Raw genomic sequence first — 72,089 nt, 5'->3', positions numbered from 1 at the left:
GAGTCAAGTAAAGGAAATATACAAGTAACAATAAGCAAGACAGCCAAACTAAGGCTAAGATTTACACTTACACTTGTTTCTACTAGTAAGTAGTTTTGTGACAGTAGTGAGATCATGTAGCCTTTCTGGTACTCAGTTTCCACTTCTTTAAAATGAAGGTACAGACTACTTTGTCTACAAAACTGGGCTTTGTTTCCAACTTGTAAATAAATATTATTAAAAAGTGGGCACATTCATGTGATCTAGATTTGAATGCACTGAAAACACAGTTATTTTTTAGTAAGAAGTTAGCATCAAAAGCTGATAAAAATTTAGTGCATCAGTAAGACTGGAAAAGGCTGGCACAAGGATCAGAAGATGTGAGTGTCGGCAGAAAATCTCTACCATGGTTTTCTCCTTTCCTTTTCCTGCTGTGATCTTCCCTCAGATCCTTTTCTGGCTCTCTCCGTAGGCCCCAGGTCTCTGCAAACAGCTCGCTTCTTGAGAGAATGCTTCCCTGACCAATCTATTCCCCAAAGTCTCCCTACTCACCTCTCTTTATCCTCACACCTTGCTTAACTTTTCCTCTTAGCTCTTACTATGATTTGCCATTGAAATATGTATTAGTTTATATAGCTAATTATCTGCCTCTCCCATGAGGCCATAGCTCTGTTATGAGAGAACTTTTATTTATGTGGTTCATTGTTGTTTCACCATGTAGAACAGTGTCTGGTACATTGGAGTGAGAGCACTTTATAAATACATGCTAGCAAAGAAAGTAAACTTCTTTATAATGACTTCAATTTTGAATAATACCCCTTCCTCTTTTTCTACGATATCTATTTACTCATAGAAGTACTCCACTAACTAAATAGCTTACTCATTTGTGCTAGGCTTTGTAAATAAGATTTCAGTTTCCTCTCTCCCTCTGTCCGTCTGTCCCTCCCTCCCTCCTTGCTTTCCTCCCTTCCTGCCTTCCTTCTTTCCTTTCCTTCTTTTCTATTTTCCTCTCTTTTGAATTGTGGAAAGGAATTCTGAGTTAAGTAATAAAGAATGTGGAGCCCTTACTTTTCCTTAAATATCAAACTAGAAACCTTACGAGATTGAATTTTCTCATGAGTTTTTTTATTTCTAGCCTTTATCAAAACAGATATAAGGAAGAATTTTTGCAGATTGTTTTCCATTTTATTTTTAGGACAACCTGAACTTAAATAAAGATAAAATATATACCAAATACCAAAATTATATTTTTGGAAGTTATAAATTATTTGCGTCTGCTCAGGTCAAGACAACAGATTTTACTTTTATTTTTGATGAATTCAAAATAAAGCATCTGTAGAGTGAAAGCTGAACTGTAGCTAAATTTGGTTCACATCATGAATCATTAGAATCCTGAGACAGTTACATTGTCATCTGCTACAGAGTCGATGAGAGCAGTTACATAGGATGAGTTAACTAGAAGTAGAATCTCCTTGGAATTCTGTAGGTGAAAAATGGTTTGTCTCGTTTTTGGGAAAAAGCCAGTTAAATTGCTTATATCAAACTTCCATTTCCTCTAAACAAACACAAAAGAAGTCCAAACCAAATAAGTTAGTTGCTTATTTTAACCTAAATTATAAATTTATTGCAAAACCTTAGATTATTTGAATGGAGTTAGAAAAAAAGCAATCATAGTCATTTCATAAAGCATGTGTTTCTAGTACAACATAGCTGTCATTGATTTACAGCTTATTTTTTTTGTTATATTGAATTATATTTATGTTTTTGGTGTTTATCAATTATCAGTAGTATACCAAATTTACTACCAACTACAAAGAAATATTTATAGACATAAATTCTGATGTTCACATTTTGATTTAATGAATTAATATAATTAAAAAAGAAAATACCTTAAACTGATAGAAATATCAGTTTTCACCTTTGGACATAGGCATATTCTAACCTGTACTACCCTACACATGTGTTGCTGGTCTCTGCTCAAGAAAAAAAAGCCATGGACAAAAACACTTAGTGTAATTTGGTACCATTTGCTACTTGACCCACTATTGTTTTAATGTGGCTCCTGGCAACGGAAGGCTTTGATGGGCTTTGTTCATGCTACAACCGGCTGCTATTAACAGGAGAGAAAATAAAGCATTCCTGTTTCAAATAATATGGGCTTCTTAATATTCACAGGTACAAGAAAGTCAATCAATATATCATATTTGTTTTGATCAGCATTAACTTAGATATCATCCTTTTCAAAGCTGAGCAAATTAAATCTAAATCTAGGTAGGTAGGTTTACACAACCAGAGTAATCATGTTTGTGCCAAGCAGTGACTGCATTTGTGGCTCTGTTCATTTTAAAACCAACGCATGGTTGAATTATCAATGGGACATTGGCTTAGCCTAGAATTTACAAAAGGAAAATTTGGCTCAGTGCTTCCTGGTTGCAGCAAAGGCAGATTTTATCAGTTTTTGGACGATTGGTAAGCACAGTAGAACAAGAATACTAAATAAGCCCTTCATTTTACTAGCTAATCACATTTTGAAAATGTGTACTTAAATTGAGACCAGAGCAGCTAGACTTTGCTGGATATAGGCTGAGCCTAGGTTGTCACCTGTCATGGCTACAGATTCCTCTGTGCCCATCTGGGATAGATTCATAAACATCCCTTCTCAAGACATCTGCCACACTCACCCTTTGAGTTCCAACGTATCATCTTTTTCAAAATTAAAGTACATAGTAGTAATTTGATACAAATCCAATTTATGTAAATTCATGCTTGGGATCTATAAAAAGTGTATCTGGTTTATTGAGGAATTTCAACCAAGTGTATTATTAACATTTAAAAATCCTTCCTTCAAGCATACTGTTAAGAATCTTTCCATCTGAGTTGCAGAGTCCTTAGACAATCCTAGGCAAATCCCATAACTTTCTGGGCAAATTCAGTCTAGTTCAGTTAAAATTTTCAACTCATTGGCTGATGTAAATTATATCTCCATCCCTTCCTCCAGAGCAGGGTTGACCAGAAATAAGGATGAGAGTGAGGTCTGTTTTTTTCATTCTTTCCACTCCAGAATGTTGGAAAGAATTGTCTCACACTGTGTGTCTTGAATGTCTTCTTTTCCTCTTTTGGCTGGGTCTAGGTCCTCTGGCCTTGTGGGAAGGATGAGGGGAAAGGGCAGCTGTCCCTTAACTGGTTTTCAGTAAGTCATCACTGCTTTCTGGCTTTCATTTTAGTGTCCTAGCATGGCAGGCATCTGAAGACTGGCAGTGGTTGGATGGCAGGAGCTAACTTGGTAGGGTTCTCTCAGTTGACTCTATTAGTAAACCTTAAAGGAGGTGTCTGTTCCCAGCGGTTAGTGAGTCACTTTAAAATTTGGAGGTATTGAACATCCCCTTTGCCTTAGTTTTGAGCCTTAGTTGCTCATTTTGGCATTATAGGGTAACCCAACATCTGCTAAAAATATCGATAAAATCTCACTTTATGTTCAAAATTGGAAGTAAAGGCTCCTCTTAAATTAAAAATAAAGTCTTCTGCCAAAAATTCCACAATTCAAATCTGGTAGGTCAAGTAGACCAAGTATTGAAAACTGTATTTTCCTTATTTCCAAATAGAGGTGACATTTTAGCTATAAAGAGTCGTACTCCTATCCTTTGTAATTTGTGAATTGTGTGTGTTGAATTAGACAAGGTTTTCATTAATCCTGCACAAAAAAATGTGACCACTGTATGTTTCTTAAGCATCATAGAAATTAGGGTGTAACAGAAGCAATATATTCTAGATGTTCAATTCCCTGCATTATTTTATATAACTAGATTCCAAAGAGCATTTCAGATACACTAATTCACAATTGGTGTGGCTGTAATGGTTCTCTGACTCTAGCTTTCAAATGAATACTGTTATTGGTATGAATACTGTTATTGGTATAAATGTTAATTATTATCCACATATCTATTTATATAGTAATTTAGAAGAGAATTATTAGTTGTACTTGCTTATGTTTTGCTTTTGTCCATGTCATTTCAGGACTTTGAATAAGAGAGAGAATTTGACCAAAAAAATTAGATAGACTTGAATGAGACTTTTAAAAGCAGAATTATATGGGGACTAATACTTACCCATGAGTAGAATATTTAAAGGAAGTGGTAAAATATTGGTGTGTAGGGAAGTTAGGAAACTGGTGTAAGAAGAATAAAGGTGAAGTAGTGTGACACGTTGATTGGTAGGAAGAAGAGAGGATGTATAAGTCACCTATATATCTTATATATGCAAACATGTATGTGCATTTGTATGAGCGTGTTTTTCTATATTTCATATTTCTGATTGTACTATGATTATACGGAAAGACCAGGATAACAAATGTGTGTGGTATAAAAGAGTGTAGATTGTACTCTCTTGCTCCCTCTGTGTGGGAATTTGACTCCTCAGACTATGTATGTGGGAGAGACGAGGACTTGTAGCCTCCCTCACTTGTTACCTGTTAACCAGGCACTCAGCTATTCCTGTCACCCGAGCAGTTTTCATTCTCCATACTAGCTCTTTGTGATGCTAAGATGAAGTTAATTTAGAGGTCAGTAAAGTATCAGCAGTCACTTCACTGTATTTCCCCTTCTCTTTTGAAAAGGCTGTTCTGGCTACAGCTTCAGTTTTTCCTAACCTCACTTCTTCTCTGAGCCTCAGAGATTCCCAGTGACTTTTGTTGCTTTATGCATTCCTAAGAATGGAAAACTGATCATCTCTGACTTTCACACCACATAAACCCCTGAGACAAGCTGGGCACTGTGGGATCTCTGGAGTGTTGCAGGGAGGGGTGTGCACAGGACTGAGCTTTCATTGGCCTGGCACCTGGCTGTGGGGCTAATCCAAAGGAAGGCGTGCAGGAATCCAGTCAGTGTGCAAGGGACTGTGTCCACTGGGCTTGATTTGATGTGGCATCAGTTTCAAAGTGCTCACAATAATCTTTATTGCTGGGAGGGGGCACTTTGCTTCTAAGGAGCCCAGCCAGGACTTGGAGAAGAAAACGCTGCAGTCCAGATCCTGATCCAATAAGACTGAAATGGGCCCAGGAAAGCAAGGATGATCCTAGTGGGTAGGAAAGGAAGGGGGGATATGGTCAGTATTGGGGGACTGTAGTTCAAAGACAGCACAAGTATTTGGGATGTCCCCCAGGAGTTTCTCACACCAAATTCAGTTTGCAAGGATTATTATCTCTAAACTCTACTTCCCTGCTGAGGAAATGATGCCTGAAACACTAGCGAGCTTTGCTGGAACAGTCACAGGGCCTGTAGGGGGCTGAGGTCATCAGCACATTGATGGGCAGGGCTAGGGGTAGCAGAGACCCCTTTGCTTTTGTTCACAGTCAGGCCAGAGGCATTTTTAGAGGGGGTAGTTTAGTTGTGTGTGTGTGTGTGTGTGTGTGTGTGTGGTGTGTATGTAACTTAAAAACAAAGTTTTTAAGGTTTTACATGGGTATTCTAACAACATATACCATGTTTAATGAAGGAGAACTGGGATATGTGGGGAAGGTCCATGGCACTGAATCCAGCAAAGATAAGAGATTTAACTCCTTAAAGATTGAAACTCAGTGTCTTTACATAGAAAGCGGAAGTGAATTCAGAAGCATTTTCTGGTGACTTATTTTTTCCTTTTTAAAGGATGGGTTATTCCTGCCTTAGAAATTTTAAAAAGTTACAGAGGTTTGAATCTGTATTTTATTTATAGTTGATATCCTCACTTTTATTCTGAAATGCTTTGGCTCAGAGCTTGGAAAGGGGAGGATTTGCGATTAAAAAAATATACAGAAGTGAAAGCTATAAAGAAAACTCATGACAAAGGCACAAGTATTTGCATTTCATGTGTGTAAATGCCTCATAAAGTAATGAAACCTTTTATGGTATATCCCTACATGAAACAGAAGTTGAAAGCTTCTAATCAGGTCTGTCTCTAATTCTGCATCCTACACAAATTTCAAAAATTTTTGGGTTTCTCTAAAAAGAGATGGAAGTATCTCTTTGGATCAGTTGTAATAGCAGGGAAAAATTAGTTAATTCTCTCTATAGTGGGTGAAAATTGGAGGTTGCGGTAAGGACAAACGCATGCGAGTGCCATGCCAGGGCTGCTTGCAGAGAAACTCATATGCTTGGGTTCAGTGTTTGGCCTCAGGCCAAAGGCTGCAACTAACAGGAAAGTGTCAGCATCTCAATATAATTGCATGTCCCGGAGCCTATTATTGCACTAATAAAAATGCTTTTCAATAAATCTGAAAAAGGAAGAGGAAAAAAAAAAAACACCAGGAAGAAAGAAATTGCCTGAAATGTTTTATTATATTTAATAAAATTCTCATTAATGGAAAGAGTAGCTTTCTGCTAAATAAATGTGCTTTAATTTTATTTTCTGATTAATTTGATTTGGAGGAAAATGCTAGTAATACTTCTTTTTTTCAGTGTACTTTCTTAAAATTAGAGTAAAAGGCAAGTAGACGTCACTGTGGGTGAATGTTTTTTGAAGGAGAAAAGGAGGCAGGAGGACCAGGGAACCAGAAGCCTAAGGTTTGGTTGGTAATTATGTCACTGATGGATTAGTGATGGGGAAAATGATTTAACCTTTCCATGCCCATACATAAAATGTTAGTTTCATGCCTACAAAAATCTTTGAAATAATAAGAATGTCAAAGGTATTTGACATGTGTACTATTATTTAAAAAGGATGCAGTAGAGAGTATATTTACTCACTGACAACTATCTTGATCACATCCAGTAGCACATCTGAGATATTTTTCTCTTATGCATTTCTCAGATCAATAATGAATATTTGAGACACCCTTATTAAAAAAAAAGCCACCTGAGTTTTCTCATAGGAACAAGCCCTAATAATTTCGTTGTATAATTGCAATCTATAAAGATTTTTTCTCTTATGCTTTCTATAAAACAAAGAAACACAAAAAAGAGGACTAATGATAACTAAATGTGTTGTTCATTTACAATAGACAATGTTCACAGTCATAAAAAGAAGAACAGGAGTGGAAATCGTTTTATAGTAAGCTTCCACCATGAACCAGATGGTTATTTACATTACCTTTTTTCTTAATGTTTAGGAAAATTTCTGACACACAGTAGGTGTTCAACCAATATTAGTGTTTATTGGATGAGTGAATGCTTCTTGTTTCTTTTTTTATTCTCAAAATAACCTTGTAAAACAAACCTTATCTACATTTTACAGAAGAGAGTGATGTGGAAAAGTCTAAATATTTGATTAAGACCAGACAATTAACAAACGGAAGAGCCAGAATTTGGGCACTAATTTGTCTGTCTGTCTGAAAAAAAAAAACCAAAAAAACAAAACCTGACATCATGAGATCACCTGCTCACTTTGGACTCAAAGGATCTGCTTAGTGCCTTCTGTGCAACAGCTATTCCTGAATGAACGCATGAGATGAAGGGAGGTGTTGAATGCCTCTCCTTGGAGGAGAAGCTACTTGGCTGGCCTGGCTTGTGTGGGTCTTTTGGAACAGTGCCGAGCCACAAGAGCATTTCTTATACACAGTCATGGATATGAGGAGCTGATGTATGGGAAAATGCCTGTCATGGAAGCAAGGAAGGCTCAGGTGGTGCTGTGAGTTGGGAAGCCAGGGAGGATAAAAAGAGAGAACAGCAGGTGAGAGTAATGTGTTCTGAGAAATGCTGGAGGGAGGCAACTGCTGCCAATGGCTGAGTTTTTCTGTCCTGACTACTACTTGCTTTGGTAATTGGTTGGGGGAAATAATGTTTTGGCCACAGTTAGTGGAATGCTGTCTAAGCATAGTCCATCCTTCCTTGCCCTGCTTTGTACGACTGCAGCTGGAACCAGTAAGCATTTCTTCTTAGCTGCCTGGAACAAAATTAAACTTTGTTGGGAGGAGGAGTGGAAGGACACTGCAGGGGGAAGGAGTTTGCCTCAGTCCTTTCAACCTGTTTTTTTCTTCTTGCTCCTGCGGTGTATGGGAGCCAGCACTCAGGGATGCTCACTATTCTGCTTGTTTTGCCAGCACTTCAGTGGGGCAGTGTACCCCAAAGGGTGGCTTTTGGGTCAGTGTTGCCCACAGCACTGCTGGTTTCCCAAAGTCTCATCAGTGTACTCTGGCAGCTTCTCAGTGAGTTCCAGCAACACCTTAGCAAGTGGTTTCCTATTGAGTCTTGTTAGAACCTCAATGGGCAGCTTCCCAGAGAATCTTATTGGTGCCCCAGAGGGCAGCTTCCTAGTGACTTTTTTGGTCACCCCAACAGGCTGCTTCCAGCTAGCTCCTCAGCCATCTGGTGAGGTCTGGCTCTAAGCCTTGGGGAGAGCTCTCTTTCAGGATGATTCCCTCTTTGGATACCTTGTCTTAGCCCTTGATGTTGTTACTGATTCATTATCTGCTTTTGCCATGTACTTTAAACTTCTCTTACCCTTTTGTAGTTAATCCTCTGCTATAAGTTAATAATTCTTTATATTAAATTTTCTCGTTCAAATTACTGGTGTGGTTTCTGTTTCCCAATTGGACCCTGATCAATACGTCAGATTGCCCTCAAAAACAGAGCCTAAGGCAAAGACCTACTGAGAATTGTTTATTTGGGAATGTAATTTTAGAGAGCAGAAGACGAGGACAAGGGAGTAAAACAGGAAGAAGGAAAAGCCAAGGTAAGAGTGAGTTATCAAGTCACACCAAAGAGGAATAGGTTTGTCAATCCCATGAGGCCTTCTGAGAAACTGTATAAGATATCTCAGAACCAACTGTTAGGGGGAAGGAGAGAGGAAGCCTTGGCTTCCTTCCCTCATTGTCTAAGAGGTTCAGAGTGAGGGCCTGTCAGATTGCATTCATGTGAAAGTGGGGGAAGCCTGCATAGAACTGTTGCTGCCACAGTAGTTGGTATAAGAAGTGAAGCTGATAGAATGTGAACTGGAGCATAAGTGTTTGGTGCAATTACCAAAATAAGAAATGGATATTTAAGAATCTTTTTTCAACTATCTTATCATAGAAATTTGGCTAAAATATCAGGGTCAGAAAATTAATTTGGTAACTAAAAACTTGTATGAACTGCAATTTGATTTCTTCATTTAAGATGCCTAGATAAGGTAGGAATGAGAGTAAATGGGAGATATCTTGTATAAAACAAGCAAGGAGCTAGGAATTATACAGTAACGTATATCAGCTGCTGATGATGTATTACAGGATGCTATTATTGAAATTTACTAAAGGGAAACATTATATCTTACTGGGACAAGATAGTTCAAGAAATGGCATTTTCTCTGCCAAAGCCAAGAGGTCATAGATAACTATGGCAAGGAAGAGGGAGCATTGTCAGAAATTCAGGAAGGTAAGTCAAGTTGCTAACAATTTAGGATGCAAGTTAAAGTAATCATCTCAGGATTTTGTTATTCTGTAGGTCTGGGGTTGTGGATATGATTAGAGGGCAAAAACTACAGGTGAATTCTGATACTCATAGGGAAGTTGTGGGGGAATAATGATACTTTATATTCCATTGCCTTTTCCTATAAACACCTTCCTATTTCCTCACATCCACTGTTTACCTTCCGTCTCAACTCAGTAGGAGAGGGGTGAAATTAGTATCTTCCTTGTACTTCCTCTATGCCCCTTCCTGACCTCATGCCTGTAAGTTTCTCCAATCCTCATTATATGAAGTCTGTGGTATTTGTTTGTAAGACAGGCTTTAACTTATGATCTCCATTTTCTAACCTATGAGTAAAACTTACAAGGCTTGCAGTTATTTTAAAAATATTTATACTTTTTGATTTATAAATATCCAAATGTATTTTTATTTTAGGAAAATATTTTTTTAAAGATTTAGAATTTTTGAATCCCAGGAAGCTAGAGGTTTGTGTGAATCATGGAGAAAGAATATACAAATTTCTGCAGAATGGTGAATTTTTCCAAATAATGTAATAGTTAGGGGTGCAGGGAAATTGGAAACTAATTTTGGAGACAGTAATAAGAACCAACATTGATTGAGAGGTCAGGCTTTGTGAAAATGCCTTTTCATTTTATCTGCATAGAAATGCTACCAGAAAGGTGCCAAAGAAACTAAGTGCAAAGGGGGCACAGGTTACATGCTCTAAGTCAAATAGATCACCCCGTCCTCGACTCCTGTGTCCGCAATCTTTTCTTGCCTCTCTGAAATCCTGTTGCACATTTTATATGTAGTATGTTTTTGGCCCTGTTGATATCCAGACTATACCATCAAAATGTTTTTAAGTTCAGCCTCTTCTGTTAAGCACAAGGAATCTTTCCTTAATATCACTAGCACCTAGTGATGCTAAAAGGATGACGAGTTATGTGTGGAATGGGGAGAAGAGGATAGATTTGGTGTATTGATGCCAATTCTATCACCAGCTGGAAACTTCAGGAAAGTCACTTAAGCTTTCTAAGTCTCAGCATCCTTAATTTGTAAATGAGCATAATACAACCTATCTGACAGGGTTGTGAGATGCTGTAACTCAGCAGTCTCCAAAGTGTGTTCTTTGGAATGCCAATCCCAAAAGATGCTCCTCAGCAAGAAACCTCCTTGGTTAAATTATTGTGTGAAATGTAATATGCTACATGAGTCCTTTAATGAGTCATGGGTAAAGTCAGCACATTCAGGAATCTGGAAAGTCAGGCAAGGAAGAAGGCTGTTTACCTTTTAATTGAGTGTTTCTCATACATATCTGACTGACCATTCTATTACCAAACAAATATTAACAGAGGTAGAAGATGCACTGAGAAATGTGACTGAATGACAGTAACACTTTGTGCCTATGTTATGGTATACAGAGTTTAGGATTTCGTCATTGCATTGAAAACACTGTATGGCCACTAGGAACAGATGGAAATTTATTCAGAAATGTTAAGTAAAAAAAGCAGCCAGGTGTGGTGGCTCATGCCTGTGATACTGGCATTTTGGGAAGCTGAGGCAGGAGGATCTCTTGAGCCTAGGAGTTCAAGACCAGCCTGGGCAACATGGGGGAGACCATGTTTCTACAAAAAATAAAAAAGTTAGCTGGGTATGGTGGCATGCCTCTATAGTCCCAGCTACTTGGAAGGTTGGGGTGGGAGAGGATCACCTGAGTCTGGGAGGTCAAGGCTGCAACACCAAAGTGCAGAACATTCTTTCATTTGCATTAAAAAGAAAAGATATATGTTCCTGTATCGTATAAAAGATTTTGAGCAGGATGTAATAAACTATTAGTAACGGCTTTCTCTATGACACTGGGTGGAGTGGAAGGGACTCATATACAGGTATTTTTAAACTTTTGTACCGTTTCATTTTGTTACTCTAAACATATTACTTGGCTAAAAACACATCCTAATTTTTGATGATTTGTGATAGATTAAAACTTTAAGAAAGCTTTACTAGTGGTAATAATTAGTTAATTACTTTTGGAAAAAGGAATTTTATGATCAGCAGGCCCGTTTTTACATTTGTTATATGAGTTGCCAGTTTGGTAATGTGTATAATAGTTTTGTACCTTGTTATGTGCAAGCTTCAGTAAAGATGTCGATCTTTTAATTTAGAAGTCCGCTTCCAGATCTCCTACACTACAGAAACCAGTGCTAAAGACTTAGTAATACTGACTTATAGAATTAAGTTTCCAGTTGATTATTCGATCCCAAATCAACTTAATATATAATGCTATCTTTGAGACTCTTAAAATAATTTGCAAAAATGTTAGTAATTGTACAAGATTTGCTATTTCCTGGCTTAAGAAGCTGAAATACATTCAGGCTTACAGGCTCATCAGGAAGGTCACTCTGTGTAACTTCATACAGCTTCAAATCCAAAAGATTCAAAGTTTTACAAAATACATCCTATATATCAATTTCTTACAAGACGGAAGAGGTGGATTTGAATATGCAGTGATCGATAATATAAACAGGAAAGAAAGAAAAAGCTTCTGTTCCTATTCACAACATAAGGAATGTAATTTGCAGTGTATTTCCAGTACATGAGGTACTTAAAGCACATTTGGCAACACTTAGCAGTAAGTGGCAAATCATTGTTATGTCTTTCAGTACCCTACACACCCTCATCCTTCCGGTGTTGGGGCATTAGAACAGTTCTGTGGCTATATCTGTTCTGTAGGTCTTGCCAGTGTTTTGATTTGAATTTTGCCTTAAATCAACTGATCTGTTTTTAAACATTTGTGCCTTGGGCATAAATGGAAGCTGCTAGTTTCATCTCTAGTAGGGGAAAAAAAGACACAATATGGCCTCTTGTTTTACAAGTATCTATCCATCCTTCCTTGGCCCAGCCCTTTGGTCTGATCTCCATTACTGATTTCCCAGTGGGCTCCACCCTCTGATCTCTAGCTAGAAAATTCACCATTTCTTAGTGTAGTGGAATTTCCTGTTTGATATCCATCTAAAAATAAAGTCAGAAGGAAAGAAAGGAGAGGAAGTTAAGAAAGGTCAAAAAGAATACTCTTGGGGACATTTCATGTTCTCAGAAGTGGCAGATTAGCATTTAAACCAACAAGAGAGAAATCAGAACAGCAATTTCTTCAGGTACTTTTCTGTCTTCTTTCTTATTCTTTTCCCAGTGCCTACAATTTGAGAACTTGTAGGCAACAAATAATGTTTTTTACCACTTCAAACCATCACCACCCAAGAACAATGTGCTAAAAGCACCAAGTGGGAATATCAGTGATGAGTAAAAGAAAATTTGTAGTAGGAAGCAATCTGTTTTTTATTCCCTACATATGTGAACATTTGTTGAACAATTATACATCTCCATATTACAATAATAATTGTATTATTATACAATTGATTGATATCGAACAAATTAAATAATTGAAAAGCGGAGATATGATACAGATAACCTTTATTAATTTGTTTAATTTGTTTTGCCATGTGTCAGGCACTATTGGAAGCATTTTACATTTAACCATGATGTCAGCCCAATGAGATAGGTACTCTTAATATTACTACCAGTTTAGAAGAGGAAAATGAGACAAAGGGAGGTCAAATGACTTGTCCACAGTCTCTCAGCTAGTAAGTGGTAGGCTAGGACTGGGTCCCATGCAATCTAGTTCTAGAACTAGTGCTGTTAACCATTATACAACACAACATACCCTCTTGATGCATTTAAAGAATTACAGACAGAAGGAAATATGATTTTAAATAATATTTGCATATTTTTCATTAATTTTATATATTGTACCACATAATCTTAGAATAAAGAGAATTTAGCAGAAGGTTGCTGATAAGAGCTAATATTAATTGAGTGCCTGCTAAGTGCCAGGCTATTAATGTGCATGAAGAGGTGAGAATGGTCACTTTCTACATCCATTTGGATACTTTGGTTGGCTGGGGGATGAGTACACTTTCTCCATAAAGGGTTAGATGGTAAATATTTTAGGCTTTGTGGGCTGCATATGTTTCTGTTCCCCCTCCTCCTCCTCCTTCTTCTCCTTCATCTTTTGCTCTTCTTATACCTTCTTTCATTTTCTTAAATTGTAGTAAAATACACATAAAATTCACCATCCTAACTATTTTTAAATGTACAGTTCAGTGGTACAAAGTACATTCAAAATGTTATATAACTATCACCACTATCCATCTTCGTAAGTCTTTTCATCTTGTAAAATTGAAACTCCATACCCATTAAACAATACTTCACATTTCCCTCATACTCCAAGCCCCTGGAAACTACTATTCTATTTTCTGTCTCTATAACTGACCATTCTAAGGACCTCATATAAGTAGAATCATAAAGTATATTTCTTTTTGTTAACTGGCTTATTTCACTTATCATAATGCCCTCGAGGTTCATCTAGGCTGTAGCATATGTCACAATTTCATTGCAGGGCTGAATAATATTCCATTTTACTTATAGACCAGTTTGCTTACTCATTCATCTGTCCATGAACAGCTGGGCTGCTTCCATATGTTAGGTATTGTGAATAACACTGCTACGAACATAGGTGTACAAATATCTCTTCAAGACCTTGTTTTCAACTCTTTCCAGTATATACCCAGAAGACGAATTTCTGGATCACATAGTAATTCTATTTTTAATTTTTTGAGGAACTGCCACACTGTTTCCCATAGCATCTGTAACATTTTATGTTCCCATCGATGGTGCATGAGGGTTACAAATTTTCTAAGACCTTGCCAATAATTGTTTTTTTTTCTTTTTTCTTTTTGATAGTAGACATCCTAATGAGTGTGAATTGGTAACTCGTTGTAGTTTTCATTTGCATTTCCCTAATGATGAGTGATGTTGAGTATCTTTTCAAGTGCTTATTGACCATTTCTATGTCTTTTTTTTTGAGAAATGCCTCTTCAAGTCCTTTGTCCATTTTTGGATCGGGTTTTTTTTTGTTGTTGAGTTTAAGGATGTCACTATATACTCTGGATATTAGCCCCTTATCATATATATGATTTGCAAATATTTTCTCCCATTCTGTGGTTTTCTTTTTTACTCTGTTGATACTGTCTTTTGATGCACAAAATTTTTAAATTTCAATGACGTTAAGTTTGTCTATTGTTGTTTTTGTTGTCTGTGACTTTGGTGTCATATCCAAGAAATTGCTGTCAAATCCAAATGTTATAAAGCTTTTACTCAGTTTTCTTCTAACAATTTTCTAGCTTTAAGCCTTACATTTAGGTATTTGATCTATTTTAAGTTAATTTGGCTAATTAACCACAAGTAAATACAGTGTTAGGTAGAGATCCAACTTCATTTGTTGCATGTGGATATCCAGTTTTATAAGCTCTATTTGTGAAAAAACTGTCTTTCCTCTATTGAATGATCTTGTCACCTTCATATATATAGGGTGTCATATAAATATAGCATTTGACTCACATATATGAGTTTATTTCTGGGCTTTCAATTTAATCCATTCTATTCATTTATACATTTGTTTTTATGCCAGTACCACACTCTTTGGATTACTGTAGTTTTGTAGTAAGTTTTGAAACCAGGAAGTGAGTGTGAATCCTCAAGCTTTGTTCTTCTTTTTGAAGATTGTTTTAGCTATTCAAGGCCTTTTGAGATTCCACATGAATTTTAGAATAGAATTTTCTAATTCTGCAAATGTATCAGTGAAATTTTGATGGAAATTACATTGAATCTGTAAATGGCTTGGGTAGTATTGATAGCTTAACAATATTGTCCTCTGATCCATGAACATGGCATATATTCCCATTTATTTATGTCTTCTCTAATTTTTAAGCGATATTTTGTAGTTTTCATTGTAAAAGTCTTTCACTTCCTTGGTTAAATTAATTCCTAAGTATTTTACTCTTTTTGAAGCTATTATACATGGAATTTAAAAAATAATTTTCTTTTCAGTTTATTTCTTGTTAGTATATAGAAATGCAACTGATTTTCATGTATTGACCTTGTAGTCTCCTTTTCTGTATTCATTTATTCTGATAGCATTTTTTTGGGTTGTGGAATCTTTATGATTTTGTAAATATAAGATCACATGATGAGTCTTCAAAAAGTTCATAGAAAATGCACATGATGAAAAAACTATGTATGGTTTTCAAAATACTTTTCCACCAAAATAAACTCATACTACCTTGTTATAATGTGCCTGAACAGGCTCTAGTTTGAGGTGCTAAGAGGATAAAATAAATTTGTAAAAAGCTCCTATCAGAGCAACATGAATGCTGCTAAAATTGAAGCAAGAATAAGTGTCAAATTTATGGTGAAACTTGGGTGGAAGAATGGTGAAATCACTGATGCTTTAGAAAAGTTTACAAGAACAGTGTCCCAAGGAAGTTAGCAAATTACAAATGCGCAACTAGTTTTAAGAAGAGACAAAATGATGTTCAAGAAGAAGCCTGCAGTGGCAGACCATCTACACCAATTTATGAGAAAAATAATTCATCTTGCCTTTGCCCTAATTGAAGAGGATACAACAATAGCCAACTTCATGGAAATCTCAATTGATTCAGCTTACATAATTCTGACCCCAAAAATTGTAGTTGAACAACTTTCCACTTACTGGGTACCAAAACTGTTGCACCCAGATCAGCTGCAAACAAAAGCAGAGCTTTCAATGGAAATTTAAAATGTATGGGATCAAGGTCTTGAAGGATTTCTTCAAATAATTATAATAGGAGATAAAACATGACTTTACCAGTATGATCCTGAAGACATAGCACAATCAAAGCAATGACTGTCAAGAAGTGGAAGTGATCCAGTCAAGGCAAAAGCAGATCAGTCAAGAGCAAAGGCCATGGCAATGGTTTTTGGGACTCTTTAAGGCATTTTGTTTGTTGACTTTCTGGAGGGCCAAAGTACAATAACATCTGCTTATTTTGAGAGTTTTTTGGATAAAGATAGCCAAAGATTAAGCAGAGAAACACCCAGGAAACACCAGGAAAGCTTTATCAGAGAGTCCTTCATCACCACAATGCTCCTACTCATTCTTTTTATCAAACAAGGACAATTTTGTGAGAGTTTCGATAGGAAATCATGAGGAATCCACCTAACAGTCCTGATTGGCCCCTTCTGAGTTCTTTTTTATGTCCTATTATTAATAAATCTTTAAAAGGCATTTACTTTTTTCCAGTTAATAGTTTAAAAATGAAGGCATTGACATGGTTGAATTCTTTGGGCCCTCAGTTTTTTAAGGATGAACTAAATGACTAGTATCATCATTTACAAAAGTGACTTTTATTTGGTGAAGTTTATGTTGAGAAATAAAGTTTATATTCCTTATTTTTATCTTTTAATTTCATTTTTTCCATGTACTTTAAAAAGTACTGTAGTAGGGTCTGTGGGCAGAGATGATCTCACTTCTTTATTTTTCCATTTGTATGTCTTTTATTTTATTTTCTTACCTAATTGCTCTGGCTGGAACTTTCAGTACTATATTGGATAGAAGTGGTGAAGTTGAACATCTTTGCCTTGTTGCAGATCTTAGAGGAAAATCCTTCAGTGTTTCACCACTGAGTATGATTTTTTTGTGTAGTTTTCATACGTAGCTTTTATTAAGTTGAGATAATTTTCTTCTATTCCTAGTTTATTGAGTATTTTTATCATGAAATGCTGTTGTCAAATTCTTTTTCTGTATCAATTGAAATGATCATTTTTTCTTCATTTTGTTAATGTGATGTAGTATATTGATTGATTTTTGTATGTTGAACCATCTTTGCATCCCAAGAATAAATCTCACTTGGCATGATATATAATCCTTTTAATATGCTGCTGAATTCAGTTTCATCATATTTTGTTGAGAAGTTTTGCATCAATGTTCATAAGGGATATTACCTACAATATTGCAGTCTCTTTGTCTGACTTTGGTATCAAAATAATGCTGGCCTCATGGAATTAGTTAGGAAGTGTTCCTTCCTCTTTCGTTTTGTGGAATCCCCCAATTCTTCTTCCTTTCCACTTTCTTTTTGTGTCCTGATTGCAAATGACAGAGAACCTGGACCACTTTGTGATCCACACAGCTTCAGGTTTTCTCTAGCAGGCTTGAACACAAACAGAAGCCTAGAGTATTCCCAGGCACTAATGGAAGTACCTAAGATGTTGCCAAAAACACTAAAAGAAACTAGTCCTAACTCTGAGCCAAATTCCTTAAACCCGCTTATAAACTGCATATCCTGATCTCCGTGCTTTGGACATATGCTCAGGTAGAACATCCTTTTCCTCTCACTGTCTGCAGTGAAGATTGCTGCAGCCCTCTGTACATAAGTTCCCCTAATAAATACTTCCAATTTATCAGCCTGGAATTTAACACTTCTTTCTTTGGAATTCCAACTGGCCAATTTTTGGGGTGATCTAAGGCATGCCCTTGTGAGAACTTCCCCATCCTTGATTTTGGGGGAAATTCCAGTTGTGGATTGAGGGGGAAAATTTTTTGTGGACAAGTTTGAGAAGAGTTGGTATTAATTTTTTAAAAAATGTTGTAGAATTCACTACTATAAACATCAGGTCCAGGGCTTTTCTTTGTCAGGAGATTTTTGATTATGAATTCAATTTCCTTAGTAGTTATAGGTCTATTTATATGTTTTATTTCTTCATAATTTAGTCTTAATATGTTTTGTGTTTCTAGGAATTGGTCCATTTCAGCCAGGTTATCCTATTTCCTGGTGTGCAATTGTTTATAGTACTTTCTTATAAATCCTTTTTACTTTTGTAGAGTTGGTAGTAACATTTACACTTTCATTTCTGGTTTTAGTAATTTGATCCTTCTCTCTTTTTCTTAGTCTATCTTTTTTGTATCTTTTCAAATAATCAACTTTTGGTTTCATTGGTTTTCTCTATTTTTTTTTCTATTATCTATTTTAATTATCTCTGATCTAATCTTTATTTTTTTCTTCCTTTTGCTGGGTTTGAGTTTAATTTGTTTTTCTTTTTCTAGTTTCTTAAGTTGTAAAGGTAGGTTGTTTATTTAAGATTTTTTTCTTTCAAATATGAGCATTTATAAGTATAAATTTTTCCCTTAGCACCACTTTTGCTGCATCCTGTAAGTTTTGGTGTAAGGTTTTTGTTGTTGTCATCTCTAGGTATTTTCTAATTTCCCTTCTGATTTCTTCTTTGATCCATTCTTGCTAAATAATGGTTAATAACAATACTATGAATTAAGAGTGCATTGTTTAGTTTCCAAAAATTTATGAATTTTTCTGTTTTACTTTTTATTGATTTCTAAGATTATCCTGTTGTTGTTGGAGAAGATTCTTTGTGTATTATCAACTTTTAAAATATATTGAATCTTGGGCCAGGCATGGTGGCTCGTGCCTGTAATCCCAGCACTTTGGGAGGCCAAGGTGGGCAGATCACCTGAGATTGGGAGTTTGAGACCAGCCTGGCCAACATGAGGAAACACCGTCTCTACTAAAAATACAAAAATTAGCCAGGCAAGGTGGCAGGTGCCTGTAATCCCAGCTACTTGGGAGGCTGATGTAGGTGAATTGCTTGAACCCAGGAGGCGGAGGTTGCAATGAGCCACGATTGCGCCATTGCACTCCAGCCTGGGCAACAGAGTGAGACTCCATCTCAAGAAAAAAAAAAAAAAATATATACACACACACACACACACACACACACACACACACACACACACACACATATATATATATAAACTTAATTTGTGGCTTAACATATGGTCTATCCCAGAAAATGTTCAGGTGCACTTGAGAAAAATGTGTATATTGTGGTTGTTGGGTGGAGTGTTCTGCATCTGTCTATTATATCTAGTTGGCTTATTTTATTGTTTAAGTTATTTCTTTTATTTACTTTTTTTCCTAGTTGTTCTATCCAGTCTTGAGGGTAAGGTATTAAAGTCTGTAGAACTTTATATCTCTCCTTTAAATTCATTTTTAAGTCAGCTTTTGCATCATATATTTTGAAAGCCTGTTATTAGGTGCATAAATGTTTATAATTGTTATATTTTCTTACTGTATTAAAACTTTTATTAATATATAATATTTTGCTTTATCTCATTTTAAGTCTATTTTGTTGAATATTAACATGGCCACCTTTAGTCTCTTTTAGTTACTAGTTACATGAAGTATCTTTTCTCATCCTTTCACTTTCAGTCTCTTTTGTCCTCAGATCTAAAATGAGTGAGTCTTTTATAAACAGCATATAGTTTGATCATAAAGGTTTAGAAATTCTGTCAATCTGTCTTTTGTATGAAGAGTTTAATACATTTACATTTAACATTATTACTGGTTAGAAGGGACTTATTTCTGTCATTTTGCTATTTGTTTTCACCATGCCACATATGTTTGTATCATATATTCTGTCATTTGTTATATGTTTTCTACATGCCTTTTGGTTTTGTCCCTCATTTCCTGCATGATTGTTTTCTTTTGTGTGTAATTTTTTTGTAGTAAAACATTTAAATTCTTATGTTTAAATTATTTTTTTCATTTTCTTTTGTATATTCTGTATTTATTTCCTTCGTGATTAACTTGGGGATTATATTTAATAGACTAAAGGTGTGAGAGTCTAATTTGAATTTATATCAGTTTAACTTCACTCATATACAAAACTCTGCTCCTTTACCACTCATGTTTCCCTCCCTTTTAGTTCTTGTCACCAAATTATATCTTTATACATTGTGTGCTCCAAAACATAAATTGTTACTTATTTTAAATGCATTAATCTCTTAAATTACATAGAAAACAGAATGTGTAGTTGTTACAAATAAAACTTACAGTAATATTAGATGTTAGACTAATAATTTTTTAAAGTATGTCTTTTAGATATTGTTACTGTAAAGAACAAAGAGTGGAGTTACAAATCATCATTGCAATAGTACTAACTTTTATAATTTCTCATGTATTTATCTTTATTGAGATTTTTATTTCTTCATATGGCTTTGAGTTAATGTCTACTGGCCTTTCACTTCACTCTGTAGGACTCCCTTGAGCATTTCTTATAGTGTAGATGTAGTGGCAATGAACTCCCATGGCTTTTGTTTATCTGAGAATGTTTTCATTATTCCCTTCCTTTTGAAAGATAGTTTTGCCATATATGTAATTCTTGGTTGACAGTTTTTTTCTTTTAGTACTTTGAAAATAGTAGCCCATTGCCTCTGGCCTTCAAAGTTCCTGATAAGAAATCTGCTGGTTATCTTATTGGGTATCCCTTATATGTGATAAATTGCTTCTCTCTTGCTACTTTCAAGATTATTTGTATTTCAAAAGTTTGCTTATATGTGTCTTGATGTGGATCTTTTTGAGTTCACCTTACTTGGAGTTTGATGAGCTTCTTGGATGTTTATATTCATATTTATGTCTTTCATTAAATTTGAGAAGTTTTCAACTATTATTTCTTCAAATGTTTTCTCAGCTGTTTTTTCTCTCTCTTCCCCTGGGACTCCCATAATAGATATGTTAGTCTGCTTAATAGGTCCCTTAGGCTCTGTTCACTTTTCCTCGATCTTTTTTCTTTCCATTTGTCTGACTTAATAATTTCATTGTCCTAGCCTTATGTTTACTGATTCCTTTTTCTGTCTGTTCAAATCTGCCTTTGATTACCTGTATACCTCTAGGGAAATTTTCATTTCAATTATTTTAATATTCAGCTCCACAATTTCTTTTTAGTATTTTTTAGGTTTTTTAACTCTTCATTGACATTTCCATTTTGTTCACTCATCATTTTCTTGACTTTCTCCACATCTTTTAGTTTTTTGACTATCTTTATTGTTTTAAAATGTTTGTCCAGTAAATCTGCCATTAGGCCATTTTCAGGGACAGTTTCTGTTGATTAATTTTTTTATTCTTTGAATGGGCCATATTTTCCTGTTTCTTTATATGCCCATGATTTTTTTTGTTGTTGAAAACTGGACGTTTGAATCTAATAATGTGCTAACTCTTTAAATCAGATTCTCTTCCTTCTCCAGTTTGCTGATTTTTGTTAACTTTGTTAGTTGTTTTTTTATTTTTTACTTTTTGATTCTTGAAGGCAGTCTGTGTGCTAAGGATAAGCCTGAGGTGTGAACTTAAGGTCTTCTCAGGTCTTTTCTGAGTCTATGCCTTTCCCTGGGCATGTATGGTCATTTTCTACTTTCCCCCATATATGCAGTTGTTTTTGAATGTCCTAGTCCTTAACATCTGGCTCCCAAAAAAGGAAAAAGGGAAAAGTGAGGGGAAAGAAAGAGTGTCGGCCCTTTAAATCCTCTGGAAGTCCTTTCATCTGGAGGATTGAAGGGCTTGTAGCAATTGGGGGAGACGCAATAATAATGGCCACCTACCCCTTTGTCTGCACCTTTGTAATAGAAGCAGAAATCAGTAATCAGAGCACAGATTCCTGATATCTGGAGGATGGGGCACTTTTTGCTCAGTCTACCTCCTATAAGCTCTGTACTTTTTGCTTTAGGAATAGGCACACAACTGCCTGCTATGGGGCTGAGGGTGGTGGATTGGTAGCTGCTACTGTGATAAGAGCTGAAACTAATCCAAATCAACAGCAATTTGTCTTCAAGTGTTATTCTGGAGTTATAATTCTTCAATAGATTCTACAGTTCCAAAATAATTAGACAAATTCTGTCAATGCAATTGTTTTCTAGGTGGGGGAACAGATTTCTGGTGCTTCCTACTCTGTCATCTTTTTGAAATCTTCTCATGTCTTTCTACATATTTTAAAAATTAAAAATGATTCTTTAGATTAGAACAATACAAACTAGATTTGGCCTATAGGCCATAGTTTTTCCAGCTAGCCTCAAAAATTAATTGAATTAGTTTGGTTATGTTGTGGAAAGGTAGAATGAGCTTCAGGGGGCAGTTCATCATAGTTGTTTCCATTTCTCTGAGACTCATGGACCCTCTTTACATAAGATTTGTCCTCAGGCTTGTTGCTTCACCCTTACAAGGTGGCTTCATAAGAGCAACCAGAGAGCCATACTTCCTTATGCATATTTGATGGATGGTGTGGTGGGGGAAGAAAAAGCCTGTGTTTACAAACACAAAACACAAATCATAAGTGTCACTGATTGGACAATCTTAAGGTTTTGCACATCCTAAACTGATTCCTGAGACTAGGAATTTACAGGTCTGATTGGCTTAGGCTTGAGTTGTGTGAACTTTTGAAGATTGTGTGGCAAGAGAGGTGAAGTTACCTGTGGCCCCAAATCGTTATTCTGGAAAGGACCCTGAGGTTTTGCTTTTTTAATGAGTTTCCAGGTTATGTTGACAGTGGATGGCCTTTGGAACACACTTTGAGTAGTAAGTCTTAACTAAACCTAAACAGCACGACTACTAAATGTAAAAAAATTGATGGAATAAATATTGAGGAGATAATCACAATGTAAAGCTTTCTAGAAATATGTTTTCTGTAGCTGTTGAAAATAATACAAGGGCAATATGTGAATTAGAAGGTGAGGTCCCTACCATCAGGATATGAATGATAGCTACTGCCAAAGCTTTACGTGAAAAGAAATTGTTCTTCATAATAGAGAAAGAAAAATGTAGAATTGTCAGGTCAATCCTGGAGAAAGGAATGGAAAGGCACATATGGAGAGGAAACTAGGAAGAGAGACAAATTATATGAACTACCTTATGTAATCACATTTTTACTTATGAATGCTTATGAAAACTAAAAGAAGACTGATTTTCATGTGGAGTGAAGCAGAGGTAATATTTGAGGAAGATAGAGCCACAAAGGCAAAGGATAGCAATGTGTGTAATTGCCTCAGGAATTACTAGAATTCTTAGGGGTGCCACTCAAAGAACTGGGGAGTTATCAGAAAGTTTATAGACCAAAGAAAGCCATCCAATCTTTAACATTTGAGTTGTATGCAGTATTTTATTTATTACCCCAGTGACATTGTAAGGTGGGTATTATTATCCATTTTAAAATGAGAAAACCAAAGCTCTGAAATATTGAAAAATCTGTCCAGGGTTTCATAGAAAGCAGATTGGGGATTTGAACCCCAATTTGTCTAACTGTAAAACCCATTTTCATTTGGTTACACTAGTCATTAAAAAAATTGAACAAGGCCGGGCATGGTGGCTCAAACCTGTAATCCCAGCACTTTGGGAGGCCAAGACGGGCAGATCACGAGGTCAGGAGATCGAGACCTTCCTGGCTAACATGGTGAATCCCCGTCTCTACTAAAAAATACAAAAAAACTAGCTGGGCGAGGTGGCGGATGCCTGTAGTCCCAGCTACTCGGGAGGCTGAGGCAGGAGAGTGGCGTAAACCCGGGAGACAGAGCTTGCAGTGAGCTGAGATCTGGCCACTGCACTCCAGCCTGGGCGACAGAGTGAGACTCGTCTCAAAAAAAAAAAAAAAAAAAAAAAAAAATTGAACAAAACAAAACTTTTTTAAAAAATGAAGTAGGTGGATTTAGTGGTGGCTTGAAAATTTCTACATTGAAGAGATTTGAAGGCAACAACCTGTATGTTTTGGCCAAGGGACTTGTCTTGAGGCTGTGTTTGCATAGTAAACACACTATTTCTACTTAGATTGTATAGTTACTTAAAATGTTTTTTTGGTGGGGATCTGTTAAAACCCTAATTCACTTTTTCATGGTATCCCTGTGTGGGACCAATGTTTAATAGAAATAAAAATTCAACTTTTTCCTTGTTGTTTCTGAAGCATCTTGAAGAAACCATAAAAACCACTGAACTCTATGCTTCCTGTTATTTTTTACTGTATAAATGAAGAAACTGAGACCAGAAATTTAAGATGCATTGTCCAAGGTAACACACCTAGATAGAAGCAGTTATTCCAAGGACTGTTCAATGCAAATGCTTAGAGAGAGACACGTTTCTTCAAGTTGTGTTTAATGTGCAAATAAAAATTAAAACATTTGTTTCAAGTGTTGAAGCACTTCAAGATTTGTAGAAAGTAGAATACTTGAGAATTAGAACTTACTTTCTCTATAGAAGCAGCATCATATGAAGCACACGATATGTATTTTTAGTTTCTTCTAGTGTAGTATATTTTTATTTGTTTTTGTTTTATGTTTGTGTTTGTTACATTATCATGATTTTGAAGGTTTGCTTAGTTTTTCATCAAAAATGTTATTTTTTCCTTTAAACATTTGATTTTATATAAATCCCATTTTTACTTATAACACATACTACATACAAAGGCCAAATTTTTGCCACCAAAATATGTATCTGAATTTAGGTTAAAATCAATGACAGATTAAAAGAAATTTACATAAGAATGTTTTTTCTCTTAATGTGCTACTCAAATCAAGTGACCTGTGAGTTATGTTATTTTACGATTATAATTGTCAATTATATTGCTGTTAATAGGCAGTAGTTCCTTGTAATAAAAGTATCTTTTAAAAAACATAGATGCATAAATTCATCTGAATTTAATATTTACTCTGCTTCTTATTAGGCTTTTAGCCAAAATATGACTCAATAGGGCGAATACAGTAGCTGAAGAAATATAATAGGTTCACCCTTGGAAATCCTTTGGAGTAAAATGGTAACCACAAGGGCAAAGGGACATGTCTTAACAACAGTGCCTTTCATTGGTGCAGACGGTCAACTAAAGGACAACACACAGTGTTACAGGCTAGATCTATAATTCTAATGGCTCAACTATTTGGCAGGAAGCATCATATACATAAAAAATCCTGAGACTAAAATAAAAATATTCGAGGTACCCCAAATCTTGTCTCTAGATAGAAAAAGAAGACTAAAGATTGACTGCAGAGAGAGAGAGAGAGAGAGATTATAAAGTGATTTAAATTTCTGTAAGGTTATGTTAATTATCTATTTTCCCCACAGTTTATTTCCTTGAGTTCTGTTGCTCATTACTTCCTTTCCCTACCTCTTCTAAAGAATGCCTGAGTTTTAAAAATTCTTGAATTAATGATTTGTGTTTTTTATAATTGGGGAAAAACTGCCCATTCATTTCCACCCCTCCCCTCTGTCCATGTATGTTAGAAACTATAATAAATAAGAGGATCTCCTTGTCAGTAACACAAAATTTACTTACAGAATATAAGCACTTTTTATTTGAAGGTCTTAGGTCTTGATGTTCATTTGTGTAATTCCTTAGTGATATAGGAACATAAATATAAGAGCATTTATTAAATAGATGGTGAGTTAGTGAATCTAATGTGAAGAATGAGGTATAGATGAGCGATTTAGAGTCTGGGTGATCCGTTTGATTTCTTCTGATGAATCAAGAGAAGTGGGAAGTGTGAATCTTGATATTAAGGACAGGATCTGAATCCAATAACAGGGTGGTGGGGTGGTGGTTGAGGTTTGAGGGAGAACAACTGTTCATTATCAGAACATCTATCCAGGAAAGTAAAATCCAGATAAAGGTGGGGAAAAGGGAAATGATTGAGAAGTCAGGAATTCCAAGAGTACAGGATAATGGAGAGGATGAACAGCAGAGTTGGAGAATCATGGAGAGAAGTGGGCCTGTGGCTGGGACTGGTGTGTGAGGTTAATATAATGGGCTGTAAGCCGGGAGGACACCTTTTAGTCCAGTACTTGTCATGTCCTGTGTACATTGACCACATTTCCCTTTCCACTAACGTTTAGCATTTTAATTTAGTTTTCACCTCTGTCAAAACTAAGTTACTAAACACCTTTACAATTTCATTTGCTAATTTAAGTGATTTTTGGTAGAAGAACTCATTTTTCTTTATAAATCACAAGATACGTAGAAAGACAGAGGAAATCCTGAGTAAACAGAAATCTAGCAGGCAAACCCTATGTCTATTTTTGCTTAAAAGAAGATTCCTGTTACTTTTTATTACTTAGGGCAATATTTCTCAAAGTATGTCCAGAGGAACACTTGTGTACAATAAAAATTAGTCATTTATAATATGTAGACTTTCTAAAATTTAGGACTTCTTAGAACTATTATTATGCTAAGATAACATTGTCATGTTCAGTATTAAAACAATTCATTTTTTGATATTTTTCCTATCTTGAAGTTTAACAGAGGTATTAGAATCATGTTAATTTAATGTGGGAACATGAGAATAGAAAAAATATATATTTTCCAATTGATTTTGGTACTGTCTTTTTCCGTATTATTATTTCCAGGGGGACGCATCACGAGGATAATTCCAAGAGTTTAGTGGTGAATTTCCTTGGCTTCCACTGAGGTAATAGTCATGTTAGGTCACTCTGTGAACAGGGATAATCTGCTCTGATCGGACATCTGCAGAGCTTCAAAGGCTGTTGCAGCCAAAAAGCTCTTGAGAATTCTGAATCCGGGATCTCCCAAGGTTCTACCTCTTTGGACCAACTGATCTTTTTAATTTATTTGTTAGAGACACAGGAAATGACCTTACCTCAGACTTCCTTTTCCATTCTCCTTCAGTAGGATCTTTGGATTTTCATACTGAGAGATTAAATCTTTTATTTATTTATTTATCTTTTATTCCATTAATAGACCAACATGAAAGCAGTAATGAAAAAGGAATTACTTTTTCCCCAAATTCACACTGCTAATTGGCTGACAAATGGTCCTCTGCTTGAGCATTTCCTCCAGAAGAGCCATCCCACCATGTATTCCAGATGCATTTTGCTCTGTGAACTAACACTGTTAACAAGAAGTCTTTTTTTTTCAGTCCCTGAGAACAACAACATAACACCTAAGGATTGAATATAATTGAACACCTTTGTATTTAGAATGTGATAAAATAAGTTCCATTTATACCTGACATGATGGAAATCTAAATATTATTTCTTAGTAAAATTTAATATATAACTTATAAATACATGTTTATTGACATATCCAAAAAACCATAATCACATACTACTTTAAAAATCATATTTATTAGTGGGAAAGAAAGATAAGCCTCTACTTTTCCTTATTCCTTAAAAGTAAAGAATACCTTTAAGACTCTAACAGCTTTGATTTTATTAGTAGCTAAAAGAAATCTCAAGAAGTGGATACTTTAAAAATAAAAGGAGCATAACAAAGGTGCTCATCTCTCTGAAACCCCTATTGTTCAGAAATGCCTAATGTTAGACATTAAAGGTTTGCATGTTCATCATCATATTTTATTAAGTTGGTAATAATTTACTTATTATCTGCAATGGGTTTCTGAAAAATATTTCTCTTTCCATTAAGGATTTCATTTTCAGCGTTTGCTTGTCAGTTAAATCCTCACATCATTAATGTAACTTCTCATCACAGGGAGAATTGAATATTCATGCATTGCTCAAATCACTGTTTTTTTTTTTTTTAATATTTCATTGCATGGCTGCTGCTTTTTCTTTTTTTAAATTTTATTTTATTATTATACTTTAAGTTCTAGGGTACATGGGCATAACGTGCAGGTTTGTTACATACGTATACTTGTGCCATGTTGGTGTGCTGCACCCATCAACTCATCAGCACCCATCAATTCGTCATTTATATCAGGTATAACTCCCAATGCAATCCCTCCCCCCTCCCCCCCCATGATAGGCCCCGATGTGTGATGTTCCGCTTCCCGAGTACAAGTGATGTCATTGTTCAGTTTCCACCTATGAGTGAGAACATGCGGTGTTTGGTTTTCTGTTCTTGTGATAGTTTGCTAAGAATGATGGTTTCCAGCTGCATCCATGTCCCTACAAAGGACGCAAACTTATCCTTTTTTATGGCTGCATAATATTCCATGGTGTATATGTGCCACATTTTCTTAATCCAGTCTGTCACAGATGGACATTTGGGTTGATTCCAAGTCTTTGCTATTGTGAATAGTGCTGCAATAAACATACATGTGCATGTGTCTTTATAGCAGCATGAGTTATAATCCTTTGGGTATATACCCAGTAATGGGATGGCTGGGTCATATGGTACATCTAGATCTAGATCCTTGAGGAATTACCATACTGTTTTCCATAATGGTTGAACTAGTTTACAATCCCACCAACAGTGTAAAAGTGTTCCTATTTCTCCACATCCTCTCCAACACCTGATGTTTCCTGATTGTTTAATGATTGCCATTCTAACTGGTGTGAGATGGTATCTCATTGTGGTTTTGATTTGCATTTCTCTGATGGCCAGTGATGACGAGCATTTTTTCATGTGTCTGTTGGCTGTATGACTGTCTTCCTTTGAGAAATGTCTGTTCATATCCTTTGCCCACTTTTTGATGAGGTTGTTTGTTTTTTTCTTGTAAATTTTTTTGAGTTCTTTGTAGATTCTGGATATTAGCCCTTTGTCAGATGAGTAGATTGCAAAAATTTTCTCCCATTCTGTAGGTTGCCTGTTCACTCTGATGGTAGTTTCTTTTGCTATGCAGAAGCTCTTTAGTTTAATTAGATCCCATTTGTCAATTTTGGCTTTTGCTGCCATTGCTTTTGGTGTTTTAGGCATGAAGTCCTTGCCAATGCCTATGTCCTGAATGGTACTACCTAGGTTTTCTTCTAGGGTTTTTATGGTATTAGGTCTAACATTTAAGTCTCTAGTCCATCTTGAATTAATTTTCGTATAAGGAGTAAGGAAAGAATCCAGTTTCAGCTTTCTACTTATGGCTAGCCAATTTTCCCAGCACCATTTATTAAATAGGGAGTCCTTTCCCCATTTCTTGTTTCTCTCAGGTTTGTCAAAGATCAGATGGCTGTAGATGTGTGGTATTATTTCTGAGGACTCTGTTCTGTTTCATTGGTCGATATCTCTGTTTTGGTACCAGTACCATGCTGTTTTGGTTACTGTAGCCTTGTAGTATAGTTTGAAGTCAGGTAGCGTGATGCCTCCAGCTTTGTTCTTTTGACTTAGGATTGTCTTGGCAATGCGGGCTCTTTTTTGGTTCCATATGAACTTTAAAGCAGTTTTTTCCAATTCTGTGAAGAAAGTCATTGGTAGCTTGATGGGGATGGCATTGAATCTATAAATAACCTTGGGCAGTATGGCCATTTTCACGATATTGATTCTTCCTATCCATGAGCATGGTATGTTCTTCCATTTGTTTGTGTCCTCTTTTATTTCACTGAGCAGTGGTTTGTAGTTCTCCTTGAAGAGGTCCTTTACATCCCTTGTAAGTTAGATTCCTAGGTATTTTATTCTCTCTGAAGCAATTGTGAATGGAAGTTCATTCCTGATTTGACTCTCTGTTTGTCTGTTACTGGTGTATAAGAATGCTTGTGATTTTTGCACATTAATTTTGTATCCTGAGACTTTGCTGAAGTTACTTATCAGCTTAAGGAGATTTTGGGCTGAGACGATGGGGTTTTCTAAATATACAATCATGTCATCTGCAAACAGGGACAATTTGACTTCTTCTTTTCCTAACTGGATACCCTTTATTTCTTTCTCTTGCCTGATTGCCCTAGCCAGAACTTCCAACACTATGTTGAATAGGAGTGGTGAGAGAGGGCATCCCTGTCTTGTGCCAGTTTTCAAAGGGAATTTTTCCAGTTTTTGCCCATTCAGTATGATATTGGCTATGGGTTTGTCATAAATAGCTCTTATTATTTTGAGGTACGTTCCATCAATACCGAATTTATTGAGCGTTTTTAGCATGAAGGGCTGTTGAATTTTGTCAAAAGCCTTTCCTGCATCTATTGAGATAATCATGTGGTTCTTGTCTTTGGTTCTGTTTATATGCTGGATTACGTTTATTGATTTGCGAATGTTGAACCAGCCTTGCATCACGGGGATGAAGCCCACTTGATCATGGTGGATAAGCTTTTTGATGTGCTGCTGAATCCGTTTTGCCAGTATTTTATTGAGGATTTTTGCATTGATGTTCATCAGGGATATTGGTCTAAAATTTTCTTTTTTTGTTGTGTCTCTGCCAGGCTTTGGTAGCAGGATGATGTTGGCCTCATAAAATGAGTTAGGGAGGAGGCCCTCTTTTTCAATTGATTGGAATAGTTTCAGAAGGAATGGTACCAGCTCCTCTTTGTACCTCTGGTAGAATTCAGCTGTGAATCCATCTGGTCCTGGACTTTTTTTGGTTGGTAGGCTATTAATTATTGCCTCAATTTCAGAGCCTGCTATTGGTCTATTCAGGGATTCAACTTCTTCCTGGTTTAGTCTTGGAAGAGTGTAAGTGTCCAGGAAATTATCCATTTCTTCTAGATTTTCTAGTTTATTTGCGTAGAGGTGTTTATAGTATTCTCTGATGGTAGTTTGTATTTCTGTGGGGTCAGTGGTGATATCCCCTTTATCATTTTTAATTGCATCTATTTGATTCTTCTCTCTTTTCTTCTTTATTAGTCTTGCTAGCAGTCTGTCAATTTTGTTGATTTTTTCAAAAAACCAACTCCTGGATTCATTGATTTTTTTCGAGGGTTTTTTGTGTCTCTATCTCCTTCAGTTCTGCTCTGATCTTAGTTATTTCTTGCCTTCTGCTAGCTTTTGAATATGTTTGCTCTTGCTTCTCCAGTTCTGTTAATTGTGATGTCAGAGTGTCAATTTTAGATCTTTCCAGCTTTCTCTTGTGAGCATATAGTGCTATAAATTTCCCTCTACACACTGCTTTAAATGTGTCCCAGAGATTCTGGTATGTTGTATCTTTTTTCTCATTGGTTTCAAAGAACATCTTTATTTCTGCCTTCATTTTGTTATGTACCCAGTAGTCATTCAGGAGCAGGTTGTTCAGTTTCCATGTAGTTGAGCGGTTTTGATTGAGTTTCTTAGTCCTGAGTTCTATTTTGATTGCACTGTGGTCTGAGAGACAGTTTGTTATAATTCTGTTCTTTTACATTTGCTAAGGAGTGCTTTACTTCCAATTATGTGGTTAATTTTGGAATAAGTGCGATGTGGTGCTGAGAAGAATGTATATTCTGTTGATTTGGGGTGGAGAGTTCTGTACAAGTCTATTAGGTCCGCTTGGTGCAGAGATGAGTTCAATTCCTGGATATCCTTGTTAACTTTCTGTCTTGTTGATCTGTCTAATGTTGACAGTGGAGTGTTGAAGTCTCCCATTATGATTGTATGGGAGTCTAAGTCTCTTTGTAAGTCTCTAAGGACTTGCTTTATGAATCTGGGTGCTCCTGTATTGGGTGCATATATATTTAGGATAGTTAGCTCTTCCTGTTGAATTGATCCCTTTACCATTATGTAATGGCCTTCTTTGTCTCTTTTGATCTTTGATGGTTTAAAGTCTGTTTTATCAGAGACTAGGATTGCAACCCCTGCTTTTTCTTGTTCTCCATTTGCTTGGTAGATCTTCCTCCATCCTTTTATTTTGAGCCTATGTATGTCTCTGCATGTGAGATGGGTCTCCTGAATACAGTGGACTGATGGGTCTTGACTCTTTATCCAGTTTGCCAGTCTTTGTCTTTTAATTGGAGCATTTAGTCCATTTACATTTAAGGTTAATATTGTTATGTGTGAACTTGATCCTGCCATTATGATATTAACTGGTTATTTTGCTCGTTAGTTGATGCAGTTTCTTCCTAGCCTCAATGGTCTTTACATTTTGGCATGTTTTTGCAATGGCTGGTACCGGTTGTTCCTTTCCATGTTTAGGGCTTCCTTCAGGGTCTCCTGTAAGGCAGCCCTGGTGGTGACAAAATCTCTAAGCATTTGTTTATCTGTAAAGGATTTTATTTCTCCTTCACTGATGAAACTTAGTTTGGCTGGATATGAAATTCTGGGTTGAAAATTCTTTTCTTTAAGAATGTTGAATATTGGCTCCCACTCTCTTCTAGCTTGTAGGGTTTCTGCCAAGAGGTCTGCTGTTAGTCTGATGGGCTTCCTTTTGTGGGTAACCCGACCTTTCTCTCTGGCTGCCCTTAAGATTTTTTCCTTCATTTCAACTTTGGTGAATCTGGCAATTATGTGTCTTGGAGTTGCTCTTCTCGAGGAGTATCTTTGTGGTGTTCTCTGTATTTCCTGAATTTGAATGTTGGCCTGCCCTACTAGGTTGGGGAAGTTCTCCTGGATGATATCCTGAAGAGTGTTTTCCAACTTGGTTCCATTTTCCCCTTCACTTTCAGGCACCCCAATCAGACGTAGATTTGGTCTTTTTACATAATCCCATACTTCTTGCAGACTTTGTTCATTTCTTTTTCTTCTTTTTTCTTTTGGTTTCTCTTCTCGCTTCATTTCATTTATTTGATCCTCAATCGCTGATACTCTTTCTTCCAGTTGATCTAGTCGGTTACTGAAGCTTGTGGATTTGTCACATATTTCTCGTGTCATGGTTTTCATCTCTGTCATTTCATTTATGACCTTCTCTGCATTAATTAATCTAGCTATCAATTCTTCCACTCTTTTTTCAAGATTTTTAGTTTCTTTGCGCTGGGTACGTAATTCCTCCTTTAGCTCTGTGAAGTTTGATGGACTGAAGCCTTCTTCTCTCATCTCGTCAAAGTCATTCTCTGACCAGCTTTGATCCGTTGCTGGCGATGAGCTGTGCTCCTTTGCAGGGGCAGATGCCCTCTTATTTTCTGAATTTCCAGCTTTTCTGCCCTGCTTCTTCCCCATCCTTGTGGTTTTATCTGCTTCTGGTCTTTGATGATGGTGATGTACTGATGGGGTTTTGGTATAGGTATTCTTCCTGTTTGATAGTTTTCCTTTTAATAGTCAGGACCCTCAGCTATAGGTCTGTTGGAGATTGCTTGAGGTCCACTCCAGACCCTGTTTGCCTGGGTATCAGCAGCAGAGGTTGCAGAAGATAGAATATTGCTGAACAGCGAGTGTACCTGTCTGATTCTTATTTTAGAAGCTTCCTCTCATGGGTGTACTCCACCCTGCGAGGTGTGGGGTGTCAGACTGCCCCTAGTGGTGGTTGTCTCCCAGTTAGGCTACTCAGGGGTCAGGGACCCACTTGAGCAGGCAGTCTGTCCGTTCTCAGATCTCAACCTCCGTGTTGGGAGATCCACTGCTCTCTTCAAAGCTGCCAGACAGAGTCATTTGGGTCTGCACAGGCCTCTGCTGCTTCCCCTGTTGTTTTTTAGCTGTGCCCTGTCCCCAGAGGTGGAGTCTACAGAGACAGGCAGGTTTCCTTGAGCTGCTGTGAGCTCCACCCAGTTCGAGCTTCCCAGAGGCTTTGTTTACCTACTTAAGCCTCAGCAATGGCGGGTGCCCCTCCCCCAGCCTCGCTGCTGCCTTGTGGTTAGATCGCAGGCTGTGCTAGCAATGAGGGAGGCTCCGTGGGCGTGGGACCCTCCCGGCCAGGTGTGGGTATAGTCTCCTGGTGTGCCCGTTTGCTTAAAGCGCAGTATTGGGGTGAGAATTGCTCGATTTTCCAGGTGTTGTATGTCTCAGTTCGCCTGGCTAGGAAAAGGGATTCCCTTCCCCCTTGCGCTTCCCAGGTGAGGCAATGCCTCGCCCTGCTTCAGCTCTCGCTGGTTGGGCTGCAGCAGCTGACCAGCACCAATTGTCCGACACTCCCCAGTGAGATGACCCCAGTACCTCAATTGAAAGTGCAGAAATCACCGGTCTTCTGTGTCACTCGTGCCGGGAGTTGGAGACTGGAGCTGTTCCTATTCGGCCATCTTGCTCCGCCCTCTCAAATCACTGTTATTCTGGCCTTTTACTTTTTATTCTTCGTGAAAGTGGAGATTGTTAACCCATCACTTTATAGCTAAGGTTGTTACATTTTCTGAGACTGCTTTGGTTGTAAATGTAACATTTTGTCATATTTCTACAGCAGGTAGTAATTTCAGCTTTTACTCTTGACCAGGTCCAGGTAGGTCATTTAGCTGTTTGCTCTTTGTTAGCCACTGTATTAACTCTTTGGTGGTGTTCCAGACCCCGGATTCATGCTATTTCAACCCTTCATTCAGAGCATTGCCTGCTTTTATGCATGGTAAATAAAACTCTTGAATGATGATCATGCTCTCAAGTGCCTGACCTGTACCCAAGGAATTAATTTTCTTGTCTGTGAGACACTTGAAGAGCATTTTTAGATGGCCAAACAGACTAGATGATCTCCTAAGCCCCTTTTTGCTATACGATTCTAGGATTCTGTTTGACTGTTGTTTTATCTCACTTGCAGTGAATCATCATTAATAAGACTAGCCTTCAAACCTTTTTTTTTTTTTTTTTTTTGAGGTCAGGAGCTACATTTTCCTTAATCTGTATTATGGCAGGATCAAGTCTCTCCTGGGTCCTGCCCTATTTCTGGGTCCCTGCATATATACATCTGCCTTCAGAGGCCAGGTTCAAATTAAACTAGGGCAACAGAAAGAGAACTTTGATAATGCTGCCACAAAGTGAAAGAAGAAACAATGACTCTTTTTGCATAATAACTCACAGGAGAACTGATGACCCTTGGCATTTTAAAAGTCTGATTGCCATTTAGCTGCTTGCTTCTAAAACATGATCATTGAAATCAGTTTTCCTTCCTCCTTCAGAAGGAAAAAAAAAAAAACCCTAATGGGCCATTAACAAAACTTTCTAAAAGTCAATGAAACATTGGCTACTAGTCTAAAGCAGAGTAGAAGGAGGTAAAAGTAGAATGAGGGTGGGAAGCAAATTGGATTCAGGGACTGTGGGACCTATCAGGAAGGAGAGGGGAGGAGGTTCTGGGGAAATCAGAGGATGGAGTTTCTGTAAGTCTGCTGTGCTTGTTTAGGAGGGAGTGTGGCTGGACAGAGCTGAATGTGGTATAGAACACCAAAAGTGGATACTATGTTGGATTACATTGCATGACTTGAGCCTGAATATGCTTGGGGAATTTATGCAGGTTATTGTTTAGTTAATGATAAGGAATTATTTTGTCAATGGATTGTATAATTTTGCTTTTCTATGAAGGTTTAATAAGAGAGTTACATTGTTAATATGCAATTAGTATTCATCTAAGAGATGTTTATTCTAAAAAACAAACCTAGTGTCAGTGATGAATGTCAGGTTTCAGAATGTAATCTTCTAGAAGGTAAGGAGAGAGCATATTCTATAGGATGTTTATGAGACTCAGTTAATACAACTCTGTTTTAGGATTACTCTTTGATAACACACATATCATTTCAGGCCACACTTAGCCATTTCATGGATGATTTACTATCAGAGAGTTACTTGAGGAAGCTACAGGGCAAAAGAGAACCTAATTAATATTCACCATCAACAATAATTTGGGCTTGTTTTCATAAGTTACCTGGTAAAGGAACATACTGGCTCTGGGTTATCAGTATAAATTAATGGTGGCTTCTTGTGCTCCTGGCCAGAGTCATTAAAAAGTGTTTAGCATACAAATTATTATGGAAAGTATTTTTCATACAGTAGAACTCAACTCATTCATTTCACTAATCTGAGGATCCAATAATTTTCAAACCAACCTCAACAATCTCTCTCTACTCTCACTAAAGTTGTTTATTAATAGTAGAGAGCTGTCATGAAATCACATATTGTGAAGACTTAATTACTTCTACAAAAGACACTAGAGTGCAATTGTTTGTCTTTTTATTATCAAATAATTTAATAAAAAATTAAAATGCAAGTCTATTTATCAGGAAGAGCAGCACATTTCTTTGTACTATGTCATCTTAGCAGTTTGCCAGAGCCATATGCATAGAGAGTAGTCACACTGGCTAATTTGCTTTGGTTTTTATTAAGGCTCCTCATCGGTATGATGCTAAAACTTTGGAACACTTAAGTACAAGAGGAATTCTACATGTTACTAGGAACATATAGCAAAAGTAGGAAGAATGGCAAGTGTCTTAATGGGTAAAACAAGTATAAAATTTTTATTTGTGTCTAATTTTTATGTCCCCACCCTCCATAAAAATCCAATAAAATTCCTTACCAAATTTACAGTTAATATAACAAAACAGACTGAAATAAAGTTTACAAATGGCAAAGTGTAATACATTTTTTATACAAATGATGATTTAACTATTTGAGGAGAAAAAAAGCAGCAGGTCAGAACAACAGTGATTTGAATTAGGCATGAATATTCAATTCTGCCTATGATGAGAAGTTACATTAGTAATGTGAGGATTTTGCTGACCAGCAAATGTTGAAAATAAAATCATTAATGGAAAGAGAAGTATTTTTCAGAAACCCATTGCAGATAATAAGTAATTTATCACCAGTTTCAATAACATATGATTTCTGTATGGTGCCTAATTCATTATATGCAACTTGAGCTTTGGTTGAACAATAGTATTTCTGTGTAATTCAAATCAACAGTTCACAATTTGAGTGCCTAGTATGTGATCCTTTGAATTTCTGTGGTATCAGCTGTAATGCCTCCTTTTAAATCTACAATTTTATTTATTTGTGTCTTTTTTATTGTTAGTCTGGCTAAAGGCTTGTCAACTTTGTTTAACTTTAAAAAAAAATGACTTTTTGTTTCATTGATCTTTTGTACTGTTTTCTTCATTTCAATTTCATTGATTTCTTCTCTGGTCTTTTTTATTTCTTTTCTTCTACTAATTTTGTGTTTGGTTTGTTCTTGCTTTTCCAGTTCTTTAAGACGCATGGTTAGATTATTAGGTTGAAGTTTTTCTTCTTTTTTGATGTAGGCATTTATAGGTATAAACTTTCCTGTTAGTACTACTTTTGCTGTATCCCATAGGCTTTGGTATGTTGTGTTTCACTTATAATTTGTTTCAAGAAATTTTTCAATTTCCTTTTTAATTTCTTTATTGACTCACTGATCATTCAGAAGTATATTGTTTAATTTCCATGTATTTATACAGTTTCCAAAATTCCTCGTTACTGATTTCCAGTTTAATTCTGGATATTATTTTACATTTTTGCATGCTGTAAGATTCATTTTGTGAGCTAACATGTGGTCTGTCCTCAAGAATTACTGATGTGCTGAGGAAAAGAATGTGTATTCGTCAGTAATTGGATGAAATGTTCTGTAAATATCCATTAGGTCCATTTGATCTATAACATCAATTAAGTCTGATGTTTCCTTGTTGATTTTCTGTCTGGAAGATCTGTCCAATACTGAAAGTGTTGAAGTCCTCAGCTATGATTATGCTGGGGATTATGTTTCTCTTTAACTTTAATAATATTTGCTTTATATATCTGGGTGCTCCAGTGTTGGGCACATATATATTCAAATTTGTTATATTCTCTTGCTGAATTGACCCCTTTATCATTATATAGTGGCCTTCTTTGTCTCTTAGTTTTTGTCTTGAAATCTATTTTGTCTGATATAAGTATAGCTACTCCTGCTCTTTTCTGGTTTCAATTGACTTGGAATGTCTTTTTCCAGTCCTTTATTTTCAGACTACATGCTTCTTTGTAGGTGATGTATGTTTCTTATAGGCAAAAGATAATTGTGTCTTTTTTTTTAAATGTATTCAACCACTCCGTGTTTTTTGATTGGCGAGTTTACTCCATTTACATTCAATGTTATTATTGAATAGGAAGGACTTATTCCTGCCATTCGTCCTTTGTTTTCTGGTTGTTTTGTGGTCTTCTGTTCCTTCTTTCTTTCCTTCCTGTCTTCCTTTAGTGAAGGTGATTTTCTCTGGTGATACGATCTAGTTTCTTGCTCTTTGTTTGCTTGTGTATCTACTGTATGTTTGTTTTGTGGTTTGAAGCTACCATGAGACTTGCAAATACTATCTTATTACCCATTATTTTAAGCTGATAGCAATTTAACACTGTTATAAACAAACAAACAAGAAAATTCTGCAACTTAACTTTGTCTCCCCACTTTTTAGCTTTCTGTTGTTTCTGTTTATATCTTATTGTACTATATCTTGAAAAACTGTAGTGGTTATTATTTTTTATTTTTTCATTGTTTAGTCTTTCAACTTAAGGTAAGAGTGCTTTATACAACACAGTTAGAGTGTTACAATACTAGGTGCCTTACTGTGTACTTACTATTAGCAGTGAATTTTCTACTTTCAGATGATTTCATACTGTTCATTAACAATGGGCACTCCTTTACTGAAGCACTTCCTTTAGCACTGATTGTAGGATAGGTCTGGTGTTCATGAAATCCCTCAGCTTTTGTTTGTCCGGAAAAGTTTTTATTTCTCGTTTGTGTTTGAAGGATATCTTTGCTGGGTATATTATTCTAGGGTAAAGGTTGTTTTCCTCCAGAACATTAAATATGCCATGCCTCTCTCTCCTAGCCTGTAGGGTTTCCACTGAAAAGTCTTCTGCCAGACTTATTGAAGCTCCATTGTATATTATTTGTTTCTTCTCTTTTGCTGCTTTTAGGATCCTTTCTTTATCCTTGCACTTTGGGAGTTTGATTATTAAATGCCTCGAGGTAGTCTTTTTGGGTTAAATCTGCTTGGTGTTCTACAACTTTCTTATATTTGGATATTGATATCTTTCTTTAGGTTTTGAAAGTTCTCGTTATTGTCCCATTGAATAAACTCTCTACCCCTATCTCTTTCTCTACTTCCTCTGTAAGGCCAATAACTCTTAGATTTTGCCCTTTTAAGGCTATTTTCTAGATCCTGCAGGTGTGCTTCACTGTTTTTTGTTCTTTTTTCTCCTCTGATTGTGAATTTTCAAATAGTGATTGTGTATTTTCAAATAGCCCGTCTTCAAGCTCACTAATTCCTTCTTCTGCTTAATCTATTTTGCTATTAAAACACTCTGAAATATTCTTTAGTATGTCAACTGCGTTTTTAAGCTACAGGATTTCTGCTTTATTCTTTTTAATTATTTCAATCTCTGTGTTAAATTCACCTGTTAGAATTTTGAATTCATTTTGTGTTATCTTGAATTACTTTGAGTTTCCTTAAGACAGTTACTTTGAATTCTCTGTCTGAAAGGTAACATATCTCTGTTTCTCCAGGATTGGTCCCTGGTGCCTTATTGAGTTCGTTTAGAGAGGTCATGTTTTCTAAGATGATCTTGATACTTGTAGACGTTCATGTGTGTTTTGGCATTGAATTAGGTATTTATTGTAGTCTTCTTGGTCTGGACTTGTTTGTAGTTGTCCCTCTTGGGAAGGCTTTCCAGATATTCAAAAGGACTTGGGTGTTGTCATCTAAGCTGTATCTGCTTTAGGGGGCACCCCAAGCCCAGTAGCACTGTGATTCTTGCATACTCATAGAGGTATTGCCTTGATGATCTTGGACAAGATCTGGAAGAATTCTCTGGATTGAAGAATTCTCTGGATTACCAGGAGGCGACTCGGGTTCTCTTCCCTTACATCTTTCTAAACAGAATTTCTCTCTCTCTCTGTTCTGAGCCACCTAGAGCTGGGGGTGGAGTGACATGAGACCTTCTGTGGCCACCATCTCTATGGCGACACTGGGTCAGACCAGAAGCTGGCACAGCACTGGGTCTCACCCAAGGTCTGCTGTTACCACTCCCTGGCTACTGCCTATGTTTGCTGAAGGCCCTGGGTCTCTACAATCAGCAGGCAGCAAACCCAGCCAGGTGTGTGTCATTCCCTTCAGGGAGGTGAGTTCCCACAGGCAATGGTTGAGTTTAGAGGTGCTGTCTGGGATTCAAGGCCTAGAGTAAAAAACCATAGAAATCAATCTGATGTTCTAATGTACTGCGGATAGGCTGGAACCCAAACCACAAGATGCAGTCCTTCCTACTTTTCTCTCCCCTTTCCAAAGGCAGAGAGCCCCACCCCATGGCCACCACCATTATAAGCCCATGAGGAATACTGCCAGACTACTGCCAATGTTCCCTTAAGGTTCACGGGCTCTTCAGTCAGCTTGTGGTAAATGCTACCTTCCTGGGACTCACGTTTCAGTGCAGTAGGCTCTCTTCTGGCCCAGGACAGGTCCAGAATTGACATCCAAGAGCTAAGTCCTGGAATCCAGACCCCAAAAGTCTGCTTGGGGCTCTACTGCCTGGGGCTGACCAGGTACCTAAAATGCAAGACAAAGTCCCCTTTACTTTTGCCTCTGCTTTTCTCAAGCAGAAGAATTCTTGACCTATAGCCACCACAGGTGGGAATGTGCTTAGTCTTACCTGAAGCCAGCAAGTCTCAGGCTCACTCAAGACCCTCAACATAGTACCTGGGAATTGCTGCTGGTTATTTAGGGCCCAGGGACTTTCAGTTAGCAGGTGATGAATTCTATCAGGTCTGGGTCCTTCCCTTTAGGGCGGCAGATTTTTTTTCTGGCCTAGGGTGTGTCTAGAAATGTCATCTAGGAACTAGGGTCTGGAAAGAGGGCTTCACATCTCTGACCAGTGCCCTACTCTGCTGTGGCAGAGCTGGTAGTCAAGATGCAAGACAAAATTCTCCTTACTCTTCCCTCTCTTATCCTCAAGGGGTCTGTTTTGGAGCTGTGTGCTATGCAGCCTGAGCTTAGGGGACGGGTGATGTCAGCTCTCCATCAGCTGTCCTAGCTGTTGTCTCAGTAGGTTGCATTCTCCCTCGGTCCACACGCTCTGGGTCCATTTCAGCACTAGATGTTGCCTAGGAGTTGCAGTCCTTGTGGCCTATACTTCCTTTCAAGTTTATTTGAGGCCCAGAAGCACTTTCGCTTGCAGTGGCAAGGCTTGCAGGAACTCAAGTTCCAACCACTGGGATTGGCAATTCCCCTCTGGCTAGGGCTAGTTTAAGTGCTCTCTCCATGGGCAGGCATCAGCTGAGATTGGTACAGTTTTGCTTTCTGCTATAACAAGGCAGCACGGAGTTCAGTGCCTCACAATTGCTGCACTCTCCCTGTCCCCAGCACACAGAATTGCTCTCTGCACCATGTTGCTGCTGCCAGGGCGTGAGAAAAGGGTGGAAGGATTGTTTCTCCTACCTCTTTAGTGCCTCTTTCAGTGATATGATTTAAAACCAGGTCCTGTGTGTGCTCACCTGATTTTTGATTCTTATGAAGGTGCTTTTTCTTTGTTTAGATAGTTGTTAAATTGGTGTCCTTGTGGGGAGAATGATTTGTAGAGCCTTCTATTCCACGATCTTGGTCTGCCCTTTCAAGGATTAGTCTTTTACAAGTCTATAAGGCACACCTTGTGTCATCTGGCATCTCTCACTCCTAATTTATTCAAATTAAATAAAAATTAATTGCTTCTGCGTGGGAATGATGTTAAGAGCAAGATACATAAAAACAAGTGAGACATGGCTCTTTCCCTTCCTTATCTCAAAGAATATGTCATGCCTTTCTTTTTGTTGTCAGATGTGGAAAACAGGGCAAGACTCTCCTGAGTAAACTAACAACCTGCTTAAACTGTGTTAACATGGAGATGAACCCCGAAAAGTGCTCTGTTGCTGAGTACTGCTGCAGGAGACTCACATTTGCTAGTGCAGAGGTTTCCTATGGTCAACACATTCATATAAATTGCATCTTTCAGAGCAGATGGTGCCACAGACTCTTAGAGTCAGTTTGTGCCTGTTAATTCATCCTGAGCATTTCAGCAGTTCAAGACATCAGCTACACGGTGAGGCCTTTGGAAATCTGATCTTGCTCAATGGCACTATCCACAGCATAATTAAAGAGTGTTCTGAAGCCTGAGAGGAATTTATGGCAGTAGTAATTTGGTGCGGCAGGAACTTATGATGTTATCTCACATCAGAGAGTTACACTGCTAGCTTCCTGGTACCATTTTTCCCTTCTCCCATGTTGATTCTAAACATTGCTCTGTTTTTATTGTTATTTTGGTTGTAAAGGATTAGAAAATGTTATAGTAAAATGTTCTAGGAACTATAGAAGACTGAAAGCTCTTGGTATGATGCCTGGTCCATTATAGTATTAAACAATCAGTGTACAGAAACAAGAAAAAGGATGTCTGTGCAATTTTGTTAGATATCAAAAGACCCCTTAGAAGACAAATTGGAGAATCAATGCTGCCTCTCTTTTAATAATATGACAAAGAGCTAATTCAGCTTCTTTAACAGAAACTCAAATAAGCACAATCCTTTCAAAAAGCCTTTATATTCAATGCAAAGAAAACGTGTCTTCAAATCCTAAGAGTTCAGCTTCCACTGCTTTCAATAGGAGCTGTACGTTGAGAGCCAAGGGCTAATTTTGGTCGATGTATTTTCCCAATAAGTTCTCTTGGGTGATCATTTTAGCTTCAGCAAAGTGTTTCCTCTAGCTATTAGAGACAGTGTTTAAAAGTTTAAAGCAATGCGGATAGGACAAAATCTAAATCAATATTCTGTAGAACAAATAAAGAGAAAAGAGATTTAGGCGGCAAGCTCATGGAATGTGCTCCAGTTCCCTGGTAGGCAGATCAAGGCGATTTCAGCAACAACTTAAAAATAAAAGAACCTAAAAAAACAGACGTTAACAAAACTATTCTCCCCCCTCAGTGAGAAATGACTGGTTTAGTTTTCAGATCAAGACATTGGGGTCATGAAGAGAAATACCATCGTGTAGTGTCAAATAAGAACTGAAGGGCATAAAGGATTCAGATCAATAGACAGGAGCTTATTTATCTTTCTCAACGCCAATTATTTTAACAGAGTTTGTACTGGCTTTGTTTAGCTTTTAGGTATATTACTTTTGTTCATGGAGTAGTTTATATGGAAACTACATGGTATGAATTCTGTGTTTTCTTCTCTTCTCTACCTCTCCTTCCTCCTTTCAACTCCCCTCTCAGAAGTCCTCTTACAAATAACCTTTGTGGGGAGGACAGCTTGCCTGCCCATCTCCAGGGTTCTGAGGATTACAAGTTATCTTTTGCCCTTTGAGAAGCCTGAGTGATTCTACCTTTAAACTGATGACTGAAAGGAAATATCGCATTGAAAGGACATGCAAAAGCAAGTTCATCACAGGCTCAGGTTATCATGACCTTTTATTTCTCTGTAACAGCAATTTGAGATGTCATGGTAGAAAAAACAAACCGTAGGAAAGCATAAGACCTTCAATATTTTAAAAAAGAGGACTTGGCATAAGATGGTTTAATTGCTCAGATGCCAAATGCATTTTATTATGAGGAAAGTTTACCATTTAAGAATATCCCATGATAAGTGCAGCAATAATAAAAATAAGTAGAATTTGTAGAGTGATTTATATTCCAGGGCATATCCAGAGCATATTTTTCCATAGTCTCATGGACATCTAAAGCACTTTATAAAAAAATTCCGAAGTTTTTCTTTTCTATTTCCCCCCCTCCCTTTTTTTTTTTCAGATGGAGTCTTACTCTGTCACTCAGGCTGGAGTGTAGTGGTGCGATCTTGGCTCACTGCAACCTCTGTCTCCCGGGTTCAAGTGATTCTCCTGCCTCAGGCTCCTGAGTAGCTGGGATTACAGGCAATCGCCACCAAGCCTGACTGATTTTTGTCCTTTTTTTTTTTTTCTTTTTGGAGACATGGGGTTTCACCATTCAGGTGAGGCTGGTCTCGAACTCCTGACCTCAGGTGATCAACCCTCCTTAGCCTTCCAAAGTGCTGGGATTACAGGCATGAGCCACTGCAACTGGCCCAAGTTTTTTTTTTCAAGTTATGTTCCCGATAGGTAAGTACAAAAGTCCAAAGAAATAATCTTTTAAAAAAATTGAAAAAGAACTATATAATGAAGAAAAACTAATGAAGTTTGAGTTACAAAGTAATAACTTAAAATATGAGAATTCTTTATGTTATATATATTTTGCCACAATAAAAACAATGAAAAAAAATGCAGTAATTTGGCCTTAAGTTACAGAAAATATACCATAGTACTATCTCAGAAGATTAATCCTTCTTGAATAAGGAAGGATTACTGAGTCATTAAAAGGTGTTCTAGGTATGCCACATTTCAATTCCACTCCCCTTTATCTTATCTTCTTCTGTGGAAACTGTGAGAATTTCTCAAGTTTCTTGACAATATTTCAAGATATTAATACTTTGCTCAATGAGAAAATACATATGAAAGGGCTTAACAATGTGAGTTTTTTTTAAATGCTAGATGATATCTTGTATCAGTCTTGGAATGCAAATCTAGTAATTTTTAAAGCTTTTTACTTGTGTGTGTGTGTGTGTGTTTTTCCTCTCGGATATGTATATTGTGTTTGGAGTTCTAGAGTCTATACAAAAGTATAAAATTTCATCCTTGTCCTAGAGAAGTTTGTTACTATGATAGGAATAAGATCTATACACAAATGAAAACTTAAGTTACAAGATAGTGTAGGTCTGGAGCAGTAAAATTTTAGTAAGGAATTCAGAGGAATTCTTCCTGTGGGTCTGGAATGAGGCCTATATAGAGGATGCTGGAAGAAGATTTTGATAGAAGAGGAGGAGAAAGCACTGATACAGGGGTGGGGTAAGGGAGTAGAAGTAATAGTAACAGGGAAAGGAGGAGGTAGACACTACCAGTTGAGACGTGGCGGCAATATTAATGAATGTGAACTTGATAGATGGGACTTGATTAACCCAACTGATTAGCTTGACAGTGAGAGACAGGACTAGCTAGACTTCCTAGGGGACTAAGAATTCTTAAGCCTAGCTGGGGAAGGTGACTGCACCCACCTTTGAACATGGGGCTTGTAACTCAGCTCACACCTGACCAATCAGGTAGTAAACAGGGATCACTAAAATACCCATTAGGCTAAAAGCAGGAGGTAAAAAAAATAGTCAAATCATCTATTATCTGAGAGCACATGGGAAAGGCCAATGATTGGGATATAAACCCCAGGTATTTGAGCCAGGAGTGGGCTACCTCCTTTGGGTCTCCTCCATTGTATTTGGAGCTCTGTTTTCACTTTATTAAATCCTGAAACTGCACAATCTTCTGGTCCGTGTTTGTTTCGGCTCAAGCTGAGCTTTTGCTTGCCGTCCACCACTGCTGAGCACCGCCATCGCAGACCCACTCTTGACTTCCACCCCTCCGGATCCAGCAGGGTGTCTGCTGCGTTTCTGATCCAGTGAGGCACCCATAGACTGTCCCCTTTGGGTTAGATGCTCACCATTGTTCCCGTGTGGCTGAGTGCCCAGGTTTGTCCTAATTGAGTTGAACACTAGTTGCTGGGTTCCACGGTTCTCTTCCATGACCCACGGTTTCTAGTAGAGCTATAACACTCACTGCATGGCCCAAGGTTCCATTCCTTGGAATCCGTGAGGCCAAGAACCCCAGGTCAGAGAACAAAAGGTTTATTGCCATCTTGGGAACGGCCACCACCATCTTGGGAGCAGCCCACCACCATCTTGGGTGCTCTAAGAAAAAGACCCCCATTAACAACAGGACAGAAAGGTTTATGTTAAGGGGCTAGTGAGAGCTATGGTTGAAAAGGAGATAGTAGCACACATATAGAAAGAACACTAAACTATGGAGTTTGAAAATTTTTTAGCAAGATAAGCAGCTAAGGTTTCTGAGAGGAAACATGACTCTGAACAAACATTTTAGACAAATAAATCTGGCAGGAATGTCCAGAATTGGGGGTACAATTATTATCAGAGAGAGCAACTAGGAGGTGGCTGCAGGAATCCAAGCAGGACGTGGTAAAGGCCTAGACTTTTCCCAGGATTGTACAAAACCCACATATTGCTGTGTCTTGGTAACACAAAATTTCCTGATGTTCCCTGAGAGTCCATTAGTCTGTTACTTTAAACCAAATGGGTCACTTAGAATTTTATCATAGGTACTGTGTATATATCTACGTTGTTAACTAAAGAAATGAAGCTGTTGGCTGGGGGTGGTGGCTCACACCTGTAATCCCAGCACTTTGGGAAGCTGAGGTGGGTGGATCACCTGAGGTCAGAAGTTCGAGACCAGCCTCACCTGAATGGTGAAACCCTGTCTCTACTAAAAATCCAAAAAAAAAAAAAAAAAAAAATTAGCCGGGCATGGCAGCACATACCTGTAATCCCAACTACTCAGGAGGCTGAAGCAGGAGAATCACTTGAACCAGGGAGGCAGAGGTTGCAGTGAGCCGAGATGGTGCCATTGCGTTCCATCCTGGGCAACAAGAGCAAAACACCGTTGTTTTTTTTTTTTTTTTTTAAAAAGAAAAAAACCCAAAAAACTATCATAGAGCCCAAGTTAACTAAAAGTAGAATTATGCAAACTCAGAATGGCAGATTCACAATGTATATAATCCTTTTATATTTTAAGTAAAAATTACAGCCTTATCTAGGAGGGAAGAGATTTTTACTTCAGGATTTTGGGAGTCTCCAGGCTTGCCTTGGTTGGGTCCTCTTTGCTTTCCCCCAGGCCTTGGCTTTTCATAGATTAGTGTGGGGTTCCTGTTGCCTATCACCTAAATTCCTTCCAAGAGCTGCTTGTCCATGAATAAAGACTTCATGTTGCCTTTCTTGAGAACATAGAGGTGCAGCCAGTCAATGTCCTGGCTTACAACTTGGTTAACTAGCGACAAATTGCTTCGTGTTGACTTCCACGGCGCTGTTTTTCTGTTTGTTTGTTTGTTTTTACGAGGCATTATTATGGAATAGAGGAGTTGAGACAGGATCTACGGCTTTTGTAAATATTGGAAAGGTCAAATTCTACTGAAGTTCACAATTTGTAGCAATTTGGGTGTATTTTCATTTTGGTATGAGTCATATTCTGTACAACTCTATTTTCTGTGGTACTTACTGTTCTTAAAAGTCTCTTTAAGATGTTATTTAGGAGTGTTAGAGCTGACTATGGCATTACGTGCTGTATTTTTCATTGTTTACTGACTAGACTTCATAACTGTGGTAAAAATAAACATGATACCTCTCAGCTTATTTCAATCCATTTAGTATTTTCATGAATGGCTTCCCATAATTGTGTAACCCCCTTTAAAAAATGTATGAAGAAGAAAGAGCAGGAGGAGGAGGAGGAAGGAAGGAGGAGGAAGAGAACGAGGAGGAGGAGGAGGAGGAGGAGGAGAAGAAGAAGAGGAAGAAGAAGAAGAGGAGGAGGAGGAGAGGGAGAAGAGGGGGGCTGAGGAGAAGGGAGTGGGAGAGAAGAGGGAAGGAAGGAGAAGAAAGAAAAAAAAGAATCAGTCTCACTTATGAACTACATAATTTTTAGAAGGCTGAATGGCAACTTCCATTTCCAGAGAAGCGTAATAATTGCCTTAGTAACACCCTAAACATAAAGAGTTATTTTTCTTTCACAACTACAGTTTTCTTTCCCATTCTTTAATTTGAAAACAGTCATTTTTATACTCATTAATATATCTAAAATGGGTAAAATTTTAGATGTCATTGGTAAAAACCATGCTTTAATTTATCTAAATAAGATGGAGGAACTGGACTGGGCCTGGTGGCTCATGCCTGTAATCCCATCACTTTGGGAGACCAAGGTGGGTGGATCAAGAGGTCAGGACCAACATGGTGAAAGCCCCCGTCTCTACTAAAAATACGAAAATTAGCCGGGAAATGGTGGTGGTGTGCTTCTGTAGACCCAGGTACTACGGAGGCTGAGGCAGGAGAATCACTTGAACCCAGGAGGTGGAGGTTGCAGTGAGCCAAGATCACGCCACTGAACTCCAGCCTGGGCGACAGAGCCAGACTCCGTTTCAAAAAACAAACAAACAAAAAAATGACGGAGGAACTGATTTCCGGCCATGTTGGCTTCACCTTTACTTCATAAATTAGCCAGTAGGTGTTGCTATGCTAGCACTGATGTTGATTCCACAAAAGTTAACTGGTCCGTTTGTGGTAAGTGGGTTCCCAAACAATTGTAATTTGCGTATTCCTCTTCAAAGACCAAAACCCTGCCACCAAATACTGAAGGTCTGATGGCATTATTTTGGGTGCAAAATAAGTTTTTAAATAAAGAGGACCTTCTACTCTCCTGTGTCAACTCACAATACTGGGAAATAATGTCAATGGCTTCCCAGTAGTTAAGATATTTTGGCCTTTGGAGAAGCAAGCAATGATCAATTTGTACAACTAGGAAACAAAAAACACATTTTTTTCTACTTCACTCTTTTTTTCCTATCTGCACTTCATTCACAATACATATTATTATCACCCCAGTATCCCATCCCACGTTAAAAAGAAGTGAAGGTCTCTCTGCCTGGCATAAGCTTCTAGGCATAGATAACCTTTGAAATGTTTTCTTGTTTGTCAGATAAACAAGTAAGTTCACACCGGACTCACAGCTTAACTCTTCACAACGTACCTCAGCATCTCAAGTGTGTTTACATTGAAAAGTGTTTTCATAATCCTATGTGTAGGCAGAAACAAACGATTTCCTTGTTTAATCTCTATAACCCTTCCGCCTGTACTAATTATTAGGCAGAAACAACAGACGCTACTACTTCTGTTTTTGAGTTGAATTTGCTAAGCAAAGCCCCAAAACTTAGAAGAGTGAAATATTTGTGATTTCTATGTTCAAAGATGAGGTTCTTAAAATTAAAAAAAAAAATCTGATAATTGATTTTTAGGTAATAAGCCAACCACTTCAGTGTCTGCTTTGTTGAAAATAAAATAAATGCAGTTTGTGTACATTTTACTGATTTTGCATCTCAAGTTTCCTCAGTTGTACCAAGCTTGTGAAACTGAAAATCTGAAACTGTCAGAGTTGCTTTTTTTTTCTTCAGTTGCTAAACACAGCAGAAACCTATACCTTTCAGGATGAAAACTAGCACTTTGATCTAACAACACTGTTTAAAGAATGTTAATGTGTATTTTGGTACATAGCGAAAGGAATGACATTGGGTGAAGGAAAGAAGAAAGGATAAAGCTCTAGAAGGAGATGAGAAGGAAGGCGGGAGAAATGTGAAGAATGAATGGGAATGTGAACCTGTTACATTTTCGTTTTCACAGTTGCATCTATTCAATAATGTGAAGCAATAACAGTTTGTTGAGCCTTTAACAGCTAGGGCTGAATCTTATGAACCAAAGAGAATGTGGATTTTTCTATAAATTGTTCCTTGCACGTTTAAAAATAATCTTTAATAAAACAGTGAAGTACTTCTGTTGTAGAACTCTCTAAGCACTTTCTAAATAGCAAAACAATAAAGCATCTTGAAGAGTAGGGTTGAGAGCAAAGTAAAAAAACCTAAACATTTTCCAGTTATTTTATAATGAATTTTCATTGATTTTTATAATCATATGACTTGCAATGTGTGATCTTTTCCCCTTGCCCCTTTGCCTTCCTCCTTCTTTCCTTCATACTTCCTTTTCTCTGTATTTCTCAGTGGTGTCATCTGGGGGCAGCTTCAGTATATGTTAGATAGCTGACTGTGAGATTACAATAGGTGAAGGAAAAACCTCTAAACAGTTTTTCTCCCTGTAGAGTTTCATTATTGAAATGCTCTGAAGTCATGGGTGGTGAGTGTGAAAATGTAGAGATGTAGATTGGTTGGTAATCCACTCAATGTTTGTAGTAACCAGAGCTGTAGCACTCTAATCATTCCCTGTACCATCCCTTGGAAGCTGGGTTTAATTCAGCTAAATGGCCCATGCTATGGACTTCACTCCCCTTCAGTTAGATTTCTCCCCTCTGGTGAATTCTTAATCAGAGTTTCCTACTATTTAGTCACTAAATTAAATCTGTAAATTGTCAGTAACTGCATATAATGTAATGATATATCCATAAGCCTTGAAATTACTTAGAGTATTGTGTATAATGAACATTCTAACATAATAGTAACACAGTTAAGCTTTGGTGTGGTGAAATAATCTTGTTAGATATAGCAATAAAGCATAAAGGATCACTTATCTTTGCTTTTGAGAAAATGTATAAAAGATAGATGCTTTTTTTCAATAAAGGGTGGATTTAAAAGGAGTTAGGTATAAAACCCTCACTCAAATAATAAATAAGTATATTTATGAACTGATTGCTTAATACGTGCCAGATGTTTTGCTAAAGATTTCACGTACCTTATTTCATTTAATATTCACAACAATTTAATGAGGTGGGTACTGCTATTTCTCACTTTTTAAATATCAGAAAACTGAGACTTAGAAAGGTTAAGTAACTTGCCCAAGGTCACACAACTAGCTAGTGCTGGAGCTGGGATTCAAATTCAGGTATGTTTGACTCCAGGATTTGGGCTCTCTACATTGTTTTGGAAATATAATCAGCATATAGTTATACATTGAGTTTTATTATTTTTACTTTTTTTGTATAAAGTGTTCATCTTGAAATATGATCAAACCAAAGTGATAATTGAAAGTGCAGCATATTTATTGAGTTTGTCAGGTAAGACTTCCTGCCCTGCAGGCATTTGTACTGGCAAGTCAAGCACTGACACTAGAAATTGTGAAATAGTAAGTCAATAAAATATAAGACTATGAGAGATCAGAGTAGATAGGGGTAGTGAGGGAAGGCTTCCTGAAGGAGGTGAGCTTGAACCGAATCCTCCACAAATATAGAGGTGTGTGAGTTTTACTAAAATGGCTAGGTAGAAAAGCATGAAAATATTGTCGAAGGTGAATAAATTGCTCTCAAGAAAAAGTGAAGCAAATACAGTAGCTCAGTATTTCTTAACCATGGTTGCCATTAGAATCATCCCAAATGCTTTTAAAAAGTACAGATACCTAGGCCTCATCTTTGACCAATTATATAAAAATCTCTGGTAGAGGGACTTGGGTAATGGCATTTTTAAAAAGCTCTCCAGGGAATTCTAATGTGCAGCTGGTGCTGAGAATCACTGATAAAGCTGTATTGGTGCATTTGTATTGGGGTCAAGTAGGAAATAAAATTGAATGGGCAGTATGCAGCCACAAAAGACAGCAAGATTCTGATGTTGGACTTGATGGTATGGGCATGTGGGTATAACTGGAGATTTCTGAGCAAGAGAGGTCAATTCAATTCAGCTAACAAGAACTGAACATTTATGTGTAAGGTATCATAAAGGGACATGAAAGGATGAACAAAAATCTGGTCTCTGCCCTTTAAAGTTTCATAAATATAGTAGGAGGTATACGGATAGGTGTATTAAAGCACACCCATGTTAAAGACTATAATAGAAAATCAGAAATGCTCTGAGATTACTTAGAGAGACTCTATTTCTGGTTGTGAATAGCTGATGATTCCAAAAAGGAGATAGCTATCATTTGAATTTCGACCAAAAGTACGTGTGATTTTTGAGAGAGACATGAGAAGATCATTCTTGGTACAGGCAGTGATGGAGTTCACAGACTCAGAATTTATGTGGGTGAGGGCAGGCTGGGGGACCCAGGAAAGGAGCCAGGTAAAACGTGGAGAGAACACAGAGAAGGAAAACTTGAGGCCAGAGTGCTAAAATGGCCATCTGAAGGTCAAGGCGTGATCTCCCAACACTCCATATAATGAATCCCATTATCATCCTGAAAAAGACTGTTTATGCTGCTCATGAAGAGGTAAAGTGTAGCTTAAGGTCAGATGTGGAGAAAATTGTAAGAGAGGGAAGCGCCTCCCATAGCAGGATTTGCCTAGTGATGAATGAGAAACGAAGCTGCTGCACCTGAAAGGATTATATTAAACTTGCCTTGCACTGTCATGACTGCGTTACTCTTTCTCCACCTGTTCAGCTGCTGATATCTTACCACTCTTTAAATTCTTTTTCTGCTAAGCTTTTCTTTGAGCCTTTTTAGGGTGACTTAATTTGAACTTTCCTTTTTATCACGATAAACACTCTATTTAAAATGTGAGTTCCAACATTTATTAAGTTTTATTAGTGTGTGAGTATGTGTGGTTCTGCATTAGATCGTTTCCTTCTTGAGGGAAGAACCGTTTCACAGACAGTTAATACAATGCAGACACAGGTGCATGGAATGCTGACTAGAATGGCTTTTCTGGACCATAGAACATAAAATATTTTTTTAAAAACTAAAACTATGATATTTTAAAATAATTTACTGAGCTTGTATGCACCAAATGGATTCAAATTAATCTTGTCCATAAGCCTGTGAGGTAGACAATATTGTCTCTATTTTTCAGATGAGAAATCCAAAGCTTAGAGAGGCTAAATAATTTGCTCTAGGTCATATAATTAGTTGCCTTTACAGTAATGGTTCTCAGGCTTTATGAAGCATCAGAATCATCTGGAAGGCCCGACTTGATTCAACATTACAGAGTGGGCCCAATAATTTATTATTTGACAGGTTACCACTCAGGTAACATAGGTGCTGCTAGTCTGAGGACTACAGTTTGATAATGATTGCCTAGAGAGTCTGGTCTGATTTGTGCCCAGAAATCAGCTGGTATTGACAGCCACCAAGCTGATCTTGATCATGGAGAACCCTGAATACTAATTCGGCTAATTTATTATAATTCCAGTTCAGAAGTGAGAGGAATGAATGATGGTTGTGCTTTACGATTCTGGGAGAAAAATGAATTTGGTGGACATACTAGACCAGATGTATTGGAGTAGGACAGATACTGAAAGTTGAGTCTCTCCCTCTGTGACATCTTGCAGAGTCCAGCTCATCAGACCTTCCTAAAACACTTCTCTCATCAAGGTGTTACTCCGGCATCTACAAAAGCTTCCAAACTACTGCTGGCCTCAGTGGCCTGGCCCCACCCTTCCTTTCAGCCGTATTTTGCTGTGACACTGCTGCTCTAATCAGACCTGGTTTTTCACTAGACCTAAGTCTGATATGGTGCTTTTGCTATGTTAGTTCTTCTTGATTCTTTTGATGTGTGTTCTCACCCTGTCAGGGTTGCCCCTATTCACCCTCCCAAGTTCTCTATTTTAAAAAGGCTTAAAATATAAAATTAATGCTCATGTGTTTAAAAAAAAGCAATAGTACAGAAAAACTGAAAAGAAAACCAAACTCTCCTGTGATCCCTTCTCCGCAGTCCTACTGCTCAGAGGAAAGACTCTTTAACCCTTAAAAGCCATTCAACTATGCTGCTATTTTGTGATGGATCAATTTTAGAAATGATTTCCTTCCTGCCCTAAAGATAAGGATACAAGCCTCTTACACTTCCCATTCCTCCTATCATCTCTATGTAATAGTACTATATTTAATCAAATCTATTTGTATTATGACTGCATGAATATTGCTCTTTCTAGATCTAAGTAAGGTACCATTCTCATTGTATTGTCTTCTACAGATTTTTTTTAACTGAAGTTTCAAATATTTCTCTTTTTGCCGTAGCTTCCTTCTAGTAACTTTCCACTTATTATTCAAACCCTTTACCATATCAGGCATTTTCTTTTAAATTTTTATTTCTTCTAAAAAAATGGGATACATGTGCAGAACGTGCAGGTTTGTTATATAGGTATACGTGTGCCATGGTGGTTTGCTGCACCTATTGACCTATCCCCTAAGTTCCCTCCCTTCAGCCCCCACACCCCCCAAGAGTCCCTAGTGTGTATTGTTCCCCTCTCTGTGTCTGTGTATTCTCATTGTGCAACTCCCACTTAGGCAGTGTTTGGTTTTCTGTTCCTGTATTAGTTTGCTGAAGATGATGGCTTCCAGCTTCATCCATGTCTCCGCAAAGGACATGATCTCATTCCTTTTTATGGCTGCATAGTATTCCATGGTGTATATGTACCACATTTTCTTTATCCAGTCTATCACTGATGGGCATTTGGGTTGGTTCCATGTCTTTGCTATTGTAAATAGTGCTGCAAAAAACATACGTGTGTGTGTGTCTTTATAGTAGAATGATTTCTTTTCCTTTGGGTATATACCCAGTAATGGGATTGCTAGGTCAAATGGTATTTCTAGTTCTAGATCCTTGGGGAATCACCATACTGTCTTCCACAATGGTTGAACTATTTACATTCCCACCAACAGTGTAAAAGTGTTCCTATTTCTCTACATCCTTGCCAGCATCTATTGTTTCTTGACCTTTTAATAATCGCCATCCTGACTGGCATGAGATGGTATCTCATTGTGGTTTGGGTTTGCATTTCTCTGATGGTCAGTGATGTTGAGCTTTTTTCATATGTTTGTTGACCCCATAAATGTCTTCTTTTGAGAAGTGTATGTTCATATCCTCTGCCCACTCTTTGATCGGGTTGTTTTTTCTTGTAAATTTGTTTAAGTTCCTTGTAAATTCTTAGACCTTTGTCAGATGGGTAGATTGCAAAAATATTTTCCCATTTTGGAGGTTGCTTGTTCACCGTGGTGATAGTTTCTTTTGCTGTGCAGAGGCTCTTTAGTTTAATTAGATCCCATTTGTCAAATTTGGCTTTTGTTGCAATTGCTTTTGGCATTTTTGTCACAAAGTACTTGCCCATGCCTATGTCCCGAATGCTATTGCCTAGGTTTTCTTCTAGGGTTTTTATGGTTTTGGGTTTTACATTTGTCTTTAATCCATCTTGAATTAATTTTTGTATAAGGTGTAAAGAAGGGGTCCAGTTTCTGTTTTCTGCATATGGCTAGCCAGTTTTTGCAGCACCATTTACTGAATAGGAAATCCCACCCCATTGCTTGTTTTTGTCAGGTTTGTTGAAGATCAGATGGTTGTAGATGTGTGGTGTTATTTCTCCACACATCCATTGGTCTATATGTTTGTTTTGATACCAGTACCATGCTGTTTTGGTTACTATAGCCTTGTAGTATAGTTCAAAGTAGGTAGCATGATGCCTCCAGCTTTGTTCTTTTTGCTTAGGGCTGTCTTGGCTATACAGGGTCTTCTTTGATTTCCATATGAAATTTAAAATAGTTTTTTCTAATTCTGTGAAGAATGTCAATGATAGTTTGATGGGAATAGCATTGAATCTGTAAATTACCTTGGGCAGTATGGCCATTGTTATGATATTGATTTTTCCTATCCATGACAATAAAATGTTTTTCCATTTGTTTGCATCGTCTTTTATTTCCTGAGCAGTGGTTTGTAGTTCTCCTTGAAGAGGTCCTTCACATCCTTTGTTAGCTATATTCCCAAGTATTTCATTCTCTCTGTCATGACTGTGAATGGGAGTTCACTCATGATTTGGCTCTCTGTTAGTCTATTGTTGGTGAAAAAGAATGCCTGTGATTTTTGCACATTGATTTTGTATCCTGAGACTTTGCTGAAGTTGCTTATCAGCTGAAGGAGTTTTTGGTCTGAGATAATGGGGTTTTCTTTCTCAATATAAAATCATGTTGTCTGCAAATAGAGACAATTTGATTTCCTTTCTTCCTGTCTGAATACCCTTTATTTCCTTCACTTGCCTGATTGCCCTGGCCAGAACTTCCAATACTATGTTGAATAGGAGTGATGAGAGAGGGCATCCTTGTCTTGTATGGTTTTCCAAGGGAATGCTTCTAGCTTTTGTCCACTCAATATGATATTGGCTGTGGGTTTGTCATAAATAGCTTTTATTATTTTGAGACATGCTCCATCAAAACTAGTTTATTGAGAGTTTTTTATATGAAGGGATGTTGAATTTAATCAAAGATTAAATTCATCTTTTAGCATCTATTGAGGTAATCATGTGGTTTTTGTCTTTGTTCTGTTTATGTGATGGATTGTGTTTATTGATTTGCATGTATTGAACCAGCCTTGCATCCCAGGGATGAAGCCAACTTGTTCGTGGTGGATAAGTTTTTTGATGTGCTGCTGGATTCGGTTTTATTGAGGATTTTCTTATCGATGTTCATCAGTGATATTGGCCTGAAGTTTTCTTTTTTCATTGTGTCCCTTCCTGGTTTAGGTAGCAGGACGATGCTGGCCTCATAAAATGAGTTAGGAGGCGTTCCTCCTTTTCAATTGTTTGGAAAAATTTCAGAAGGAATGGTAGCAGCTCCTCTTTGAACCTCTGGTAGAATTTGGATGTGAATCCTTCTGGTCCTGGACTTTTTTTGGTTGGTAGGCTATTAACTACTGCTTCAATTTCAGAACTTGTTATGGGTCTATTCAGGGATTCGACTTCTTCCTGGTTTAGTTTTAGTAGGGTGTATATGTCCTGGAATTTATCAGTTTCTTCTAGATTTTCTAGTTTATTTGCATAGAAGTGTTTATAGTATTCTCTGAAGGTAGTTTGTATTTCTGTGGGGTCAGTGATAATATTCCCTTTATCGTTTTTATTGTGTCTATGTGATTCTTCTCTCTTTTCTTCTTTATTAGTCTAGCTAGCAGTCTAGTTTGTTAAATTTTTCAAAAAACCAGCTCCAGGATTCATTTTTTTCTTGAGCGTTTTTCCTGTCTCTTTCTCCTTCAATTCTTCTCTGATCTTAGTTATTTCTTGTTCTGCTATCTTTTTGATTAGCTTTCTCTTGCCTCTTGAGCGCTCTTAATTGTGATACTAAGGTGTCAATTTGAGATCTCTCTAGCTTTCTGATGTGGGCATTTAGTGTTATAAATTTCCCTCTTAACACTGCTTTAGCTGTGTCCCAGAGATTCTGGTACATTGTCTCTTTTTTCTCATTGGTTTCAAATAACTTTCATAGCTTCCTTCTAGTAACTCTCCACTTATTTTTCAAACCCTTTACCATATCAGACATTTTTTAAAAAGTTTTTGAAATGTTTTCCCCTGCTGTCCTCATTACTTATTTTTCATCTTTTTGTTCCTATGTGGGAGAGTGATTAACAAGCTTGCTATAATGTAGTAATCTTAGAATAAGAAATATCTCCCTGGTTGAGTCAACTGTTTCTTTTTTGGTGTACTTTTTTGGCTTACTTTTGGCTTACTCCCATCTTTTGCTGGATCACATTCCCAAATAACTTCCTAAGAAAAGGTGTGTGTGAGGAAAATTGTATGAGTTCTTACCTGTCTGAGTATGTCTTTATATTTAAACATTTTATTTATAGTTTAGTTAAATTCTACAGATATAAACATTGAAAAGTGTTTTCCCTCAGAAATTTGAGGCATTGCTTCAGTTTTCATTCGTTAATATTCAATGTTGTTGAGAAGCAGCATTCTGAATTCAAATTTCTGCGTAAGAGTACTGGAGGGAAATTTTAGCATCTCTTCCTTTTTATGATATTCTGAAATATCACTAGAACATACCATGGTATGATGATCTTCATTCATTAAATAATAATTATATTCTTTTAGTGGGGTGTTGGGAGTTAGAGACCAAACTCAAAAACTTTGGAAATTTTATTTTGTACTTTTTTTTTTTTTTTTAAAACAACTTCTTTCTTTCCATTTGTTCTGTTCTTTCTTTTGCCAGATGGTGAACCTCCAGTACCACAGTGTTATATTTTATTTCTATCAGACTTTCCATCTCATATTTTTTCTCTCTTTTTGTTTAATCTTTTGGGAGATTCATATATTTTATCTTTTAACTATTTTTTAATTTCACTTATATTTTTTAATTTGCCAGAGGTCTTTCGTATTATCATTTCTTTTTTTCATAGCACCATGTTTCTGTGTAATAGATGCAATATAATTGTTAAAGAATTTTTAAAAATGTTTAGTTTTAATTGTCTTTGGGGTTGTATATTCTTTTTGATTCTTATTATTCTTTTTGTCTTTTTCTTGCATCTTGAATGTTTTCCTCAAGTCTGATGATCGTGTCCATATTTAAAAATAAGACCTCAAAAAGTTAAATGGGAAATCTGTGTTTTTGGATGTGGCTCATGGACTGGAAGGTATTGTTTTACAGTTATTTTGTGAATAGCTGACGCTTACGCTAAAGAAGTCCTATGGATCAGAATGTGGTCTTTCTCTAGGCTCATTCAGGTTCCTATAAAGAAGAGCATTCATTCTCTTTCTAAGGACAGATTCCTGGTTTCTAGAGTTTTCTGTAGCACATGGCAGGTGAGTCCAGAGTTTCGGGGGCTAACTGACCTCTTTATTAGATGCATTCTCCTTGAAAACTTACTAATCTGTGGTTTCATCTGCATAGTTATCATTCCTCTATTTTAAGATTTTCAACAATTTTGTTAAAATTTTTTGTCTGCCAATGGCCCCTCTCCAGATTCTATTCTGGGTGCCCTGGGCAGTGTAGGTGGAATCTTTGTGGGACATTCTGTCAGTGTAATTTGGACATTGTTCTAGACTAAGTAGCACTTGTTATAGGTTCATAGCTTTTCATTTCTTTACTTTTATTTTAGTAAGGTTTTGGAAAAAGCACAAGTACATTCTTCTGTATAATCCTCATCTGCAGCTCAAACTTAAAGCTTAATTTAATACTGAATTTCTCCATTAAACTTTCCTTTCTTAACTTCTTTATCCACTCTGATAGATGTCTCCTCAAAATCTTTATTGTAATAAAATAAATTTGCTCATTATACTAAGAATTCCTTAACTTTTTTCTCTATGTTATTTCTAAGATTTTCAGTCTAATCATGGCTTATACTTTGTTTGAATTTCTCCAGCACAAGTAATTATACTGGATAATTACTTGAAACTAATTGTTGATTGATTGTATTCAGGAAATGAGGGAGAAAAAAGATACACATGACTGATAGAATCCTTGGTATTTGGTAAAATGATGGTAACATTGGCAGAGATAGAGAGGTGGGGAAGGAAAGCCAGTGAGTTAATGTAGTGGATATTTGTCAGATCTTTTTATTTGTGTAGAATCCTTGGATACCCTTTCCAGTTTGAGGATATTTCTTACCTTCCTAGTCCCTCTCCAAGGTTGAGGGTAATAATTCATTTTCCCAATCTCCCTCATAGGTGTAACAGTGTCATGACTGAGCTATTACCAATCAGATGGCTCTCAGTGAGACTTCACTTGAGAAGTGAGCAATGGGAAAAAGGAGGCATGATGATTAACTCGTTTCTGGTGAAGCTGGTGGCCAAGACACTGCCCTTCTGAGGCAGCAGTAGAACAATTTCTGATGTCCTATGCTGAGTGCCCTGGGCAGTGTGGCTGTGGTTTTTGCTGGACAGTCTCTGAGTGTGGTTTGAGCATTAGTCTTGACCAAGTAGAGACACCATACCTGACTCTTTGGTCATCCTGAATACTCATTATACATTCATTCTTTAAGCATTTTTTTGTGTCTGTTTACGTTTAAGAACCATGAATGACTGAATGATAAAGCAAACAAGAAAAAGAATGCATATATGAGATGAAATATAGAATAAGACAAAAGTAAATCTCATAGTTTTTTTTGGAAACATGTAAACATGTGTAAAAAATAATCCAAGAAAAATAGGTCTCTGCCAAAAAAGTAGAACCAAAAATTAGAGGACAATAGACTGGTACATTTAACATCAACCATAGCTAAGGAAAGGAAAGGAAACATGTAGCTTCCCATTTTAAAGTACAGTGGAAATGGAAGGAACCAGAAGTACTGCTCTGATTTGGTTCTAGGATAGACGGTGCTATAGGGCCACCCTGAGGAAAGTCTGTTCAACATCATGAGTGTAGAAAATGAGGGAACAAAGAATGGAGGGATTTTTGTTGTTGGGCTTTTCTGTTATAAATATTTTTATCTAAGCCTGAATATTTGTGAGCTCTTTGGAGACTAAGCATATTACTTCTTCCTCAAATACTTGTCAGGTTAACGTTGTTAGTACATATGTAATTGCTTATTGACATTCCTTCATTTGTTCCCCCACTTATTTGGCACTGCATAAAAGACACCATGCTCTGAGGGAAGGTAAATGCCTGTTTTCCTCCTATCATGAGTGAGTTGGCCTAAATTAAACAGACAAAGAAATAGATTGTTTGGATTGGAACTTCTGTTTTACTATTGTCCGGGAAGGCTTGGTTAACCCAAAAAGAGAGAGCGAGACAAGAAAGTTTATGTACATGTATGTAGGGGAATGTGTCAGAGGAATATATTAAATAAGGCATAGGAATTGGGAGTATATGTAAGGTAAAGCAATCTGTTTAGTTTTAAACATGTTGGGATTTCATGGGTAGTGAGGTAATAAAGTGTAATTGGGACTATGAAACTGAAGCTTGGGTGGAAGTTTATGCCTAGAGACAGATGAAAATCATTTACAAAAGACAGTCAGTGAAGCTGGGAGAACTGATGCTATTTCAAAAGGAGAGAGCACAAAGGCAGAACAGAGGACCTGGTACTGAGCATTGGAAGAAACCTCTATTAACAGGTATTGAAAGCGGATCAGCCCAGAAAAATAATGAAATAATCAGAACAGTAGGATGAGAAGCAGAATGGTGTGTTTCCATGGAAATCATAAGAAGTTCAAGGAGATTCTTTAAAACAGTCCAATGTTATAAAACTGTGGAGATCTTCAAGCACTGTTCTTTGTATTCTAATCTGCCTATTTCATGACATATGGATGAGGCTCGATAAATGTTTGTTGAATGCATAAATAAATAGTCTAGGAACATAAGAAATGGGAAAATAGAGTGGTTATCTTTTAAGTGAAATTGTAGTAGATTGGGATGAAGCAGACATAGGTTTAGGGATTTAAGGAGAGAATGAGAATATAGGCATAGAAACAGTTGTCTTAGACCACATTGAGAAATTTGGGTAGAAAAAGTGATGTATAAAACAAATCTTATCAGAGGAACAGAAGAATCTAATAAAGAGATTTTATAAATTCAAATAGACCTTTGAGTGACTAAGGGTCCAAAGGAAGAAGTCAGTGGACAGATAGGAATTTAAAATATTGCAAAGAAACTGTTATATAAGGAAAATATGTGTATCAAAACTTTTCTTATCTGGGAAATTATAGAAACAGCATTTACAGATGTACTTCATTGGATACAATGCCAGAAACATATTTCAGATCTGGTCTACTTCCAGTCATAGTAAAGTTCAGAACCTTAAACCATTGGATTTTGCAACTTCAACAGCCTCATCCTCCTTATTTTGCAGAACAGAGCCCATGAACTAAGTTTGATATTAAAGACAAGTTTAGTTCAGGAACTGCCAAAAATGAGGATAGCCTAAAGTTAAAGTTACTTTCAGTTTTGTTTACTAATGGACTGAACAATGCAAAAGATATACACAAAATTCAGGGCACAGAAGAAGATGCAACTTATTCACGCTCCTTTTGCTTTTATTAGTTGAGGTACAACCTAACAAAGTAGCCCTCATCCACAGTGTATTAACAGTGATTGAAGTTTATTTCTCTCATGGAAGAGTATATAGAGGAATGATCCAAGGCTGTCAGGAAAGCTTTATCACCCCATGTCGATCACCCAAGGTTGCTAAAATTATCACTTCATAGCCAGCAACAGGGGGACAGAGAAAATTCAAGGCAAACCATCTGTATAAAGATTATTTGGAAGTTGTACACATCCTTTTCACTCACATCCTGTGAGACCAAACTTCGTCCTATGAGTACACCTAGCTACGAGAGAGGCTAAGAAATGTAGTCTGCAGCTGAGCATCCATTGCTGTTGCTGAATTTTTATTCTTCACAGTCCTCAATAAACATTGCTGCTCCAAAGCATTAGTTAGGTATTTCGGATGAGAGAACTGAGGCAAAGAAAAAGACGAGCAAGGTGAATACTTCATGAAACATCAAGAAATACTGGATACATATGAGAGAGATTAAATACAAATTTACAGAGGTATCTATTTAAAACAACAATTCTATTTGGGTGCCTGTTTAAGTTTCTACCATGCAGCATTTTCAGCCAGTTTGTGTCTATTGTCACTGGTCAATTAAAATTATTCAGCATCAAACTCCTAGTTCTAGGACCGAAAAAAAAAAAAAGGAACCTAAGAGGCATTCACTGATAGTCTGATTCTGAACAACTGCTTTGCCTCTGGTCTATTCATGCATTTTTCAATTGGCATTAAGGTAAAGTACCAAGTGGGCTCTCTTCTACATGAAATCCTTGTTCTCAACTTGGCAGCAATCCTGGCACTAGGTTCTAAATGGTCATTCTGGGATGGTAAATCAGCAATCCTCAGCTGATGGGTCTAACAATGAGGAGATTGCTGGAGGCAGGTGGTGTTGTAAGGCCTAATTCTGTTGGCATTAAGTGACCATTCATATTTGCTGCAGGAGCAGTAAATTGCACTGTTTTAAAACAGGAAGTCTGAGTTAAAAGCTGTGTAAAACCATTATACTGTAGCCAGCACTCCAGGCTCTTCTAATTAGGTCATTTGGAAAAAGATGACCTTTTAGTTTCTGTGCCTCTTTGCTGGGGACACATGTTTCTAATTATCATTTGTATTTTACTTCACTAAAGCTGTTGACAAGCTGAGCTTTTTTTGTGTGCATGTATGAGTGTGTGTGTGTATACACACTTTGTGAAGTTAATAACATTTTTGTGTTCTAGTATTCCACAAATAAAAGACAAAAACAATGTGTGCAGTAATTTTAGTGTCAGAGCAACCAAAAACTCTAAGGACTTGAATGAAGAACACGCTAAGGGACATTTCTGATATTTCTGGTGCTTTAGCCCAACTTGACTTGAACTTTGTCTGAAATCACCGTATCAATATTTATTCTGTTTAGATCTGGCAAGTGGGTGGGTAAGACAAAACGGAGAAATGGACTTTGGTTCACACTGTTATTGGAAAAATAACTGCAGGTCATGCTTGACATTCTGTTCAGTACCAAAACCAAAAATCTCATGATGATCTCTCTGTTCTGCATGCTGTTTTTGGAATGCTTGCAAATGCAAACAAATACTATCTTCTAACAACCACTTATTCCAACAGAAGCTCAGAAATAAAGGGACAATATGAGTATCTATGGTTCTAACATACAGTCTATATTTTAGGACATAGCCTAGGAAGTGAGACATTCCCTAAGGCTGGTTTCTCCACTGACTTTCCTTTCTGTTTCAGGGACAGTTTCTCAATGTGCTATCAGGTTTTTCATCTGAAATCATAAAATCACAGAGCTGGCAGGCCTTTGAGAAGACTTCTAGCTCACAGTCTGCCTTGACGCCTTTCTGAACTCAAACTCTCCTGGAATATAATGCTCTTCTGTTAACAATCTCTCACAAGGGAAAGTTGACAAGGAATGATGGTACTATCTAAATGTTTAATGTATGAATTACTCTGGCAGTTTGAAGAAAATGTATGGAAGATGATTTGAAGTTTATTATGAAATTGCTAATAATTTATTCAACTCAATTTTCCCGTAGAAGTTCTATGGTAGGTAATGATGGTTCTCTCACAGAGCATTTCAGAGTCTGGAAGGAGCTGGCAGTCATTGTATGACAGAGGCTGGCAACATGCCAAGGTGTCCTGCAGTGGGGTTCTGAGTGGCATAGCCTGGGCCAGTTTCAAGTGAAGCTAAAAGGTAGGTGAAGAGTTTCTTGATTTGGGCACTCTCTAAAATCTGAGAATTTTCTCCTGTTTCTCTGGCGATTCTAGAACACTTGACTTCTCATTTTCTTTGTTCTTACACTTGGTTGGCAGCTATTTACTTTTGAGAGATTAATCAGCAATTAAAGTATCTGTTGCTCCTCCTGTAGAAAAGGGGGCGTATGAACAGATGAGGGGTTTGAGACATGGAAGTTCTGGGAAACACTTCCTCTTATCACGCAAATAGCTACAGTTTTATTCAAGATGGGGCCATGAGAATGCACCTTGCTGACCTCCCAGTATAAGGACTGTAACTGACCTTAGCTGTTGCACTCTGAATCTATGGCTCCACTTACTTTGAGGCCACCCTTCCCAAGGGCTCAGCCAGTTAAGGGCTCAACCAGTGACTAGGCCATGCAGGGATACTGAAGTATTTCATTCCTGGGAGACGCCAGATTCCCTTGACAGCCAACTTAACTCAGTAACTTCCCTGCTGCTTTGCAGAACCTCCGTTATGCTGTTGGGTGCTCTAGGAAGCTTCTGCCCAACCTTATTTCCCCCTATGCCACACTCAGGGTGTGGTATCTTGCTACTCTCCCAGTCTGCCCTGGCTTCCTTCACACTTTTACCTACTTCCTCTAAAGACATCCTTGAGTAGGTAATTCTTATTTCCTCAGACACAGTGAACACTAGGCTGTGGTGCTTTATAAAACTTTCTTTGAAGGCTTGCGGGTGTTATAAGAGAAAAACAGTGTGAAAAAGGAAAACTTACAGCTGGATGAAATCCCACCAATTCCAGATGCCATCTGCCATGCTCAACATGGGGAGCACCATTTTGACTGGCTTTATTTAGCCTCTTGCCTACTGCGACATTGCTGAGCGTTATTTTATCTCCCTCCTTAGAAGAGAATTCCCTCAAATGAGTCCTTCCTGGAAATCTGGGACACTTCTTGACTCTTTCTTCCTTTCTCACTCAACGAATTTAATAGGAAGTTAACATCATACCAGTCTCTGCAGAGACGCTGTTCACAAAACCATCAGTAGGGCTTAGAGTCTGAAATTATCTATTTCAGAATAAGAGTTTGATTTTTCTTTTGCATAAGTCAAAAGATTGTTAAAGTGATTTCCCTCAAACAAGAGGCAATATGGCATTTGCTTTTTGGACAGGGTCTCCCTCTGTTGTCCAGTCTGAAGTGCAGTGGCATGATCTCAGCTTACTGCAGCCTTGACCTCGTAGGATTAAGCAAGTTTCTCATCTCAGCCTCCACGAGGTGTGTACCACCACACCTGACTAATTATTTTTAATTTTTTATAGAGACAAGGGTTTCACCATCTTGCCCAGGCTGAACTCAAACTCTTGGGCTCGAGTGATCCTCCTGCCTTGGCCTCCAAAAGCTCTGATTACAGGTGTGAGTCACTGCACCTGGCCAAGCATTCCTGGCTTGAAATGTTGTATTGCTTTTACTTCTGGGACAGAGTTTCTCAAACTTGACACTACTAACATTTTGGACCTAGTAATTCTTTGTTGTAGGAGATTGTCCTGTTTATTGTAGGATGTTTACCAGCATGCCAGTACTACCACTCCAGTCAAGACAGCCTAAAATGTCTTCAGACCTTGGCAAATGTCCCCTGGGGGCAGATTCACCCTTGGTTGAGAACTGCTGCCATAGAGCAATAGGCACAAACTGAAGGCAACTTTTAAAATAGCATTTTGCCTCTATAGGGATGAACAGCTGAATTGCATGTTTTAATGGTATTGTTAACCAAAAAGATAAAGTCCAAGGAAGACTGTGTGTGTGTGTGTATGTGTGTGTGTGTGTGTGTGTGTGCAGCAATCTACCTCTATTAATGCCAGGAAAAGTGAACTTATTTACCATCTGAATAATATTGTTGACTAATGAGGAAAAAAACACTGAAAACTCCACACTTTACTAAACATGCCACTCTGCTAAACATTTAAATGTGTATAGCACTATATATTATCTCCAAAGGTAACAGAAATCTCCTGTTTTCATCTTTACTTTTATATATGGTAAGGCATTTGCTTATATGCTATAAGCACTTGGCTTTTCAAGATTTCATTCCCTGGGTGTGTCTAGGATGTCTGTGCTCCGTGACATCTTTGTGATGCAGGCTATTTACCTGGAAGGTAGCTTATACCTGTGGGGCTGAGGGCAGAGTCTGTAGCTGACAGTAGCTGGGTGTTGATTTCCTCTGGTTATGCATGATGCATTACTTCTGTCTGATTCTTTGTACACTTCCCACCCCTGGCCCTGGCTGATGTTTCAGCCTTGCTGGTGAAGCAGTCTGTTTGCTGGAGTGGCTAATTGTGATTATCTCAGTTTTGGCCTTCATTTGAGTATGACTCCAAGAGGCACACAATTTGAGGGGTGACTCTTGTGGTAGATGGGTGGAGATGAAGCTCTCTGTACCTTCTATGCTTATTGTAGATTAGACCCGGAAAATTTGTAAAAGTTGATGATCTAAGAATTGGGAAAGATCTTAGTTGCCATGTGGGTGTCTCCTGAAGAATTTCATTCTTTGGTTTATACATGTACCCTCCACTGTATGACGTTTTGATCAAATGGAAGATCCAAGACATACACAGTGAAACAATTGCATGATGATGTAAAATAGAATAAGGCTAAACATCAGAATAAATGGCAAGCACAGCAATTGCTGTCAGAATTCACAGAAGTGGGTTATTGTTGAGGATAAATTTGATATGAGAAATGTTCTAGGAGTCTTTGGGAATTGGGTTAGGCTTTGAAGATTGGACAGATTTATATTGACAGAAAAAATTTGTGCATCACAGACACCGGGTGCATGTGTGTTTAAATAATGTGGGCAAAACCTCGGAGATAGAGCCAGCTTGGAAAGTTGCTAGGGAGGTATACTTGACGGGGATGGAGGACTTTAGGGAGAGGATGGGGGACAAATTTGGACAGGTAGAATGGGAACCATCCTGGGACATTTATTTTGAGAGCTTTTGGAAATTTCTAACAAACTTTTCTTCTGTATCTGCAATAATAGCATAACCGACAAAATCTGATGTAGGGTGGTACTTACTGTTCTCGAAACAAGTTTCACCAAAAGAGCATTGCAGGAAAAAAAATCTGTTTACTGAGAGCAAGGAAACCAAAGTGTATTTGTGAGAGCTATGTCCTCTAAAAATGAGCAGGGACTTTTGCAAAAATAAAAGTAGTTCTTTTTTGTGAGTGATGTGCATAAAAAATGAGTTAGTAAGAAACCTGAGTTAATGCTTGTGGACATTGAATGGCATGGACTTTACATGGCTCAGAGCATCTCACAGTGGTGAGCAATTGATAATGTCTGTATCAGAAACTGGCCACACTTACAAGAGGTAGGACTCGACTATTGGCTTTTACAAACTATTGATCTTAAATTATCGTAGGCTGATTTTATAGATACAAAGAATGTTGGCAAGGGTGCTTCTAGAGTTTCAGATTATCTTAACTATATATAATTAGCTCCGAAAGACTGTGAGTGAGGGTGGGTTATGATTTTTAAGTCCTTTTCTTTTTTTAAAAAATCTGGTTGCTTTTCATCTGCTTTGAATTCTCCCACTTGAAAATTTAGGTTCATAAAATTCCAAAAGAGACTGAAAAAGCTAAGTTCCAATTAAAAAAAGAAAACATCAATGTTACTTCCAAACTTTACCTAAGATATTGCTTTTAAGAATGATCTGGCACTAAACTGACTGCAGAAGGTTATTTATTCAAACCCTGCCTTGTTACAAAGATAGCTATTAAGGGATTGTTCATCACTGGGGAACCTTCTAAGAGACACACACACACACACACATACACGTATACACACACACACACACACACACTTTTTTTTTCTCCAATAGCTCATTATATTTAATGACCCCCAACATGGAGATAATTGATTAGATTATAAATATTGAAAGTTGGAAAATTTGAGGGGAAAGGCAAACTTTGTCTATTTTTTATCTTTCTATGGTGAGAAGTTGGGAAAGAAAGGAAGGCAGAATATTTGTTACATCTCTGTGAACAGTGATGATTTGGTAGTGAGGTCAGCTACCTCACTGACACCATCCTAAGTCAGCAGTGAAGGGGCAATGGCTGGTTCTCACGTGAGGATGACTGTCCTCCTTGTGTTGTTGAGAATACTAGAGGAATCATTACTGCACATGCTTAGGTGTGTGTGGCCAAAAGAGCAATGGCCTTGGATCCACCAACCTGGGTTGCATTTCCTAGCTGTGTGACCTTGGATGAGTCACATAAATTCTCTGTGCCTCAGTTTCTCTTCTGTTCACTGAGACTGCTTCTCTCAGAGGTCCCTTCTTTACTGGAACACCTTATTTTATCCACTAAATCTGTGCTTCTGAAATTCTTTGAAATCTCCTGCTTCATCTTAAAAACTAATAAAATTTTTGTACTCATTTGTGTATGTTTGTATATAAAAATGACATTTTAAATTAACAGTGAGTCCAGTGGATGCTCTGGTAATATATGCCTCTCCTATCCTGTGGCATCTCTAATCGCCTGGCATAGAACAGTGTAACCATGAAGGCACTTCAGTTTGAGAAGCAGGGGATTAAACGTGGTGAGGTAATCACTGATTTTATTGATCAGGATAGGATGGGTTAAACTGTGATAAGAAATAATTCCAAGAATTCAGTGGCTTAAAATAACAAAGGCTTGTTTCTTCTTCAAATTAAATCGCCCCTACTGTTCATTTGGAGAGCTTGGTTTCTTTCACTCAGGACCTTTGCAGAGCGAGTCTCTTTCTCTGTTTTCGTTGTGATCTGTGATTAGCAAGGTAGGACAATGGACACGCAGTGGCTCCTTCTCTGGCTCTTAGGTCACTCACATTTCATTGGTTAAAACAAGTCAAGGCTATCCCAAATAGGAGAATGCAATTCTATAAAGTTCCAGAAGATGGAGAGCCAGAAAAATTTGGTGAACAGGACTAATAACTACCACATCAGCTGAAGTCAAGAATAGGGCAGAAAGAGGTGCCTAGAACACAGCGTTGTTTTGGAAGTGTCATCTGAAGATGACCAACTACCCGTGAGTCTCTTCACAAAGGGAACACATGCAATGAACTCATGGCTAATTTGTGTTTCCCTTTACTATTCACACACACTTTGTGTCACAATATCTTTCTCAAAAACAGTATGGGATTCTGGATTACATTAGAATCACATTCTAGTCCTGCTTCCCTGAGATCACTTCTGGAAACCAGCTTGATTAGAGTTCTGGATTTTTTAGAACCCTTTGGCTGCACATCACAGACAGTATCCTGCTTGGCTTTCTCTCACACTTGGTGAAGCATAGCTATTGTCTCTAAGTTCCACTGGTTTACAAAGCTGCCTTATCTTCAAGTTCTTAGGAGGTGCTTCATTATCAAACAAAGAGGACAGCCCCCTTCTTTTGATGCTAATGCTGTTATCAGGAAGGAGACCAAGGTAGCTGTACAGGAGAGAGACCCTGAAAACACACACAACTGCTTTAGGGGCTTGCTCTAGCCAGTTTGCCTGGGATCTTTTCAGTTGCCCTGGGTCTCTGACTCTGCTTTTGTTATAGTCAAGTGCTGTAACAGTTTTGTACTTCTTCCCTCCATCTGCAGCATATCTGGTGATCATTAGGGAGCATTTTCTGCGTTTATCTTTTGTAACAGAGTGCCAGGCACTACAGAAAATCTGAAATCTGAGGTAAACTAAATTATTTCTATTTTTTTTGAGGCTTCTGGAGTATTAAAAAAAGTAATACCAAAAGAGCATCATAGAAACTGATGAATTTTAAGTTGTTGGATGATATGCTTCTTTTAAAAACTCTTGCCAGTATGTCTATGAAAATTAAGGTATAACCTTATTTGGAGATATCATAAAAAATCTAAATTTGAGGCCTGTTTTAAATATGAGGCTTATGCCAAGTGGTCCTCTTGGGTCCCCCTTCCCCACTCTTCCTGTGATAGGTCCTGAAAGTAAGTGAAATACATTCTCTTTGCCCTTGAGACACTCAAAATCAATTTGGAGAGTCAGTATTAAAAATATAATACAGAGGCTAATACAGGTAAGTATATAATAAAGTGCTAAGTTGGCAGCAGATACTACATGTATTTTTAAGAGCTCCGAGAAAGGAGGGATTACTGTGGCTAGTGGAGTCAGGAGTAGTTTCGTGGAAGAGACGGGGGCATTGATATAGGACAAAAGGATTTTAGGAACAATACCACCAACAAAAGATATTGACTTTCTTCTATCAATTTACATTCAAATAAAACTGGCTCTGCTTTATGAGTTTCCACTTGTTGGTCTAGTCTCCATTCTCAGCCTGCATCAGAACTTTTCTGAATCCTATATAATTTAAGCCCTCTGTTGCTAATCTTTTGAATTAAGTTAATATGTGAAGCACTAGCCACCAGGGACGCAGATTTGAGAGAAAACAATGAACTCTGCTCCCCCTTCCCTTTGAGGCCAGGAGGGAGCTAATAGCTTTCCTTGCTGGGCATGCAGAACCAGGAGGGGGATGAGCAGCATGGATGCTGAGTTGATGCAGGCAAGCCTTCTGGAAGGGCTCTAAAGCTGCCCTGTCTTTGAAGTGAGTAAGAATACCTCACGTGGAGCTATCCCAAGGATTGACAGGACCAGACCCACAAAATTTTCTAGCTGTAGTGGGGCCTTGAGTATCCCCTACAGCTTCTCCTTTGGACAGCAGAAGGCTTGAGAGCACACCCCATGGAGCCACCAAGTCTGCAAGAGCAGCGGGGAGCAGTTACCACCAATTGAATTCTGCTCCCTGCTGCGGTGCTGAGTGGAGGGCGCTTCTCATCAGACATAACTTTCTTTCTTTCTAAGAGGATATATATATATATATGTAGTTTTTCCTCTTAAAACCAAAGTTGGAATATTTACTTGAAAATGAATTCCTAGACTCTGGTTTTAGTTAAAAATTTCCATAGGGAACAATAGAACTATAGTACATTTCTAATTTAAAACTTTGCATTGTTGATGAAGTTTTGAAAATAACAGAAGTAGGCAACCCAAACATCTGTTACTTTAATTTTTTTTTTCCTCCCTCAACTTGTAGCAAACTTGTGGCACTAGTCTTGGAATGTGGGCACTGTCTCTGATCAGTATTTTAGGGAGTTTTGGAATGCGCAAGAAAATATAGATAAGATTCTTTGCTTAAAATTTATAATGCGTTGCAGATTGCACTGTGGGTTTCTGAAGCAACGAAAAGTCATGGTGGGTTTTAAAGCAGTTTTAGAGGAATAGCTCAGATCTTTGATGCAAGGCATTTAAATTAATGCTAGTCACAACATAAAGCTCAAGTTCAAAATTTATGTCTCCCTGTGATTACCACACATCAAACTACTTGAAATGGAGATGAAATTGCATTTCTCTGGGGGAAACATGGTGCTATTTTGATGATCAAATGTATTGGGAGCAGAGGTTCTTGTTAGCCATGTTATGTGTGGTGTGGGGAAGTTTCAGGCAACTTGGCGCTGGACTGGTGGGGGGAGGTTGAGCAGGGTGGCCAATACAATTAGACCCTCTGGTGAGGAAGAGGGGGCGCCAAACTCTTAGTTCTCATTGAGCTGGGTTACAGAATGCACTAGCTGCCTGGGCCATGGCTTCTGGGTCACTGGGAACGGGTGGCTCACTCTGTGTAGGTCCAGGAAATCTGCAGCATCATAGCTTATCTTTCTAGAGGAAGCACTGGTCAAGGATTTACATTCTGGAACAAATCCTTGTATTTCACCGTTATTATTATTATTATTATTATTAATTATTATTATTTTCTGGCAAAAACTTCTTAAAATGAATGTGACATTGAGATGATCATTATGTAACCAAAGTACTATTGCAATATAACCTGCCAAGAAGTTATCTTTCTGCTCAAAATATTAAAGGTCTTTTGCTTCCCCTTTTAAAATGTCCTTCTGACCCCACCCCTCTGCACCAGGCAGGCTGCAGCCTGGCAGGTATGGGGCTGGGAGGCCACACCGAGATGGTAGTGTTCTTTGATTATCTGCCATGAGGTACTGGGCAGATCTAGTTGGGAATGAAAGATGACCAGGTAAGCTGGCTTGGTCTGGCACTATTTCTAAAGTAGAAGCTATAGAGGTATTGGTGTTCGCAGTTAGATGGCTCCTGCCAAGATACTCTCTGTGCTGACTAGGTTCACCTCTTTTCAGGGCTCTGTCTCTTGGGCAGACCTTTAGGTCTTAAGCAGACAAGTCTGCTTGGCTCCTTCAGCTTCACAATGAGCTCTGTTTTTTCACAGGGAGACATTTTCTCTTGTTGAAGTGAGTGTTGATCTTCCTGGGAAGAGCAATGGAGGGAATGTGGGTTCTAATGGTTTCTGGACATTCTTCCCATTTCAAAAAAAAATGAACTTTTTTTTTCTCAATTACTAGGGCCTGAAGCTTTTTCCTATGTACTTCTCTAATGAAATAATAAGCTTCCAATAGGTGTGTGTTATATTTCTAAGCCAGAATTAAAAACCGGATATCTATTAGTTTGGAAATGTTGGGTCTGGCTATTACAATTACTAATCTATTTTTATCTCTGCATAAATTACTGTTTAATATTCTATCATGTTGAATTTTTCTCAATGGTAATCTTATGATGGCTGCAGCCACCTGTTAACTTCAACAAGCTTGCTGGCCTGGAGACTACATAATGGTGTATCAGTTATGATAAGAGCATCCTTTTCCCTAGTGTCACTAGGTAAGTTGCTACCTACCTGAGAAGCATCTTATATATAGATTACTAATTTAGTTCCTTATTTCAGGCTATAAAAGGCAATTGAAATATTGGCTTGCCAGAGATTAAGGAGAAAAGTTAATGGTCAGCCTCTACTTTTTCTTACTTTAGAAGTGAAAACGGTGGTTATTACTATTATTAATTACAACCAAAACAACCACAAATTTTAAGCAGTCTTCCCCACAACTTCAGGAGTATTTTTAAATAATCAATTTTACTTTAAAATGTTGAATTAAAAAGTTTACAGAAGAATTTCTAATTTGAATTATTGCTCTCAAACAGTTTATCTTTTCTGCCTTTCTCTGCATGTCCTCTCCTAAGAGCAGGTGCCTCTCCATCACTGCCCAT

Source organism: Piliocolobus tephrosceles, chromosome 4, assembly GCF_002776525.5.
Source record: "Piliocolobus tephrosceles isolate RC106 chromosome 4, ASM277652v3, whole genome shotgun sequence".
Lineage (NCBI taxonomy): Eukaryota > Metazoa > Chordata > Mammalia > Primates > Cercopithecidae > Piliocolobus > Piliocolobus tephrosceles.
The sequence above is the reverse complement of the archived record's forward strand: the minus strand, read 5'-3'. Positions refer to the sequence as shown.